Genomic DNA, 71062 nt, shown 5'->3' on the forward strand with positions numbered 1-71062 from the left:
ACTGAGGCTCGTTGTGCTACCCCTTCAGGAGGTGGAGTCCCTGTGATCACTATTTTAATGACTTTAAAGGGACCTCTCAACACAATTGGTTGTTTTCTTGTGATTTTTTTACTTCTATGAGAGCTTGGGTAACAACAAATAAGCCTTTCTCCCAAGTTGTAAATCTTTTTTCAGCATCTTTCAAGCCACGGGAGTAGAAGCTAACAGGTCTGATTGGGCCTTCAGGACCCCTTTGCCATATATGTACTGACAATCCTGAGGTAGCAAATCCCCATTCTACCTGAAAAGGATCTGCTGGGTGGATAGGGCCTAGGGCCTGATGAGCTGTGGCTTCAAAAATCAACAATTGTAATGCTTCTTCCTGAGAAGGGCTCCAGTCCCATTTTACTCCCTTTCTCAACAAATCATCAAGAGGTCTGGCAATAATTGAAAAATCTGGAATGTGTTTTCTCCAAAATACCAATAGTCCTAGAGCTTGTTGGAGTTCTTTTCTAGATTCAGGCATCTTGATTTGATCTAAAGAAGTTAGGGTGTCTGGTGGGATGCATGTCATACCTCCTTTCCACCAGATGCCTCAAAATTTCACTTCTTGAGAAGGTTTTTGTATTTTTCTGAGGGGATCTGCAAACCAAGGCTTTCTAAGTGGGAAATTATTTTCTGTTGAACATCCTCCACTACTTTTTCTTCCCCTCCCACTAAAATATCATCTATGGATTGGTAAACAGCTACAGTGTCAGGTTTAGATAGTTCTTCTAATTCTTGGGCTAAAGCATGGTGGGCTAAAGTGGGGGAGTGTCGCTACCCTTGGGCTAGACGTGTGAAGGTATATTGCTGTCCCTCCCATGTAAAGGCAAAACGGTCCATATCTTCTTGTTGTATGGGTATCATCAAAAACATGTCTTTAACATCTATTGTTGCCGTAATAGAGTGAGCTTTCTCCTGAATTGATATTATTAATTCAGCTGTATTTGGGACCGCTGCTGTAAGAGGGTCTGTGTTGGCATTAAGCCGTCTGTAATCAACTGTCAGTCTCCACTTTCCATTGGGTTTTTTAACTGGCCAGATTGGTGAGTTAAAAGCGCTGTGAGTGTTAACAATTACTCCTTGATCTTTCAATTCCTGAATGACTGGCTTGATGCCATCTTTAGCACCAGAGGGTAAAGGATATTGTTTCACAGAAGGGATTTTGCTGAACGGTAGGGAAGGAGCTGTTTGTAGCAGCCTGATGTTAAGGCTGGGAGCTCCGAAAGACCAGAGAAAGCCTTCTGAGTCTTCCCATTGTCTCCCAGCAAGTATATCCATCCCTAACAAACTGTCAGGAATGTTTCCAATGACCATTTGGACAGCTATTGGGTTGTCTTCTCCGGGCAGTGTGAGTTTTACTAGAGCGATACTCATAGACTCTGTAGTTCCTAGGGCATTTAAAACACAACATCGTTTTTTGCTGGGAACAAGCCCACACTTTTGGGCGTGTGTGATTTTCAATGCACTGATTTGGGCCCCTGTGTCCACAACAAAAGTTATTAATATTTGTTTGGGGCCAACTATTGCTGTAATCAATATGTCCCCTGTTCTCGGGTCCTTTGTGAGCTTCCTCAAAAACATCCAGTCTCCGTTTCTTCGCTCACTATCGAGAAACGGAGTTTCTAGTTTAAAGGAGGTTGGTGTGTTTCACTTCCCTGAAGCGGGGAGAGAGCATGCTGTGTCTCATTGCTTAAAACCTGTGTTGGGGAATGTTGTGGCTGGTTGCCCAAGGCTTGTGGAAGAGGAGGTGCACTGGGTTGTTGGTTGGATGATTCCAACACAATAGGTTTGGGACAGGGCCAATTGGAAATTATTTTAGCCAATTTATCATACGGCAATTTATCCATTACTTCTCGTGGAACTCCCCTTTTCAGCCCTAGCAACCACAGCTGCTGCCGGCTGGAAATTTGTTTTCCCTTTTCTGGTTTTTCATTAGGAGAAGCAATGTGCCTGACTCCTCTGGGTTTTTCTGGTTTGTCCTCTGAGTACTTCACTGGTCCATATTTTCTACTGTAATTTACTAACTCCTCTGCTACCTCACTCCATGTCCAAAGTTTATAACTGCTGTTAGATTGTGTGCTAGGAGTTGTAAAAGGTGAGGAGTCAGTGGAGTCAGTGGAACCAGTTTGATCTCTTGTGTGTCCGAGAAATCTTTCAAGTCTATCTACCGAGGAGATAGATGCTATTGTTTTTGGAAGAAAAATTGCTGTTGGTTTAAGAGACTCTGGCAAACCTCGAATGAGGGGGGTCATAATCTCAGGTTTGACAGGCTGTTGCATTGGTGACTCATAGCCAGAGATTAATTTTCTTTCCTGTATCATTTGCAAGCATGCAGCTTTGTGTATGTTTTCTAGGAGTTGGTCTGAGGTGCTGACTATTGCCAGAGGGTCGCCCGTCTCTAGGGGGTTTAACCCCCCTGCCCAGTGAGCTGCACACTGTGTCAGGGAGCATGGAGCATGTGTGTTTCCTGTTGTTAAGAAAACTCCATGTCCCCAGTAGCCACTTGCTTCTTGTTCACTTCATTTAATTTGGTCGCCCCCTGTGAGGGAAACTCTGAAAACATACTCCGTCTCTGATTCACTAGGGAGGCGGGAGTATTGTGTCTTTAATTTAGCTAATTCAGTGGCTGTGTATGGTATTTCTTTGGTGGTTATGTGGGGATCATGATCTTCTTCATTTATATAATTATATTCTGTTTTGATGAGAGGTCTCAAGTTGGAGCAACAGTGTTCCCCACAATTTTGCATGTGTACTAATTCTTTCTGAGGGTATATTTGTTTAATGTTGTATGTCTCCTTTCCTTCTATTTCTGTGGGTGAATCTGCAGATTTTAAGTTTTTGCTTCGCTCTTCTGCAAGAGAAATTTGCAGCAAATAATTCTGATTTCTTTCCTGTTCTAATTGTTTTTGCAAAGCTTCTACCAAATTTTGTAGGGATTCTATTACTGCTTTTTCTTCACTTACCCGCTCAGTACGGGTCTCTATGGCTGCCAAAAGACAGGCCCCCAAAACTGAGCAAAGAATGGTTTTATTTCTGCCCAGTTTGTATCTAGCATCATGTTGCAAAGAATATATTCTATCTACAATGTTTTCAAAGTTAAACCAATTATTCTGTGCCCACCTTTCTCCGTCTGGAGAAGGTCTAGCACTATGTTTAGCTAGCAAAGCATAAAATGCATTCTTATCTTTTTCACTCATTTTGTGAAGGGACCAAAACCACTCTCAGGGAGGTACGCTTCAAGTTACACCAAAGGCACAGCTAAAACTGTGTTTCCCTTTGCTTCCCTGGAATGGGCGAGGAGACCAAAACTGCCTGGGAGGTTCACCTTAGTTACAAAGGGTTGTCTCCTCAACTACACCAAGCAGCCCAAAACACAAAAAAAACCCACCCCAAACCTAACTACAGTCCCATCTTTTGCACAATGAGATCCTTTTGTGAAATCCTGATGACAGGGAGTGCTATACGCCTGGGTGTATACAGTGTGCGGGAATTTTCCCTGGCCCCCCTTGCTTTCTAACAGCGCTCACCCAAGTGGCGTGCTAGGTGCGGCTGAGACGAGGGTCCTTCCCCTGTTAAAAGCTATACAGAACCCGCAACCCCTCTGTCCATCAAGATCCTGTCCGTGACGCCAATTTCATGTCAGGGTCCACAAATATACGCAGGGAACCTGATGGTTTGTTTTAGGGATCTCAGAGCGCAAAAGACACAGTGGGGGACAAACTCAGTTTACTCAGTCACAAATGCACCTTTATTTAGTGCCAACAAATGCCATAGTGGGGAGAGAAATAAAAAATAGTAAGAAAGAGAGAGAAAGAGGGGAAGGGGATTATAGCTATGAACGTGGAGGGTCGAGTCTTCGACGCCTAACGATGCCTATAGACGCGATCTTCTCCAGTGGGGTGATCACAAAAGTGAGCGAGGGTCTCCAGAGGTTTTATAGGTTGGTCAAGGCAGGAAGCAAAGCAAGGGGCACAGAGCCAAAGCAGGAACCAGCTGTGTAAAGGCTGAGTGCTCAGGAACAAGCTGCAAACCGTACCTCCAGTACGGACAGCCCAGTTTGGACAGGCAGCCTTGGCTCAGTCCACTGTGACCAGTTCCATTGTTCTTGCACTCCGTTCTCATGGAGATGCATACCAGTCCTCCGAGGCTTGGCAAGCGTTCCACCTCAGCCAGGCCAGGGGCTGCTTTCAGAGTCTGGGGTCTCAGTCCTCAATCATTGGAGACAGTCGTGAGGCATATCACATCCTTGGACAGACTCTGACAGCTTCCTGTCATGGGCAGAGTGGGAGCTTCAGGCAAAAGCTTCATTTCTTCACTGGAGAAACTCCTGCTGAGTCACGAGGTGGAGAAATGACACCCAACAGACACCATGGATCCTCAAACCCCTCCAGGATGCCTGACTTTTCAAATTCCATCTAAGAGAGGAGACTGGGAGTGGCCGGATCCAATCCTAGTCCCAGACTTTGTCAAAGGTTTACGTGTAAAAGACTGGACAGGTAGAATTGAACTGCAATGCAATTTGTCCCCCAGGATTACCGATTCAATACCAGATATATTTCCATAAATGCAGCTATGATTGATTCTGATCAGGATTAGACAGAAAGATTTATTTACACAACAGAGCAAATAAAAAAAGAGAGTTATTTACTCCACAGTATAGGAGCTGTAACAATTATATAGAATATAGTGCTCTAGGAAGCAATTTTGAAGTAAACAGGGCCTTGTTGGACTTGTTTGAGCCCATTCCAGGCAGAGCCTCCTGCTCCATGAGGAACTGCCTTTCCTGTGCCATGACCAGGGCAGGTCCCGCTGCAGGAAAAGCCCCAGGCCAAGCCAACACAACGAAGGGCTCGGGCACAAGTGCAGAGTGCCGTGCTGGGAGCTGTGCCAGGGAGAGCCCGAGGCACCAAAGGCACCTTGGCAGCAGCAGCTGCTTCCAGGCCATGGCCAGAAGCCTCCCTTGGCAGCCCGGCCTGCTGGCCCCCACTGCACAGCTGCTGCTTCAGGGCTCATTTCTGCCTGGGCTCTGCCCCAGCCCGCAGAGTGACACCTCAGCCCTGACTCTGGCACAGCCGCTGTGCCTGAGCCCTGCAAAGCCTCAAGGTCACCTGCGCCTCCCTGGCTCTGGCAGCCCCTGGGGCAGGGGGGGAAAGGCCAGAGAAGGGGCTGGCTTTGGCTGCTGGATGTGGGCTCCAGCAGAGACAAGGAGGAGTCAAGGGAGTGGATGGAGTCCAGCCAGCAGCCCCTTCTCCCCATGCAATCCTGGAATGGCTGGGATGGGAAGAGCTCTGCAGTGCTCATCTCATCCAAACGCCTGCGATGAGCAGGGACATCTTTCACCAGATCAGGTTGTTCAGAGCCCTGTCCCAGCTGGACTTGAATGTTTCCAGGGAGGGGGCATTGACCAGCTCTCTGGGAAAGCCTGTCCTGGTGGATCACCAGCCTCATGCTCAAAAATTTCTTCCTTATCTCTCCGCATCTGAACCTCCCTTCCTTCAGTTTAAAACCAGCACCCTTTGTCCTATTGGGACAGGCCCTCCTAAAACCTTTGTCCACCATTGCATTCCCAATGAGCCAGGTTTCCGTGGCAGTTGCCGGGACAGGTGACCCAGGTGTGCTGTCCCAGTGAGGGCTGCCATGGAGCCAGTGCCCAGCACTGCCCCTTTCTGCCTGGCTGAGCTGCCTTTGGCCCTGGCAGCGGCGTTTGCTGCTGGTTCCGCGGCGCCTGAGCAGCCAGCGCGGCACAGGGCAGGTGGCCGTGGCACAGCCCCCAGCAAGGGATCCCCTCTGGCTCTGGCCACTGACACCAGCCCTGGGCAAGGGGCCCAGGCACTGGGCTCAGGCCAGTGTCCGTGGCCACAGCCCCTTGCCATGGCCCCGGGCAGCTTGGGATGATGATCCAGCCTCCCTCCTGGCCCAGGCCTGGGCTGCAGCGCCCTTCCCCACAGCCTGTGTGCACAGAAGCACTTCCAGGGCTCTCTGCATTTCCCTTGCCCTCACTCTTGCCTCACTCACACACCTCCCAACAACCCACCTGGAGCTTTGACTTGCAAGGAGTTCAAAGCTTGTCTGTCCTTGAGGAGTTGGTCTAATTCTGCCTCCAGCCGACTCTAAATTTTTGTTTATCGTACATCTTCGTTGGTGTCTAAAACATTCCTTGCATGGTTCTGCCTTGGGGAAGGGGAACCTCCTTGGTGACACCTTGGGCTTGCCACAAATTGAGGAGATTGTTTGGAACTTAGGAGGTTTTGATTGCTAAGAAAGGAAGAAAACCTCTCTTTGTCTGAGTGAACCCAGTTCTCTGAGCAAAGCAGGTCCCAGGTGAGTGAGGAGAGGCAGGATGGGGTTAGGGAATGTGGAGCATGGTTGTCCAAACTGGATCAGAGCTCAAGGCACAGCTCCTCTGACCAGGCCAGACTTCCTTAGGAGAGACCCTGGATCAGTATCAGTCACTTGAATGCTGCAATGACCTCTGCTCTCAAGAGAAAAATACCCCCTTTGAAAAGAAGGGTTTTGATTCCTTCAACGCTCTTTAAAATATTTCTCCATAACTCTAGGAAAAAAGACTTCCTAAGGAACTGCACCAGGCCAGAAGGAAATCAAGGCACAGCCGTGGTTTGTCAGGACTTGCTTTCTCCTAATGTGCCCAGTGATGCATTTGGTGCTGAGCCCTGGAACCTCAGGGCCTGAGAAGAGATTCCACAAACCTTTCCAGGAGTCAGAGTCAGAGGAAAAACCCAAAGTGTCTGGAAGCATTAAAGGGTCACCCTGAGGTCCATCCCCAACACAGGTTCCTCATGGAGTCCTTGGAGGAGAGAATTGGAGGCCAGGATTGCACCAAAACCTCTCAGAGACTCAGTGTGGGAAGGAAAAACCCAAAGTACCTTAAACACCCGGAGTATCTCAAAGCATGAATGAGCCCCACTGAGTGTCAATGCACAGCTCTCAAGGGACTCCTTAAAGCAGATAATTGGGGCCACGATTCCACAAACCTCTCAGAGACTCAGTGGCAAAAAGAAGTGCTTAAATGTCCCCGATTACCTTGAAGCATGAATGAGCTCCACCGAGTGTTGTTACTGAGTAAAAATCTCAAGGGACTGATTAGAGCAAATAATTGGAGGCCACGAGTGCACAAACCTCTCAGACTCAGTGTCAAAAAAAAGTCCTTGAATAAACCTTGAGTAGCCGGAATTACTGATGAGCCCCACTGAGTGCTTTTACTGACTGAGAATCTCAAAGGACTTGTTAAAGTAGATAATTTGGGCAACAATGGCACAAACCTTTCACAAAGTCAGTTTTAAAAGGGAAGCATCAAGTACCTTTAAAAACCTGAAGTGCTTTGAAGCATTAATGAGTGCACTGAGTGTCATTACTGACAAAGCCTCTCAAGGGACTAATTAAAGCAGATAACTGGAGGCCGTGATTGCACAAACCTCTCTGAGACTCCAAGGCAAAAGCAAAGCCCTAAGTCCTTTGAAAAGCCTGCAGTCCCTGGGAGCATTAAGGAGCCCCCAGGGCCATTCCTGACCAAGGCTCCCCAGGGACTCCTTCCAGCACATCCTTGAGGCCACTGGGATGGGAGGGGGATGCCGAGGGCAGGACAAGGGGCTGACAGTGCCCAGCCTTGCCGGGGCTGTGCCAGGAGGCCCCAGGGCCTCAGGACAAGGTGACTCCTCACGGCCCTTGGTGGCACAGAGGCTGCTGTGGCCCAGGGCACCAAGACTTGGCTTCTCTTTGTCCCCACGTGTCATCACTGCCTGCAGTTCTCTGCTCTGGCTGGGGCCTGGGGACACTTTCTCTGTCGTGTCCCTCAGCGGGACCCAGTAAAACTTCAAGAAACTTTGGAGCTGGATTCTGACTTTGAATTCTTGAGAGGTTTCTCCAGCTCCCTCTCAGGGACTGATGTTCAGGGCCCCAGCACAAGCCTGGAGAGGGTCACTCAAGCCCTTGTGCCGTGTCTGTGCTGCTGAGCTGGGCCGGGCTCCTGGCACAGAGGCAGCTCCTGGCAAGGGCAGCGCTGCAGAGAGACAGCTCTGCCCAGGAGCAGCTCCTGTGCCCAGCCCAGCAGGGCTGGGGCACTGCCTGCAGCCACCCCGGGCACAGCACACAGGCACAGAGGGCTTCAACTCAGCCTGGGCTGGCAGCACGGAGCAGAGCTCACTGAGGGCTCACTGGGGGACAAATCCTCGCAGCGTTAGGAAGAGTCACTCCCAGGCTGGGGGAAGAGAAGCTGCAGCTCCTGCAGGGATCTCCTGAAGCTGGCACATCCCACAGCTTTAAGGCCCTTCCAGGAGGACTCTGAGCGTGGCTGCAGAGCAGGCATGTGGCCCCAGGGCAGGGCTGGGTGTCCCTGCTGCAGCCCCCGAGGCACAGCACAGGGCAGCTCCCTGTTGCCGGGCTCTGCTGCAGGGCTGAGCAGCCGGGGCTGCAGCCAGGGGTGCCCAGGGCTGTCGTGCAGAGCAGGGTCCTGCAGCCCAGGGCGCTGCGCTGGGCCAGGGACTCTGCTGCCTGCCAGGGACAGCTCTCAGCTGGCCCGGGGAGCTGCTGCCAGCGCTGGGGAGAAGCTGTGGGGGGAAGGAGCCACCCTGAGCAGGGCAGGTGCTGCTGCTGAGAGGGGCTGTGTGGGGCAGGGCTGCGCCCAGCTCCAGACCAGCCTGGGCACAGCTCCGGAGGACACTTGCCAAAGGAAGCTAAACCTGGTATTGCTGCAAAGACCAGGAGCTTTCCTGAGAGTGTTTTCAATTTCCTGCTTGGAGAAGGATGGGAAAGTTGGGGTGATGACAAAAACATTTTTGCTTTTTATGCATTTTTCATTTATTCGTAGCTCTGTTAACTACTATTATGTAGTTATAAAACTATTATCTTTAATCAACTCTATTCAACTACTATGACTCTATTCAACTACTTTTATATACTTGTATTACTATAATCTTTAATTAACTCTACAACATTTCCTACCCTTTGTCTTAGATTTTAGAAGAATAAGCTTCAAAATATATTCCTGAAATACTGCCCAGTCTTATTGTCAGGAAGTGGACCTACAAGATGAACATTTTGTTTTTAAACCAGAGTGTGAGCAGTCAGAAAAAATAGTGGCACAAAGAAGCCCTTGGACCTACTCCAATGGGTTGACCCAGGGGTTTGTAGCTGTGGATACTGAATTTCCTATTCGATGTTTCTGTTAAATATCCTAATTAATCAACCTCTAATCAATTGTTGAAATCAGGGGCTGGGTGTTCCTCATTCCCACTGAGACACCTGGAAGTTTCCAAGAAAGGTCTGGTTTTTACTTTACTGTTGTAACGCTGTTGCAAGGGGTTTTTTTCTCTTCTGATTATAGGCAAAAGAGGATGAGTGAAGCAGAACAGGAATTGTAATCACAGAACCACAGAACATTCTGAGTTGAAAGGGACACTTAGGATCATCAGAGTCATGTTTAATCATTTACAGAGACTCCTGGTTTGTAACTTTGGGTGGTCAGTCTCTCTGCTGGGAGCCTCCTAAAGGGCCTTCAGCCACTCCTCAGCCCTCTGCAGCAGCAGCAGCATCCCCTTTGCAGGGCCCAGCAGGGCTCTCCTGAGCTGCCCTTGCCCAGCTGCAGACAGACCCTGCCCCAGGCCGGGCCCTGCAGACAGGCAGGTTTCTGTAGGGCTGGGCCCAGGGCGCAGAGGGTGGCATGGGCTCTGTGAGCACTGGCAGGGACAAGGCTCCTCTCAGGAGGGAAATGTCCAGGCCCAGGGAGAGGCTCAGGGAAGGAGAGGGGGCTGAACAGAGCAGTGCTGGGGGCAGGAGGGCACTGTGGGTGTGTGGGAGGTGCTGTGCACAGCTGGGCACGGGAACACTGTCCTGAGTGCCTGGCTGTGTCTGCCCTGCCCTCCCAGGCACAGCCCCACAACATCTTCTCTTGGTTCTGCCCTCCCCTGATACTGTCACTGTCATCTGGTGCTCTCAGGGAGGCTCTGGCATTTGCAGCAGCTGAGCCAGGCACTGCCCTTGGGATTCTTGCCAGGCAGCTGTGTCCATGGGAATGGGGTGTCCGAGCTTCCCTGTGACCTGTGTGGCTGCGGGCAAAGCAGTCCATGGGAAAGGGGAATGAGCTGAGCCCCTTCCCTGAGATCCCATCATGGGCACACCCGGGGATCTCCTTGCTGCGTCCTTCCAAGCTCTGAGCTGCCCTCCTGCCTGCAGATCTGTGCCAGAGCCTCTGGCAGTTCCCTGAATGTGCCACGGGGAAGTGCAGGGATGCCACAGCTGAGGAAATGCTGTTGAGTTTGCCAAGGGAGCTGTGAGTGTCCTTGGCAGAAGGGGGTGCTGAGGACCTTGCCCAGAGACCTTTGGAGAGGGTGAGACATTCAGGGATCCCTCTGCTCTGGGCAAGGTCTGGTGCAGCAGAAATGCTGGGGATTTCTGACCTCAGAGAACCAGGAATGATGTGTGGGCAGGAAAATAATGCCTATAATTCCTTCCTGTTCTCCATGCCCTTTAGAAGTGGGAGTGAAGATGGCAACAAGCCTTTCTGCATTAGGAGTGATTCCACTGACAAATCCTGAATATCCAGGCTTGTCCCTCTGCCACATGGCCAAAAACCCAGGGCAGCGGGGCAGGGACGGCTCCTGGAGAGCCCCCATGCACAGGCCTGGCTGCTCCTGGCACACTCAGGCAGCACAACTGGAGCTCAGGCAGGGACCTGGGTGAAGGTTTTCCCAGAGCAGGAACAAGGGGGGGTGAATCACAGTGGGACAGTCCACAGGGAATGACCCATGTTTGGCTCAAAGCAGCCTGTCCTGACTTGTCACTGTCCTTTATCCATGAACATGTCCCCATGTGCAGCCACAGCAAATGTCCAACAGCAGCTCCATCAGCCGCTTCCCTCCTGCTGGCATTGGCAGACACGCGGCAGCTGCAGCTCCTGCACTTCTGCCTCTTCCTGGGCATCTCCCTGGCTGCCCTCCTGGGCCACGGCCTCATCATCAGTGCCATAGCTTGCGGCCACCACCTGCACAGCCCCATGTTCTTCTTCCTGCTCAACCTGGCCCTCAGCGGCCTGCACCACTGTCCCCAAAGCCATGCACAATTCCCTCTGGGACACCAGGACCATCTCCTACACGGGAGGTGCTGCACGGCTGTTTTTCTTTCTGTTCTTCATGTCAGCAGAGTATTTGCTCCTGACCATCATGTGCTATGACCGCTCTGTGTCCATCTGCAGACCCCTGCACTACGGGACCCTCCTGGGCAGCAGAGCTTGTGCCCACATGGCAGCAGCTGCCGGGGCCAGTGCCTTTCTCAATGCTCTCATGCACACGGCCAATACATTTTCCCTGCCCCTGTGCTATGGCAATGCGCTGGGCCAGTTCTTCCACGAGGTTCACCAGATCCTCAAGCTCTCCTAGTCCAACTACTGCTTCAGGGAGTTTGGATTCATTGGTTTTTCCATCTTTTTAGGATTGCGTTGTTTTGTGTTCATTGTTTTCTCCTATGTGCAGATCATCAGGGCTGTGCTGAGGATCCCCTCTGAGCAGGGATGGCACAAAGCCTTCTCCACCTGCCTCCCTCACCTGGCCGTGGTCTCCCTGTTCCTCAGCACTGCCATGTTTGCCTATCTGAAGCCCCCCCCAATCTCCTCCCCATCCCTGGATCTGGCCCTGTCAGTTCTGTTCTCGCTGGTGCCTCCAGCCGTGAACCCCCTCATCTACAGCCTGAGGAAGCAGGAGCTCGAGGCTGCAGTGTGGAAGACTGATGGCTGGATGGTTTCACAAACATTAAACTGCTGGCCAGTTTCTCAAAATCACTTGTCATAAAAGTCATTTTTGATACCTCTTGTTGCTTTACTTTGGAGGTTCTTTTCCTTTGTTTTACTTTTGTAATATTGTCCACAAAGCAGTGTCACTGTTTGTGCCATTTCTCATTTTGTTTCTCTCCACCTTCCCTGTGGCCACAGACTGTGTCAATGAGGGGCTGCACTCCTGGTGGCTTTAAAGGAACCCAAGGATCTGGCAGGCAAGTTTTCTGCAGAGATCCCCCTTTGGTTCTCTTCTCTGGATGAGAGCTGGGGGCAGATCAGTGCTGGCACAGCAGCTGTGCCCAGGAGCAGCAGCCCTTGGTGTTGGCAGCGCTGCTCCCGTGGCCCTGCCCCGCTGCCCTCCTGGCCCTGGTGTTGCTGTAGGGCCGGAGTGCTCTCGGCGCCGGGCACAGGGCTGGGGCTGGCAGTGCCGGGGCTGCAGCAGGGACAGGCCATGGGCTCCGCTGGGGCAGCGCTGACGCCTCCGGGCAGGGCCTCGCTGCTCCAGGCTCCTTGCCCAGGCTCTCTCCAGAACACGCCCAGGCCCAATGCTGTGCACAGAAAAGCCCCGTGAGCAGCCCCAGGGTGGCCGTGGGCAGGCTGGGGGCAAACAGCCCGGCTGGGGCTCTGCAGGGTCCCTGGGGGAGACGGGAAGGAGCAGCAGAGCAGGGGCTGATCCATCCCCACTGTGCTGGACACCCCCGGGCAGCGTCCCAGAGCGTCCTCATGCACCTGCCAACAGCATCCCCCCTCTGCAGCCCTGGCCTCTCTCCCAGCTCACACGGGGGCCGCATCCTTGCAGGCACAGACACGGCAGCTCTGGCTCAGGAGCCCCTGTTTGCAGTGCCCAGAGCAGGCCTGAGCACCCCCATGGTGTTGGTGTGGGGAGATGAACCTGAGGGAGCACAAATGCCATCAGCCCCTGGGGCCAGGAAGGGCTGGGGGACAGGAGAGAAGACCACTCAGTTCTGTCGTGGCCTCTGAAGTCAGCCAGAAAGTTTGTTCCCATCAGCTGGGAGTTTCCTGTGCCACTGCAGATGTTGTTGCTCAGAGCCAAGCGCTGCCTGGCAGCCACCCACAAATTGCCCTGAGTATTTCCTTTGCTTCACCCTGGCTTTCTTTTCCTGGTACAAATTTCTCCCTATTGCCCATCCCTGCTCTCTCCCCAGCAAACAGCCCATCCCTGGTTGCCCTTTCCTCTCTGGGCCCACTCCCCATTTCACTTCCTGAGATGGCATCATGGGAACATCCCTTGGGGTGCAGGATCATCCTCCAAGTGCTTCAGGAATTGTCTGCAGGCTCCTGCAGTGCCTTGTGCTGCTCCCTTGCCAGAGGCACCACAGGCCAGGGGGGCACGTGTGGGCTGCCGGGGCTGACAGCAAGGCCAGGCACACGCGAGGAATTGCTGGGCATCGCCTGCACTGGGCAGGGCTGACTGTGCCAAAGGCACAGCTCAGCTGCCCTTGGTGGCTGCAGGAAAAGTCCAGAGCCCAAAGAGCCTCCATGGCTGTGCTGGAGACCAGGGCTTGGGGAGGGAAAGGCAGGGCTGCTGCGGGATGGGCAGGGGATTGAATTCCAGCACTCATCCTGTTCTCTGATGATCCTGGCACCATGCTGGTCCCTGTTGCAGCCTGGAGCAGAGCAGATGTTTATGGGACAGGAGCCCTCTGGGGCTCTCCGGGACATGCACCTTGCAAGGTGCGCTGCTCCCCCTACAGCTGTTCTCTGAGAGATGCCAATCCCAGCTCGGCACCTCAGGGCACAAGTGGCACCGCCTGTTCATGCACACACAGCTGATGTCTGCCTGGAAAGGGGCACAGGTTTTTGTACTTGTGCATTTCATAATATACAAGCATATTTTTATTATCTGGGTCGTTTGAGTAGTTGAGGAAATGGCAAAGTTTTCCCACCAGAAATTTCCTGGATCTACTATATTCTTCTACTGATGGCATAACAAGAAATACTGCTCTTCTCTAGTTGTGTCCAAAAGATTCCGTTTATTATTTTCTTCACCTATTCCTTCTGGTGTTTCTAGCTGTCCTGTTTAAATTGCCATGACTAAGGACATTTCTTTACTAGACCAGCTGGATCTATGTCCTTCCCGAGTCTCCCTGATTTCCTCCTCCAGACACTCTCTGGTCATTCAAGTGCCTCTCAACTGACTGGTTTCATGCTTTGATCTTCAGGGAGTTGCCCAATCTCTCTGAAGTTCACAGAAGTATCGTATCAGTCAACATCTTAAGTGTGTTTGTATCTATCACAGAATTTCCTTTTCGTATGTCTTTGTCGAAAACTCTTCCTGCATGGAAAGCCCTTGGGGATGGTGGACATGTCAGATGCTGCTGGGACATCACAGAGAGCTGAGGGAAGAGCTGGGATGCTTATTAAACTGTATGGTGTTCAACTTCTGTTTGTTGGCAAGAAACCTTTCTGTGCCTCTGAGTCTCACCAGTCCCGGAGCCCCAAAGGACACAAACCTGGTGAGTTGTGGTTCCCACTCCGGTGGCACTTGCACCTTGGCTCTGCACAGGAGAGCTCTTCATCCACTTGTTCTCTTTTCCTTCCTCTAGGCATGGAGGGAGCTCCTGTCTTCAGCGTGTGCAAAAAACAAATCTGGCCAGAATCGGGGCAGGGAGGCTTTGGGGAGACCTTGGGATCTGTGCTGGGCACAGGAGGTCTTTTCCATTGGTCTGAGAGTGTCTGCTGTGGAAAGTGGATGTTAATACCCAGCAGAGAAATGACTTTTGCATTTTACACAGCTGTGCCTTCCCCTGGGTTTGTGTGCTGACAAGAAATGAACATCCCTCTGTGTCTCAGGCAGCTCCTCCAAGGAAAGCAGGTGGGAATTGGAGCCAAGGAGCTGAAAGCTGCAGGTGCAGCCTGGGGTGGAAGGAGCTCAGATTTGCACAAGGCTGCTCTGAGTCCCAGGGCTTGGATGGGGGAAATGGTGGGGTGGGGGTAGGGACAGTCTGATTGATTGTCAGTCAGGAAGGGCCTTGATTTTCATAGCTATTCAAAGTGAATTAGAAGGTACTTGTGATTTATCAAAAAAATATGAATATCGAGCTAATACTGATATCCAACTGAGGGGGACAAAAACTTTCTAACAGTTTAAAGTTAGAAAGTGTATGTCTGTTGCAGCACCGGGCGGCATGCGGGGTGGCTCCCAAATACACACCGCAATTTACAGACAATCACAGAGTCCTTTTATTTACAAAGATGTTGAATACCCAAAACACAAATGCGTATTCAGAGCCGCCCCCCCCCCCCCCCATCCCATTCTCCGCTTAGTATGGTAACTAGCCAAAAAACAATTAAGCATGCTAGTTTGGCCTTTGAAATGGGTCGGTGCTCCTTTTCAAGGGGAGGGGGGCTTAAAATGGGAAAGTAAGATGAGTCGTCCTTGCTCTGAACTTTCTACCTTTTCAATGCAAATGTGACAAATGAGCTCTGGTAGGACTCCCATTTCTCCAGGTGCATGACTTTCAATGGGTTTCTGAATAGGGAGTTTCTGTAATCGTCTTGTGCTCCTAAATCTATTTATCAGGTTCTCTGTTCTTCATTACAAACCCAGCTAAGCAAAACATAAAGTTGACAAGCAATCAGTTATTGAGGCCTGGGAAAGTTAATTCAAATCTGGTTTCCCTTAACTAACTACAAACTTTTAATTTTTAGCAAACTTTAATTAATTCCTACAAAGCTTATCTCTAACTAAAATCTTAACCTCTCTAAAATCCTTAATTCTTTAAAGTCTATGTCTCACTTGGATTCAATGCCAATTGGAGATTGCACATATCAGTGTATTAATAGGGAATAAAACCTCTAAACAGGACCATAAAAATCTTTTCTCAGTGTCCTTTAAAATATTATACATTCACTTGGAGGACAGTTCTAAAATCTGTCCAATTAACCAGAAAAATTTGAAAACTTAAATCAAATTATTCCCCGAGGCTTGGCCTGTTAACGTGTTCTGAATGTTGATGGAGCCCTGGGCCACTGAATTCCTGAACTGAAGAGCTGAAGGCTGAACAAGCCTCTGGAGAAGTCCAACCCAGCAGCAGCCTCCAAGTGTCTGAGGGAGGGTGTCACAGCTCCCACTGAGGCCACCCCTGCCCAGAGACCGTGGGGGAATGGGCAGACAAGGAGAGCGTCCCTGGGGCTGGGCAAGCAGAACTCAGAGGCACCAGCGGGTCCAGGTGGGAAACGGAGCATGGGATGTGGCTGTGAAAGCCCTGCCTGGGCTGTGCCAAGCAGGACAGAGAAGCCCTGAGCCCCAACCCCCAAACAACTCTCTCCGTGAGACATTGCAAAGGAATTACAATTGTTTGTGTACTCTGAGTTGGAAACAATGGAGAAGCACCGACAAGAGATTCTCAGAAGCTTAAAACAACAAAACAGCCTTTACTGGCAACTTTAGAAAATCAGAGAAACTTGAGCAAAAGCTTTACTATGACATTCAGTCAACAAAAAAACACTGCTCAAAGGGTTAACTTGGCCCATTCAACTTCACAAACTGGAAGCCTGCTCAATTTTAAGTTAAGCAAAATTTGCAAGAAGAGGGAATTAGAAGAGGAAGACACAGAAAGAGAGAAAGACAAATAAAATATATATAGAGAGAGAGAAGAACACACCCTGCTACCAGCTCCTGGATTCCAGCAGTGTTCAGACAGAAATTCCAAGAGGAGCTAGGGTCAACGTGTGTGCTTGCCTTGTGGTCAGCCTAAAATACCCCTTGGTCTTCCTGGGCCCCTCCCCCAGATGGGACTTTGGGTCATCTGGTCACTCAGGAGCTGGGCTGGGGGCTGCAGAGGTGGGTGTGGAGCATTGCCTTTGGTGTGCCAGGGATTGGCAGACACTGCTGGGCTGGGATAGAGGCTCGGGGGGATTTGGGTTACAGGGTCAAGTCAATGCTTTGAGAAGTGCTGGGGTTCAGGGCAGGGTAAGGCTGCCTCTGCCCCTTCCTCCCCCTCACACGAAATGTTTCCAGCCAACAATCTCCTCCAGTCTCTCACAAGAGGCAATGTTGGAGGTGGAATCCCAATTCTGGCCATGGGCACCTGGACAAGAAGGACAGTTCTTTTCCGTAGGAAGGAAAGTACAGAGCCCCAGGGTTTGGAAGGCAGGTGAGAGACTCACCAGGCCAAGGTCACCCAGACTTGTCATTAATGGCAGATTTTGTCTGGGAGCAGGCTTTGGATAGAGGGAATTTTTGGAGGTGGAATCCCAATCTCAGCCATGGGCACCTGGAGAAGCAGGACAGGGTTTTTTTCCCATTGGAAGGAAAGCACAAAGCCTTCCCTAGAGTTTTGGGGACAGATGGGAAGTGACCCTTGTGAAACCACTGCCAGCCAGACTTGTCCTGACAATATTCCCTTGGGAACTATCCCTGGATATAAGGAAGTTTAGCAGTGAAATCTGAATTCTGGCCGTGGCTGGTGCATTTGCCAGCATTGCCATGGGTTAGCACAGGAGGGGGAGATTTCCCCTTCGAGAGAAGCTCGTATTTCAGTTTTTGCATTCAGGCAGCTCCAGATCCCTCAGCTTTGGTTGCACGGCAGCTGGAAATGCAAGCGCAGGAGCTCTCTTTGGGCCCAGCCACAGCAGGTGACAGCAAGGACAGGGCCCTGGCAGTGTGACATGTGCAGAGAGCGCCTTCAGCAAACGCTGGGGGCTGGAACTCTGTGCAGAAAAGGCCCCGGGGGTCTCTGCACCCAGGCTAAAGGAACAAAGTTCCATTTCTGGCCTGGCTGGGGAGCACCACAATGGTGCCTTTTCAGGGCAAGCTTCCATTGCCGGCTGTTCTCTGAGCCCCAGAGGGGATTCCGGGGGGCCAAGGGGCTGAGAGAGGGACTGTGCAGGAGCCGGGAACAGTGAGAGAGCCCAGGCTCTGGATTTGTGTTTATTTTAGAACTTCCTGTGTGTCTAAAACATTCCTTGCATGGTTCTGCCTTGGGAAAGGGGAACTTCCTTGGTGGCACCTTGGGCTTGGCACACACCTGAGGATGTTATAAATGATCAGAGCCAATTTCCAAAATCAAAGATTTATTTAACAAATTTGAAAAGCAATTTCGGGAAACGCCACGATAAATCAGGACAACATCGATCGAATGTTGGGTGGACAACCCGGGAGCAGCAAAGGGTGCTTCTCCGGAGTACTGCCCACAAATTCGGGGTCTCAGGGGAGGTGTTTTATACCATTTTTCTACCCTGAGGCGAAAACAAGACGGTAACAAAGAACCCGAAGAACATGACATCATGTACATAACATAATCATTGAAATGTCTGGTGTCCGCAAGGGATATCTGAAAGAGTTTCCTGAGAAATTGAGAAGACGTCTGAATGAAAAGTCTCCGAATCTTCTGTCAGAAGGTTTCTGCCCAGATTGGTATCGGATCTCCTGATGAGCTGTGAAGATGTGGCCAGCCCATGCTTAATGGGCCGTTTCCCGGTTACCTCTCTGGCAGATGTCGAGGTAACACCTTTGGACTGTGAAAAGACTGTGGTATGCGAAGAGATGCCCTGGAACTCTTTCCAGGAATTCAGGGGTTTTTTACATTCCACTGCAAAGTTTTAATACACACAATTTTAATCCACGAATTTAATACTATGTATCTATTACAAGGAGATTGTCTGTTTTCCATGGGGAAGCTCAGGGGTTTTAGATTGCTAAAATAAAAGAAAGGAAACCCCTCGTTGCCTGAGTGCACCCAGTTCTCCGAGCAAAGCAGGTCCCACGTGAGCGAGGAGAGGCAGGATGGAGTTGGGGAATGTGGAGCAAGGTTGTCCACTGGGTCAGAGCTCAAGGCACAGCTTCTCTGAGCAGGCCAGACCTGCCTGCTTAGGAGAGTCCCTGGGTCAATATGAGTCACTGAATGCTGCAATCACCTCTGCTCTCAAGAGAAAAATACACCCTTGAAAATAGGAATGTGCGTTTATTAGAAGCCCTTTGAAATAGTTCTCCGTAACTCTAGGAAAAAAGATTTCCCCGTGAATTGCAACAGACCACGGGGAAATCAAGGGAGAGCTGAGAGATGAATTTCAAAGGAGGTAAGGATTTGAGAAAAGTTCATGTTTTAGCTAAAGATAAGCTTTGCCAGAATTAGTTAAAGTAGGTAGATAGATAAGCTGTGCTGGAAAGAATTAGAAGTTAATGGTTAGATGAAAGGATTGCGATCAAGGATAACGATCCTGGATCTAAATAACTAATTGCTTGTCATTTTTGTGTTTGTTTAGCTGTGTTTATAATGAGAAACACAAGAAACTGATAAATAGATTTAGGAACACAGACAATTGTAAATCCTCGAGCATCCTAAAACCCATTCAACAGTCACGGAGAAAGGAAACAGGAGTTTGACCAGTTATCATTTATCTTGATATCCATTGAAAAGGTTGAAAGTTTCCAATGAGGAAGACTCCACTTACTTCCTTTTTTACGCCCCCTCCCCATATAAAGGACCACTGACCCAATTCAAAGAACAAACTTCACACGCTTAATAGCTTTTTAGCTAATTATAATATGAAGCAGAGAATGGGAGGTTTTAGTGCTATAAATATGTATTAGTATTTTGGATATTCAACACTTTTGAAAAGAAAGAGATTTTGTAACTTGGCAGTGCATTTTAGGGAGTGATCGCACACAACTGCCTGGCGTTGCATTGAGCATACACTTTCTAACTCTAAACTGTTAGAGAGTCTTCTGTCTGTCACAGTTGGGTATCGATAGTAGATCAATATCCATATTTTAGTAAGTCAGCAGTGGCACAGGAAACTCCCAGCTGATGGGAACAAACTTTCTGGCTGACTTGAGAGGCCACGACAGAACTGAGTGGTTTCCCTCCTGTCCCCCAGCCCTTCCTGGCCCCAGGGGCTGATGGCATTTGTGCTCCCTCAGGTTCATCTCCCCACACCAACACCATGGGGGTGCTCAGGCCTGCTCTGGGCACTGCAAACAGGGGCTCCTGAGCCAGAGCTGCCGTGTCTGTGCCTGCAAGGATGCGGCCCCCGTGTGAGCTGGGAGAGAGGCCAGGGCTGCAGAGGGGGGATGTTGTTGGCAGGTGCATGAGGACGCTCTGGGACGCTGCCCGGGGGTGTCCAGCACAGTGGGGATGGATCAGCCCCTGCTCTGCTGCTCCTTCCCGTCTCCCCCAGGGACCCTGCAGAGCCCCAGCCGGGCTGTTTGCCCCCAGCCTGCCCACGGCCACCCTGGGGCTGCTCACGGGGCTTTTCCGTGCACAGCATTGGGCCTGGGCGTGTTCTGGAGAGAGCCTGGGCAAGGAGCCTGGAGCAGCGAGGCCCTGCCCTGAGGCGTCAGCGCTGCCCCAGCGGAGCCCATGGCCTGTCCCTGCTGCAGCCCCGGCACTGCCAGCCCCAGCCCTGTGCCCGGCGCCGAGAGCACTCCGGCCCTACAGCAACACCAGGGCCAGGAGGGCAGCGGGGCAGGGCCACGGGAGCAGCGCTGCCAACACCAAGGGCTGCTGCTCCTGGGCACAGCTGCTGTGCCAGCACTGATCTGCCCCCAGCTCTCATCCAGAGAAGAGAACCAAAGGGGGATCGCTGCAGAAAACTTGCCTGACAGATCCTTGGGTTCCTTTAAAGCCACCAGGAGTGCAGCCCCTCATTGACACAGTCTGTGGCCACAGGGAAGGTGGAGACAAACAAAATGAGAAATGGCACAAACAGTGACACTGCTTTGTGGACAATATTACAAAAGTAAAACAAAGGAAAAGAACCTCCAAAGTAAAGCAACAAGAGGTATCAAAAATGACTTTTATGACAAGTGATTTTGAGAAACTGGCCAGCAGTTTAATGTTTGTGAAACCATCCAGCCATCAGTCTTCCACACTGCAGCCTCGAGCTCCTGCTTCCTCAGGCTGTAGATGAGGGGATTCACGGCTGGAGGCACCAGCGAGAACAGAACTGACAGGGCCAGATCCGGGGATGGGGAGGAGATTGGGGGGGCTTCAGATAGGCAAACATGGCAGTGCTGAGGAATAGGGAGAGCACGGCCAGGTGAGGAAGGCAGGTGGAGAAGGCTTTGTGCCGTCCCTGCTCAGAGGGGATCCTCAGCACAGCCCTGATGATCTGCACAGAGGAGAAAACAATGAACACAAAACAACGTAATCCTAAAGAGATGGAAAAACCAATGAACCCAAACTCCCTGAAGCAGTAGTTGGACTAGGAGAGCTTGAGGATCTGGTGAACCTCAAGGAAGAACTGGCCCAGCGCATTGCCATGGCACAGGGGCAGGGAAAATGTATTGGCCGTGTGCATGAGAGCATTGAGAAAGGCACTGGCCCCGGCAGCTGCTGCCATGTGGGCACAAGCTCTGCTGCCCAGGAGGGTCCCGTAGTGCAGGGGTGTGCAGATGGACACAGAGCGGTCATAGCACATGATGGTCAGGAGCAAATACTCTGCTGACATGAAGAACAGAAAGAAAAAGAGCCGTGCAGCACCTCCCGTGTAGGAGATGGTCCTGGTGTCCCAGAGGGAATTGTGCATGGCTTTGGGGACAGTGGTGCAGGCCGCTGAGGGCCAGGTTGAGCAGGAAGAAGAACATGGGGCTGTGCAGGTGGTGGCCGCAGGCTACGGCGCTGGTGACCAGGCCGTGGCCCAGGAGGGCAGCCAGGGAGATGCCCAGGAAGAGGCAGAAGTGCAGGAGCTGCAGCTGCCGCGTGTCTGCCAATGCCAGCAGGAGGGAAGCGGCTGATGGAGCTGCTGTTGGACATTTGCTGTGGCTGCATATGGGGACATGTTCATGGATAAAGGACAGTGACAAGTCAGGACAGGCTGCTTTGAGCCAAACATGGCTCATTCCCTGTAGACTGTCCCACTGTGATTCACCCACCCTTGTTCCTGCTCCGGGAAAACCTTCACCCAGGTCCCTGGCTGAGCTCCAGTTGTGCTGTCTGAGTGTGCCAGGAGCAGCCAGGCCTGTGCATGGGGGCTCTCCAGGAGCCGTCCCTGCCCCGCTGCCCTGGGTTTTTGGCCATGTGGCAGAGGGACAAGCCTGGATATTCAGGATTTGTCAGTGGAATCACTCCGAATGCAGAAAGGCTTGTTGCCATCTTCACTCCCACTTCTAAAGGGCATGGAAAACAGGAAGGAATTATAGGCATTATTTTCCTGCCCACACATCATTCCTGGTATACTGAGGTCAGAAATCCCCAGCATTTCTGCTGCACCAGACCTTGCCCAGAGCAGAGGGATCCCTGAATGTCTCACCCTCTTCAAAGGTCTCTGGGCAAGGTCCTCAGCACCCCCTTCTGCCAAGGACACGCACAGCTCCCTTGGCAAACCCAACAGCATTTCCTCAGCTGTGGCATCTCTGCACTTCCCCATGGCACATTCAGGGAACTGCCAGAGGCTCTGGCACAGATCTGCAGGCAGGAGGGCAGCTCAGAGCTTGGAAGGATGCAGCAAGGAGATCCCCGGGTGTGCCCACGATGGGATCTCAGGGAGGGGGCTCAGCTCATTCCCCTTTCCCATGGACTGCTTTGCCCGCAGCCACACAGCTCACAGGGAAGCTCGGACACCCCATTCCCATGGACACAGCTGCCTGGCAAGAATCCCAAGGGCAGTGCCTGGCTCAGCTGCTGCAAATGCCAGAGCCTCCCTGAGAGCACCAGATGACAGTGACAGTATCAGGGGAGGGCAGAACCAAGAGAAGATGTTGTGGGGCTGTGCCTGGGAGGGCAGGGCAGACACAGCCAGGCACTCAGGACAGTGTTCCCGTGCCCAGCTGTGCACAGCACCTCCCACACACCCACAGTGCCCTCCTGCCCCCAGCACTGCTCTGTTCAGCCCCCTCTCCTTCCCTGAGCCTCTCCCTGGGCCTGGACATTTCCCTCCTGAGAGGAGCCTTGTCCCTGCCAGTGCTCACAGAGCCCATGCCACCCTCTGCGCCCTGGGCCCAGCCCTACAGAAACCTGCCTGTCTGCAGGGCCCGGCCTGGGGCAGGGTCTGTCTGCAGCTGGGCAAGGGCAGCTCAGGAGAGCCCTGCTGGGCCCTGCAAAGGGGATGCTGCTGCTGCTGCTGAGGGCTGAGGAGTGGCTGAAGGCCCTTTAGGAGGCTCCCAGCAGAGAGACTGACCACCCAAAGTTACAAACCAGGAGTCTCTGTAAATGATTAAACATGACTCTGATGATCATAGGTGTCCCTTTCAACTCAGAATGTTCTGTGGTTCTGTGATAACAATTCCTGTTCTGCTTCACTCATCCTCTTTTGCCTATAATCAGAAGAGAAAAAAACCCCTTGCAACAGCGTTACAACAGTGAAGTAAAAACCAGACCTTTCTTGGAAACTTCCAGGTGTCTCAGTGGGAATGAGGAACACCCAGCCCCTGATTTCAACAATTGATTAGAGGTTGATTAATTAGGATATTTAACAGAAACATCGAATAGGAAATTCAGTATCCACAGCTACAAACCCCTGGGTCAACCCATTGGAGTAGGTCCAAGGGCTTCTTTGTGCCACTTTTTTTTCTGACTGCTCACACTCTGGTTTAAAAACAAAATGTTCATCTTGTAGGTCCACTTCCTGACAATAAGACTGGGCAGTATTTCAGGAATATATTTTGAAGCTTATTGTTCTAAAATCTAAGATAAAGGGTAGGAAATGTTGTAGAGTTAATGAAAGATTATAGTAATACAAGTATATAAAAGTAGTTGAATAGAGTCATAGTAGTTGAATAGAGTTGATTAAAGATAATAGTTTTATAACTACATAATAGTAGTTAACAGAGCTACGAATAAATGAAAAATGCATCAAAAGCAAAAATGTTTTTGTCATCACCCCAACTTTCCCATCCTTCTCCAAGCAGGAAATTGAAAACACTCTCAGGAAAGCTCCTGGTCTTTGCAGCAATACCAGGCTTAGCTTCCTTTGGCAAGTGTCCTCCGGAGCTGTGCCCAGGCTGGTCTGGAGCTGGGAGCAGCCCTGCCCCACACAGCCCCTCTCAGCAGCAGCACCTGCCCTGCTCAGGGTGGCTCCTTCCCCCCACAGCTTCTCCCCAGCGCTGGCAGCAGCTCCCCGGGCCAGCTGAGAGCTGTCCCTGGCAGGCAGCAGAGTCCCTGGCCCAGCGCAGCGCCCTGGGCTGCAGGACCCTGCTCTGCACGACAGCCCTGGGCACCCCTGGCTGCAGCCCCGGCTGCTCAGCCCTGCAGCAGAGCCCGGCAACAGGGAGCTGCCCTGTGCTGTGCCTCGGGTGCTGCAGCAGGGACACCCAGCCCTGCCCTGGGGCCACATGCCTGCTCTGCAGCCACGCTGAGAGTCCTCCTGGAAGGGCCTTAAAGCTGTGGGATGTGCCAGCTTCAGGAGATCCCTGCAGGAGCTGCAGCTTCTCTTCCCCCAGCCTGGGAGTGACTCTTCCTAACGCTGCGAGGATTTCTCCCCCAGTGAGCCCTCAGTGAGCTCTGCTCTGTGCTGCCAGCCCAGGCTGAGTTGAAGCCCTCTGTGCCTGTGTGCTGTGCCCGGGGTGGCTGCAGGCAGTGCCCCAGCCCTGCTGGGCTGGGCACAGGAGCTGCTCCTGGGCAGAGCTGTCTCTCTGCAGCGCTGCCCTTGCCAGGAGCTGCCTCTGTGCCAGGAGCCCGGCCCAGCTCAGCAGCACAGACACGGCACAAGGGCTTGAGTGACCCTCTCCAGGCTTGTGCTGAGGCCCTGAACATCAGTCCCTGAGAGGGAGCTGGAGAAACTTCTCAAGAATTCAAAGTCAGAATCCAGCTCCAAAGTTTCTTGAAGTTTTACTGGGTCCCGCTGAGGGACACGACAGAGAAAGTGTCCCCAGGCCCCAGCCAGAGCAGAGAACTGCAGGCAGTGATGACACGTGGGGACAAAGAGAAGCCAAGTCTTGGTGCCCTGGGCCACAGCAGCCTCTGTGCCACCAAGGGCCGTGAGGAGTCACCTTGTCCTGAGGCCCTGGGGCCTCCTGGCACAGCCCCGGCAAGGCTGGGCACTGTCAGCCCCTTGTCCTGCCCTCAGCATCCCCCTCCCATCCCAGTGGCCTCAAGGATGTGCTGGAAGGAGTCCCTGGGGAGCCTTGGTCAGGAATGGCCCTGGGGGCTCCTTAATGCTCCCAGGGACTGCAGGCTTTTCAAAGGACTTAGGGCTTTGCTTTTGCCTTGGAGTCTCAGAGAGGTTTCTGCAATCACGGCCTCCAGTTATCTGCTTTAATTAGTCCCTTGAGAGGCTTTGTCAGTAATGACACTCAGTGCACTCATTAATGCTTCAAAGCACTTCAGGTTTTTAAAGGTACTTGATGCTTCCCTTTTAAAACTGACTTTGTGAAAGGTTTGTGCCATTGTTGCCCAAATTATCTACTTTAACAAGTCCTTTGAGATTCTCAATCAGTAAAAGCACTCAGTGGGGCTCGTCAGTAATTCCGGCTACTCAAGGTTTATTCAAGGACTTTTTTTTGACACTGAGTCTGAGAGGTTTGTGCACTCGTGGCCTCCAATTATTTGCTCTAATCAGTCCCTTGAGATTTTTACTCAGTAACAACACTCGGTGGAGCTCATTCATGCTTCAAGGTAATCGGGGACATTTAAGCACTTCTTTTTGCCACTGAGTCTCTGAGAGGTTTGTGCAATCATGGCCCCAATTATCTGCTTTAAGGAGTCCCTTGAGAGCTGTGCATTGACACTCAGTGGGGCTCATTAATGCTTTGAGATACTCAGGGTGTTTAAGGTACTTTGGGTTTTTCCTTCCCACACTGAGTCTCTGAGAGGTTTTGGTGCAATCCTGGCCTCCAGTTCTCTCCTCCAAGGACTCCATGAAGAACCTGTGTTGGGGATGGACCACAGGGTGACCCTTTAATGCTTCCAGACACTTTGGGTTTTTCCTCTGACTTTGACTCCTGGAAAGGTTTGTGCAATCTCTTCTCAGGCCCTGAGGTTCCAGGGCTCAGCACCAAATGCATCACTGGGCTGATTAGGAGAAAGCAAGTCCTGACAAACCACGGCTGTGCCTTGATTTCCTTCTGGCCTGGTGCAGTTCCTTAGGAAGTCTTTTTTCCTAGAGTTATGGAGAAATAGTTCAAAGAGCGTCGAAGGAATCAACACTCTTCTTTTCAAAGGGGGTATTTTTCTCTTGAGAGCAGAGGTCATTGCAGCATTCAAGTGACTGATACTGATCCAGGGTCTCTCCTAAGGAAGTCTGGCCTGGTCAGAGGAGCTGTGCCTTGAGCTCTGATCCACTTTGGACAACCATGCTCCACATTCCCTAACCCCATCCTGCCTCTCCTCACTCACCTGGGACCTGCTTTGCTCAGAGAACTGGGTTCACCCAGACAAAGAGAGGTTTTCTTCCTTTCTTAGCAATCAAAACCTCCTAAGTTCCAAACAATCTCCTCAATTTGTGGCAAGCCCAAGGTGTCACCAAGGAGGTTCCCCTTCCCCAAGGCAGAACCATGCAAGGAATGTTTTAGACACCAACGAAGATGTACGATAAACAAAAATTTAGAGTCGGCTGGAGGCAGAATTAGACCAACTCCTCAAGGACAGACAAGCTTTGAACTCCTTGCAAGTCAAAGCTCCAGGTGGGTTGTTGGGAGGTGTGTGAGTGAGGCAAGAGTGAGGGCAAGGGAAATGCAGAGAGCCCTGGAAGTGCTTCTGTGCACACAGGCTGTGGGGAAGGGCGCTGCAGCCCAGGCCTGGGCCAGGAGGGAGGCTGGATCATCATCCCAAGCTGCCCGGGGCCATGGCAAGGGGCTGTGGCCATGGACACTGGCCTGAGCCCAGTGCCTGGGCCCCTTGCCCAGGGCTGGTGTCAGTGGCCAGAGCCAGAGGGGATCCCTTGCTGGGGGCTGTGCCACGGCCACCTGCCCTGTGCCGCGCCGGCTGCTCAGGCGCCGCGGAACCAGCAGCAAACGCCGCTGCCAGGGCCAAAGGCAGCTCAGCCAGGCAGAAAGGGGCAGTGCTGGGCACTGGTTCCATGGCAACCCTCACTGGGAGAGCACACCTGGGTCACCTGTCCCGGCAACTGCCACGGAAACCTGGCTCATTGGGAATGCAATGGTGGACAAAGGTTTTAGGAGGGCCTGTCCCAATAGGACAAAGGGTGCTGGTTTTAAACTGAAGGAAGGGAGGTTCAGATGCGGAGAGATAAGGAAGAAATTTTTGAGCATGAGGCTGGTGATCCACCAGGACAGGCTTTCCCAGAGAGCTGGTCAATGCCCCCTCCCTGGAAACATTCAAGTCCAGCTGGAACAGGGCTCTGAACAAGCTGATCTGGTGAAAGATGTCCCTGCTCATCGCAGGCGTTTGGATGAGATGAGCACTGCAGAGCTCTTCCCATCCCAACCATTCCAGGATTGCATGGGGAGAAGGGGCTGCTGGCTGGACTCCATCCACTCCCTTGACTCCTCCTTGTCTCTGCTGGAGCCCACATCCAGCAGCCAAAGCCAGCCCCTTCTCTGGCCTTTCCCCCCCTGCCCCAGGGGCTGCCAGAGCCAGGGAGGCACAGGTGACCTTGAGGCTTTGCAGGGCTCAGGCACAGCGGCTGTGCCAGAGTCAGGGCTGAGGTGTCACTCTGCGGGCTGGGGCAGAGCCCAGGCAGAAATGAGCCCTGAAGCAGCAGCTGTGCAGTGGGGGCCAGCAGGCCGGGCTGCCAAGGGAGGCTTCTGGCCATGGCCTGGAAGCAGCTGCTGCTGCCAAGGTGCCTTTGGTGCCTCGGGCTCTCCCTGGCACAGCTCCCAGCACGGCACTCTGCACTTGTGCCCGAGCCCTTCGTTGTGTTGGCTTGGCCTGGGGCTTTTCCTGTAGCGGGACCTGCCCTGGTCATGGCACAGGAAAGGCAGTTCCTCATGGAGCAGGAGGCTCTGCCTGGAATGGGCTCAAACAAGTCCAACAAGGCCCTGTTTACTTCAAAATTGCTTCCTAGAGCACTATATTCTATATAATTGTTACAGCTCCTATACTGTGGAGTAAATAACTCTCTTTTCTCTATTTGCTCTGTTGTGTAAATAAATCTTTCTGTCTAATCCTGATCAGAATCAATCATAGCTGCATTTATGGAAATATATCTGGTATTGAATCGGTAATCCTGGGGGACAAATTGCATTGCAGTTCAATTCCACCTGTCCAGTCTTTTATACGTAAACCTTTGACAAAGTCTGGGACTAGGATTGGATCCAGCCACTCCCAGTCTCCTCTCTTAGATGGAATTTGAAAAGTCAGGCATCCTGGAGGGGTTTGAGGATCCATGGTGTCTGTTGGGTGTCATTTCTCCACCTCATGACTCAGCAGGAGTTTCTCCAGTGAAGAAATGAAGCTTTTGCCTGAAGCTCCCACTCTGCCCATGACAGGAAGCTGTCAGAGTCTGTCCAAGGATGTGATATGCCTCACGACTGTCTCCAATGATTGAGGACTGAGACCCCAGACTCTGAAAGCAGCCCCTGGCCTGGCTGAGGTGGAACGCTTGCCAAGTCTCTGAGGACTGGTATGCATCTCCATGAGAGCGGAGTGCAAGAACAATGGAACTGGTCACAGTGGACTGAGCCAAGGCTGCCTGTCCAAACTGGTCTGTCCGTACTGGAGGTACGGTTTGCAGCTTGTTCCTGAGCACTCAGCCTTTACACAGCTGGTTCCCGCTTTGGCTCTGTGCCCCTTGCTTTGCTTCCCGCTTTGACCAACCTGTAAAACCTCCGGAGACCCCCGCTCACTTTTGTGATCACCCCACTGGAGAAACTCGCGTCTATAGGCATCGTTAGGCGTCGAAGACTCGACCCTCCACGTTCATAGCTATAATCCCCTTCCCCTCTTTCTCTCTCTTTCCTACTATTTTTTATTTCTCTCCCCACTATGGCATTTGTTGGCACTAAATAAAGGTGCATTTTTGATGGAGTAAACTGAGTTGTTCCCTGCTGTGTCTTTTGCGCTCTGAGATCCCTAAAACAAGCCATCAGGTTCCCTGCGTATATTTGTGGACCCTGACATGAAATGGGCGTCACGGTCAGGATCTTGATGGACAGAGGGGTTGCGGGTTTTGTATAGCTTGTAACAGGGGAAGGACCCTCGTGTCAGCCGCACCTAGCACGCCACTTGGGTGAGCGCTGTTAGAAAGCAAGGGGGGCGAGGGAAAATTCCCGCAAACTGTATACACCCAGGCGTATAGCACTCCCTGTCATCAGGATTTCACAAAAGGATCTCATTGTGCAAAAGATGGGACTGTAGTTAGTTTTTGTGTGTTTTGGGCTGCTTGGTGTAGTTGAGGAGACAACCATTTGTAACTAAGGTGAACCTCCCAGGCAGTTTTGGTCTCCTCGCCCATTCCAGGGAAGCGAAGGGAAACACAGTTTTAGCTGTGCCTTTGGTGTAACTTGAAGCGTACCTCCCTGAGAGTGGTTTTGGTCCCTGCACAAAATGAGTGAAAAAGGTAAGAATGCATTTTATGCTTTGCTAGCCAAACATGGTGCTAGACCTTCTCCAGACGGAGAAAGGTGGGCACAGAATAATTGGTTTAACTTTGAAAACATTGTAGATAGAATATATTCTTTGCAACATGATGCTAGATACAAACTGGGCAGAAATAAAACCATTCTTTGCTCAGTTTTGGGGGCCTGTCTTTCGGCAGCCATAGAAACCCGTTTTGAACGGGTAAGTGAAGAAAAAGCAGTCATAGAATCCCTGCAGAATTTGGTAGAAGCTTTGCAAAAACAATTAGAACAGGAAAGAAATCAGAATTATTTGCTGCAGATTTCTCTTGCAGAAGAGCGAAGCAAAAATTTAAAATCTGCAGATTTACCCACAGAAATAGAAGGAAAGGAGACATACAAAATGAAACAAATATACCCTCAGAAAGAATTAGTACACATGCAAAATTGTGGGGAGCACTGTTATTCCAACTTGAGACCTCTCATTAAAACCGAATATAATTATATAAATGAAGAGGATCATGATCCCCACATAACCACCAAAGAAATACCATACACAGCCACTGAATTAGCTAAATTAAAGAAAGAATACTCCCGCCTCCCTAGTGAATCAGAGACGGAGTATGTTTTCAGAGTTTCCCTCACAGGGGGCGACCAAATTAAATTAAGTGAACAAGAAGCAAGTGGCTACTGGGGACATGGAGTTTTCTTAACAACAGGAAACACACATGCTCCATGGTCCCTGACACAGTGTGCAGCTCACTGGGCAGGGGGGTTAAACCCCCTAGAGACGGGCGACCCTCTGGCAATAGTCGGCACCTCAGACCAACTCCTAGAAAACATACACAAAGCTGCATGCTTGCAAATGATACAGGAAAGAAAATTAATCTCTGGCTATGAGTCACCAATGCAACAGCCTGTCAAACCTGAGATTATGACCCCCCTCATTCGAGGTTTGCCAGAGTCTCTTAAACCAACAGCAATTTTTCTTCCAAAAACAATAGCATCTATCTCTTCAGTAGATAGACTTGAAAGATTTCTCGGACACACAAGAGATCAAACTGGTTCCACTGACTCCACTGACTCCTCACCTTTTACAACTCCTAGCACACAATCTAACAGCAGTTATAAACTTTGGACATGGAGTGAGGTAGCAGAGGAGTTAGTAAATTACAGTAGAAAATATGGACCAGTGAAGTACTCAGAGGACAAACCAGAAAAACCCAGAGGAGTCAGGCACATTGCTTCTCCTAATGAAAAACCAGAAAAGGGAAAACAAATTTCCAGCCGGCAGCAGCTGTGGTTGCTAGGGCTGAAAAGGGGAGTTCCACGAGAAGTAATGGATAACTTGCCTTATGATAAATTGGCTAAAATAATTTCCAATTGGCCCTGTCCCAAACCTATTGTGTGGGAATCATCCAACCAACAACCCAGTGCACCTCCTCTTCCACAAGCCTTGGGCAACCAGCCACAACATTCCCCAACACAGGTTTTAAGCAATGAGACACAGCATGCTCTCTCCCTGCTTCAGGGAAGTGAAACACACCAACCTCCTTTAAACTAGAAATTCTGTTTCTCGATAGTGAGCGAAGAAACGGAGACTGGATGTTTTTGAGGAAGCTCACAAAGGACCCGAGAACAGGGGACATATTGATTACAGCAATAGTTGGCCCCAAACAAATATTAATAACTTTTGTTGTGGACACAGGGGCCCAAATCAGTGCATTGAAAATCACACACGCCCAAAAGTGTGGGCTTGTTCCCAGCAAAAAACCATGTTGTGTTTTAAATGCCCTAGGAACTACAGAGTCTATGAGTATCGCTCTAGTAAAACTCACACTGCCCGGAGAAGACAACCCAATAGCTGTCCAAATGGTCATCGGAAACATTCCTGACAGTTTGTTAGGGATGGATATACTTGCTGGGAGACAATGGGAAGACTCAGAAGGCTTTCTCTGGTCTTTCGGAGCTCCCAGCCTTAACATCAGGCTGCTACAAACAGCTCCTTCCCTACCGTTCAGCAAAATCCCTTCTGTGAAACAATATCCTTTACCCTCTGGTGCTAAAGATGGCATCAAGCCAGTCATTCAGGAATTGAAAGATCAAGGAGTAATTGTTAACACTCACAGCCCTTTTAACTCACCAATCTGGCCAGTTAAAAAACCCAATGGAAAGTGGAGACTGACAGTTGATTACAGACGGCTTAATGCCAACACAGACCCTCTTACAGCAGCGGTCCCAAATATAGCTGAATTAATAATATCAATTCAGGAAAAAGCTCACTCCATTATGGCAACAATAGATGTTAAAGACGTTTTTCATGATACCCATACAACAAGAAGATATGGACCGTTTTGCCTTTACATGGGAGGGACAGCAATATACCTTCACACGTCTACCCCAAGGGTAGCGACACTCCCCCACTTTAGCCCACCATGCTTTAGTCCAAGAATTAGAAGAACTATCTAAACCTGACACTGTAGCTGTTTACCAATCCATAGATGATATTTTAGTGGGAGGGGAAGAAAAAGAAGTAGTGGAGGATGTTCAACAGAAAATAATTTCCCACTTAGAAAGCCTTGGTTTGCAGATCCCCTCAGAAAAATACAAAAACCTTCTCAAGAAGTGAAATTTTGAGGCATCTGGTGGAAAGGAGGTATGACATGCATCCCACCAGACACCCTAACTTCTTTAGATCAAATCAAGATGCCTGAATCTAGAAAAGAACTCCAACAAGCTCTGGGACTATTGGTATTTTGGAGAAAACACATTCCAGATTTTTCAATTATTGCCAGACCTCTTGATGATTTGTTGAGAAAGGGAGTAAAATGGGACTGGAGCCCTTCTCAGGAAGAAGCATTACAATTGTTGATTTTTGAAGCCACAGCTCATCAGGCCCTAGGCCCTATCCACCCAGCAGATCCTTTTCAGGTAGAATGGGGATTTGCTACCTCAGGATTGTCAGTACATATATGGCAGAGGGGTCCTGAAGGCCCAATCAGACCTGTTAGCTTCTACTCCAGTGGCTCGAAAGATGCTGAAAAAAAATATGCAACTTGGGAGAAAGGCTTATTTGTTGTTACCCAAACTCTCATAGAAGTAGAAAAAATCACAAGAAAACAACCAATTGTGTTGAGAGGTCCCTTTAAAGTCATTAAAATAGTGATCACAGGGACTCCACCTCCTGAAGGGGTAGCACAACGAGCCTCAGTAAGGAAATGGTATGCACAAATAGAGCATTCTAATAACATCTTTTCAATTACTGAAGGCGCTGTGAAAAATTTACCAATACAAGACACAGAGAATCTGAATAGCAGCCAAGACAAACCTGCCTCAGTTCTTAAAATAGCCCCTCCCTTCTCCCCTGAGCAAACAGCACATTCATGGTTTACTGAGGCCTCAGCTAAGCGTGAAGGAAAAGTGTGGAAATACAGAGCTGTAGCTTTGCACACTTCTTCTGGAGAGTGGATCATTACAGAAGGGGAAGGCAGTGCCCAAATTGGGGAACTTAGAGCTGTTTGGAGTGTTTTCCAGAGGGAGGCACAAAACACCTCTCTTGTCTGTATTTACACTGACTCCTATGCTGTATATAAGGGCTGCACTGAATGGCTGCCTTTCTGGCAACAGAATGATTGGGAAGTTAACAGAATTCCAGTGTGGCAGAAAGAAAAGTGGCAAGAAATTTTACAAATTGCAAGTCAAGGGAATTTTGCTGTAGGGTGGGTAGCCTCTCACCAGACAGATGATAATCCAGCAGGAGAATGGAATAACAGAGCTGATGAATTAGCAAAATTAAGTCCTCTGAAAAAGGATGAAATCACTGAAGATTGGGAGCACTTATTAGAATGGCTGCATGTAAAACGACAACACACAGGTACAAAAGATTTATCCAAGGAAGCTCATGCCCGGGCTTGGCCCGTTACCAGAGAAATGTGTAACACCTGCATTTCAGCCTGTGAGCAGCGTCGCAAACGGCTAGAAAGACATCCTTTAGAGGATGACCCACTACACTTGAGGACAGGTAAAGGCTTATGGGATGCATGGCAGGTAGATTACATGGGTCCCTTTAAGCAATCAGGAGGTAAACATTTTGTGTTAGTGGGGGTTGAGATTACATCTGGATTAGTTCAGGCCGAGGCATTTAAAAGGGCTACAGGGGAAAACACTGTTAAAGCATTGCAGATATGGTTCGGGACTTTCCCAAAACCACAGGAAATTCAATCTGATAATGGGTCACACTTTACTGCTAAAGTAGTACAGGAATGGGCAAAAGGTGAAGGGATAAAATGGACTTTTCACACTCCCTATTACCCTCAAGCTAACGGAATTGTAGAAAGGACTAATGGTCTTTTAAAACGACTTCTGAAACCACAAGAGGGAGGCTGGGATGGCCGGTTGCATAAAGCTGTGCAAAGTGAAAATGAAAGATGGGGGGTAAATGGGTGCGCCAAAATTACTGCTTTTTGCCCAAATCCTCTGAGCTTAATCTCCTCACAAAGAGGACCAAATGATCCCGAAACTCCAGTTCATGACCCGGGACACCCTGTTTTGGTAGACCTCCCTACGGTGGGAGAAGTACCACTTGTGTTGAAAACTTCTCTGAATAAAGTTGCGTGGATAGCATCTGATGCCTTAGGAAAAGAACATCGGATAAATACCCGCTGGATAATTCCATCATTTTAATGTTCTGCCCTTAGGTGGCAGATTTTTCTGTGTTTTGCTATTGCAGGAGAACTCCGAGGGGACACTTCAAGTGACATGAAAACAAAATAACCATGTTAACATTATTAATACTTCTCTGTATCCTGCCACACTCCCATGGCCAGGAGCCAGCTGAGTGGCCGTGGTCTGAAGCCACTGTTAGATATCCCAGTACTCAAGAATCACATCCCAGAAGTCGTCACCTGAACCTGGCAACCTCAGGGTATCATGGTGGTCCACGTGAGTGGGGATGGGATAAGAATGAACGGGTTACAACTCTAAATGGTACAGTTGGTTTGGGGATATTTTTGTGGGCGGATGTTGGGATCGGGACTGTGTGGGGCTGGGTGGGTGGGATGTGGTTTGATAGTAAATCAAACTTGGAGAGTTCTTGATCACATGGACTGGGATCACATGGACTGGGATCACATGGACTGGGATTTCACAGGCTGGACCATCTGGATCAGAACCATAGAGACTGGGATCATCTGGACCGGGGTGGCGGCCTCGGAACGATGCGAACCGAGGCGGTCCCGCCCGGCCCAGGGCAACCTCCCCGTCCCTCCCAGTCCCGCCCGGGGGCGCGGCCAAAACTCCCCGCAGCGAACGCGGCGGTCCCGGAGCGATCCTGGAGCCGATCCCGGAGCGATTCCGGGTCCGATCCCGGTCCCTGTTTCGGCCTCGGTCTCAGTCTCGGTCCCGGAGCGCTCCCGGTGCTGATTCCGGTCGCGGTGCCGATCTCGATCCCGGAGCGGTGCCAGTCTCGGTGCCAGTGCCGGTTCCACTTTCAGTCCTGGTCTCAGTCTCGGTGTCGGAGCGGTGCCGGTGCCGTTTTTGGTCCCGGAGTGCTCCCAGTGCCAATCCCAGTCTTGGTCCCGGAGCGGTGCCAGTCTCGGTGCTGGTTCCGGTGCCGGTCTCGGTCTCGATCCCGTAGCGCTCCCGGTCTGGGTTCTGGCCGCAGTCCTGGAGCAGTCCTGGTGCCGGTGCCGGTTCCGAAGCGCTCCCGGCGCCGGTCCCAGTGTCGGTGTCAGTCTTGGTTCCGGTACCAGTTCTGGTGCCGGTTTCGGTGTCGGTCCCACAGTGCGGGTCGCGGAGCGGTGCCGGTCTCGGTTCCGGATTCGGTCTCGGTCTTGCTGCTGGTGCCGTTTCTGGTGCTGGTCTCGGTCTCGGTGCCGGAGATTTTAGGGTCTTTTGGGTGATTTTAAACCAAACCGGGCCCTTTTAGGACCGCGCGTTCCCTTGACCCCGCCCATTCCCCCTCAGAATTCCCGCCGTTTCCTGGACCCCGCCCCTTTCCCCTCCCAGTTCCCGCCCTTTCTCTGACCCCGCCTCGTTCCAGTCGTTCCCCGCCCTTTCATTGGCCACGCCCCTTTGTCCCTTGGGCCCCGCCTATCTGCTGGCGCGTTCCGTCCAGCGCATGCGCAGACGACCCAGAGGTGGCTCTCCCGGGCGCCGCCATCTTTGTTCCCGGTCCCCCGAGCCGGCTCCGGCGTGTCCGAGACCTGCGGTGGGGGAATGGGGGATCTATAGGGGATCCATAGGGGATCTATAGGGGTCTGAGAGGACCTGGAAGTCTCCTTAGAGGATTTGGTGGGGGATCTGCAGGAGATTTGGGGCGGTCTGTAGGGGCTTTGGGGCGGTCTGGGGATCCCTAAAGGGGGCTGGGCGGGTCTCGGGGCTCTATCGGGGTCTGGGGCTCTGTAGAGGGTCCAGCGGGGTCCGTAAAGGGGCTCCGGGCGTCCCTAAATGGGGTCTGGGTGTCTGTGGGGGATTTGGGGGGTCTCTGTGGCGTTTTGGGGGGTTGGGGGGTCTCTAGGGGATCTCTAGGGGTCAGCGGGAGCCTGTAGCGGGTCCGGAGAGGTCTGGGGGTGTCTGTGGGTCCCTGTGGGGGATTTGGGGGGTCTGGGGGGGTCTGGAGGTCCCCAGGGGGGTCTGAGGGGATATGTAGGGGCTCGATAGAGGGTCCGGGGGCGCCTGGGGGACCCTATAGGGGATCTGGGGTTCTCTGCATGGGATGTGAGGGGGTCTGGGGGAGTCTTGGCATCTCCATAGTGGAGTTTTGGGGCCCATAAAGGAAATTTTTGTGAATTTTTGGCTCTGTACAGCTAATTCTTGGAAATTTGGGGTCCAAATTGGGCAATTTTGGGCACTCTGTTGGGATTTTTTTTTTTGAATTTTGGGGCCTCTGTTAGGAATTTTGGAGGAATTTTGGAGGAATTTTGGGTCCAAACGCAGGAACTTGTGGAATTTCCTGTCCAAGCGTGGGAATTTTGGGTAATTTTGGGTCCTAACTTGGGAATTTGGGGAATTCTTTTTCCTAGATATCCTCTTCAAGTTCTCGGTGAGTGGCAGCACGGCACGGGCAAGTCCTGCCTGCTGCACAACTTCATTGAGAGCAAGTGTAGGAATTTCTGGGAATTTTCAAGGATTTTGGCAGTTCTAGGGGGTCGTGGGATTTTTGGGAATTTTGGAGGGATTTTTTTTTCATTTTGGGGGACGTCTTGTGTATTTTGAGGGGATTTTTGAGGTATTTTTAGGACTTTTGGGGTGGTGTTTTTGCATTTTTAGAGTGTTTCCTGTTGCTGTTTGCGGGCTTTGGGGAATATGTTGGGAATTTTGAGAAATCTGAGGAGTTGGGGGATTTTTAGATAATTTTGGAGAATTTTTGGGGAGTTTGGGGGGTTTTTAAAATATTTCTGGACATTTTTAGGATTTGGATTTTTGGTTTTTTTCTTTTATCTTCTGGGTGATTTTTGTTGGTGTTTAGGGAAATTTTTGGACTTTTTTTGGAATTTGGGAAATTCTGGGTAGTCTGGGAAATTTTGGGAATATTACTGGAATTTTTGCAGGCATTTTCTGGGTTTTTTTCTTTTTTGAGCTATTTTGAGGCTTTTTTCAGTTTGTTTTTTTTCTATAGTTTTCCTTTTGTATGCAATTTTGGGGGGATTTTTTTTTAAATTTTTTGGGAATTCTGTGTCTCCGGGCGCTCCCCCATCCTGCGGCATTTTGGGCAATTTTCAGTCACTCTTGGGTCATTTTTGGTCACGCTTTGGGTCATTTTCAGCCATATTTTGTAATTTCAGTGGCATTTCTAGTCAGTTTGGGGTCATTTGGGGGCCATTTTGTGGCCATGTTCTGTCCCTTTTCGGGCATTTTTGGTCTCTTCAGGGGCGTTTTTGGTGCCGTTCGAGCCATTTTTTGCCGGTCTCAGTCCCGGTCTCCGGGCGGTGCCGGTCCCGGTGCCGGTCCCGGTGCCGCTCTTGGTCCCGGAGCGCTCCCGGCGCCAATCTCGTTCTCAGTCCCCGTCCCTGGGCGGTGCCAGTCTCGGGGCTGGTTCCGCTGCCGCTCTCGGTCCCGCTCTCGGTCCCAGTCCCGGAGATTTTAGGCGGGTTTGGGTAATTTTAGGCCAAACTGGGCAGGTTTAGGGTGGATTTTCGGCCCCTTTGGATGATTTTAGGCCAAATCTGGTGGGTTTTCGGGTGGGCTTTAGGTACATTTCATTGATTTTAAGCCAAACCAGGTCTTTTCAGGGTTGATTTGACGCCCTTTTTAGGAGTTTTAAGGGGATTTTTTGCCATTTTGTGTGGATTTAAACCAGTCTGGGCAATTTTAGACGATATTGGTTGGTTTTAGACCCGTTTAGATGATTTTATCCCCAACGGGCTGATTTTAGACCGAACCCTGTGGCTATAGGGTGGCTTTTAGTGCCCTTTGGGTGATTTTAGGCCACTTTGTGGGGATTGCAGGCCTCTTAGGGTGATTTGAGGCCAAACCTGATTCGTGTTAGGGTGGATTTTAGGCCCTTTTGGAGAAATTTAGGCGCATTTTGGTGATTTTAAGCGAACCCGGGCGGTTTTAGGACCGCGCGTCGCCTTCGCCCCGACTCTTTCCCCTCACGATTCCCGCCCTGTCCCTGACCCCGCCCCTTTCCCGTCCCAGTTCCCGCCCTTTCCTTGGCCCCGCCCTCCCAGGCTCAGCGGCGGCAGGAGCGGGAGGAGAAGACGAGCGGAGGGAGCGGCGGCTCCAGCGCTCCCTGAACTGGCGGCACCGCCGGGATCATCGCCCCCATCCCGCAGGTGGCCGGGGAGGGGGAGCTCGCCCCAAATATCCCGGGGGTCCCTGGGTTTGGGGTTTTTGGGGTTTCCCGGTGTCGGCAGAGCCCCTGGAATTGCCGGGACCCCGCTGGGGCTGGAGGGGCGGGATGGGCGGGAAAGCGGTTCGGGGTCCCGGTGCCGGCAGTGTCTGCTCCCAGTATGAGCCTAGTCAGTCCCAGTATGAGCCCGGTCACTCCCAGTATGAGCCCGGTCACTCCCAGTATCCGTAGGTGGGGAGACAGAAGAGGGGGGAGCTTTAAGGGTTCCTGGGACTCGCCGCAGCCCGGGGCGGGCAGGCACCGAGCAGACCGGCGATCTCCTTCCCCTTCCCTGTGACACGGAGGCAAATCCCATCCTGCCCTTGTCCTTCCTCCCCCAGACAAGGAGCCGAGCATGGAGAGCAGGGAGGACAAATCCCCGCGGCAGAAGCTCGTGGCAGAGGCCGTTTTGAGCGGCTCCACGGGGCAGGAATGCAACGGAGAGGAAAAGGGCCGGAGGTCCCTGAGGAGGAGGGGCTGCAAACGCAGCTGGCGAGGATGTGAGGAGGAAAGAGCCAGGCCGGGCCGGGAAGGCGGCCGGAGATGGAGCCAGAGCTCAGAGCTGGTGGTCCATGAGCAGCTTCGTGATGGGGAGAAGCCCCACAAGTGCTCCGAGTGTGGGAAGAGCTTCAGCCAGGCCAACAGCCTGATCTGCCACCAAAGCATTCACACAGGTGAACGGCCCTACGAGTGTGGGGAATGTGGGAAGAGCTTCAGCCAGAGAATCAACCTGATCCAGCACCAGAACATCCACACTGGGGAAAGGCCGTACAAGTGTGGGGAGTGTGGGAAGGGCTTCAGGGGCAGAGCCAACCTGAACTTCCACCAAAGGATCCACACTGGGGAGAAGCCCTACGAGTGTGGGGAATGTGGGATGAGCTTCAGCCAGAGGTCCAGCCTACTCCGCCACCAGATGTTCCACACAGGGGAACGACCCTACCAGTGTGGGGAATGTGGGAAGAGCTTCACAGAGAGAGCCACCCTGACTGAACATCAGAACATCCACACTGGGGAAAGGCCGTACACGTGTGGGGAATGTGGGAAGGGCTTCAGGCAGAGAGCCAACCTGAGGCTACACCAAAAGATCCACACTGGGGAGAGGCCCTATGAGTGTAGGGAATGTGGGAAGAGTTTCATCCAGAGTTCAAGTCTGATCAGCCACCAAAGCATCCACACCGGAGAGAGACCCTATGAGTGTGGGGAATGTGGGAAGAGCTTCAGTCTGAGGTCCAGGCTGATCTTTCACCATAGAATCCACACTGGGAAAAGGCCCTACAAGTGTGGGGAATGTGGGATGAGCTTCAGGCGGAGCTCCCACCTGATCCTCCACCAAAGGACCCACACTGGGGAACGGCCCTACGAGTGTGGGGAATGTGGGAAGAGCTTCAGCCAGAAAATCAACCTGATCCAGCACCAGAACATCCACACTGGGGAAAGGCCGTACAAGTGTGGGGAATGTGGGAAGGGCTTCAGCCACAGAGCCAGCCTGAGCTTGCACCTAAAAATCCACACTGGGGAGAGGCCCTACAAGTGTTGCCAGTGTGGAAAGGGGTTTCGGGTCAGCAGCAAGCTCCTTGAACACCAGCAGACACACACAGAGGAGAGGCCCTTCTGCCGCCCTGACTGCGGGAAGGGCTTCAGGCACAACCCCAACCTCATCATCCACCGGCACATCCACACTGGGGAGAGGCCCCAAGAGTGTCCCCAGTGTGGGAAGAGCTTCTCACAGAGCTCAGCCTTGACCCAACACCAACCAAGGCAGCATCAGGAAAGCCCTGCCAGTGCCCCCGGTGCAGAAAGAGCTTCGAGCTCTGCTCCAGCTCCAGCCCCCACTGGAGGAGCCACATTGGGCAGAGCCCCGGTGACCCACATTCCCTGTGTTCCGTGTTGGGAAGTCACCTTGCCGATTATCCTTTTGATTAGACCTTAATTATTTTCTCTTCTCCCTCTCTTTGTACTGCAAAAGCCAAGAGAGATTGTAGCCCTGCTTTCGTGCCTGAGATCTTTTGGTTTTGTGAAATTCTTTTCTCAGGGAATTTTCTGTAAACAAGAGGAGTGTTTTTCTAAAAACTGTAGCATTGTTTTTCATTCCTTTTCCTAGGAGAGACTTCTTCTTGATGTCCCTCTGGTCTGACCAGTGTGATTGATGAGGTTTGTCTTTTTGTCACCAATCAGATTGGTCTGTGTAAAATACTAAGGGAGACACATTCGAAAAACTAAAGGAGTCATTTTCAGCCTTGGGAAGCTCCGAGTCTCCCAGCTCGGTCCCGCCCAGTCCCGCCCGGAGGCGCGGCCAAAACTCCCCGGAGCGAGCGCGGCGGTCCCGGAGCGATCCCGGAGTGATTCCGGGTCCGATCCCCGTCCCGGTTTCGGGCTCGGTCTCGGATCAGCGCCAGTGTCGGTGCTGGTTCCGGTGCCGGTCTCGGTCTGTCCCGGAGCGCTGCCGGTCTCGGTTCTGGCCGCGGTCCTGGAGCCTTCCCGGTGCCGGTTCCGAAGCGCTCCCGGTGCCGGTCGCAGTGTCGGTCGTGGTTTCAGTCTTGGTTGGTCCCGGTACCAGTTCTGGTGCCGGTTTTGGTCTCGGTCTCGATGTCGGTCCCAGTGCCGGTGCCTGTGCGGGGCCGGTCTCAGTTGCGGTGACGGTCTCAGCCTTGGTGTTGCTGCGGGTTCCGGTGCTGATCTTGTCTCGGTCTTGGTCCCGTTCCCGGAGATTTTTGGCCCATTTGGATGATTTGAAGCTAAACCTGGTGGATTTACGGTGGATTTTCGGCACAATTGGCGATTTTAGGTGAAACCGGGCGGTTTTAGGACCGCGCGTTCCCTTGACCCCGCCCCTTTTCTGTCCCAGTTCCCGCCCTTTCCTTGGCCCCGCCCTCCCAGGCCGGGCCCGGGCCCGGGGGAGGAGGAGGAGGGAGGGAGGAAGAGGCGCAGCGGCGGCAGGAGCGGGAGGAGAAGACGAGCGGAGGGAGCGGCGGCTCCAGCGCTCCCCGAACTGGCGGCACCGCCGGGATCATCGCCCCCATCCCGCAGGGGGCCGGGGAGGGGGAGCTCGCCCCAAATATCCCGGGGGGTCCCTGGGTTTGGGGTTTGTTGGGGGGATGTTTGGAGCTCGCGGGGATCCAAAGCCGAGCAGCAGATGCCCCTCGGGGGGATCATCGGGGGCTCCCCGGGAGGTGTTTTTGGGGGGTCCCGGTGCCAGCAGTGGCTGCTCCCAGTATGAGCCCGGTCAGTCCCAGTATGAGCCCAGTCTGTGAAAAACAATGTTCACTTTCTATGTAAATTTTCAGAAACAGGTTTAATAGAAAATGAGTCAGTTAGGAGATAAAAAAAAAGCTAAGTACGTTTGGCCGGTTGGCTTGGCATTTAGCCAAGTCCACACTCTGCTGTATCAGAGTCATTCTTTAAATACCATTTCCATTGTATCAACCTGTTGAATGTTCATATTTTTCCATAAACTAGTTTCCATATTCCGGGAACTGTTTTGCATGGTCCCTCCTTGGGTCCGCTGTTTTAGGGCATGCGTGTTTCTTGGCTGTGTCTTCATTATCACCTCCAGCTTGGGCCTTGGTCCATACTTTCTTCAGATGGTAGATGCTGATAGTTGGTATCTCAATAGCAGAGTCTCCTTTACATGTTCACTAGATGTTATCCCGACCAAACAGACAGTTTAAGCATACTATATCATCTAGTACCTCTATGCCTAATTTTCTTTACTAATAGCAGAACTAAAAAAACTTATATCATTACACAATATTCTTAACCATATAGAACACATCTTGCAAAAAGCCAAGTTTATAATATGCATTTATAACACCGGTCAGTCCCAGTATGAGCCCAGTCAGTCCCAGTACCCGTAAGTGGGGAGACAGAAGAGGGGGGAGCTTTTTGGGTTCCTGGGACTCCCAGCAGCCCGGGGAGGGTGGGGACTGAATAGATGAGGGACCCCAATAAAAGTGTGACCCCCCAACAGCTGGGACAGGGGGGAACCAATTTGGGCCTTGGAGCTGCAGGTGGACACAGGCAGCTGCTTCTGCTCCCTCTGTGTGTCCCCGTGTTCAGCAGTGCTGCTCCATCAGTCTGTGCCCAGCAATGGGGAAAAGCCTCAGCCCTGCAGGGCCAGCGGGAAGGGAGCTGCTCCATACAGGAACAGGAAACAAAGGAAACACATTCTTTAGGATGTGTTTTCTGTTAAAAAAAAAAAAAAAAAGGAAAAAAAAAGAGAAAAGAGAAAACCGGAAAAAATACAAAAGATAAAAACTGCCCCAAAACCGTGTAGTTAAAAGTCTTCCATAACTGTGGATTAAAAAGATGTAAGTGATGTTTTGAAATGAGAACTCAGTTGCTTTGTAAATGTGCTCGTGGCAAGGATTCATCAGCTGCATTCTTTTGCAGATGTTGGAATTATTTCCTAATATGAAGTAAATTTAAACTTAAAGCAATAGGAAATTGAAAGACGGATTGTGCACGACTGCATCTTGAGTGTAAAACTTTGGCAGTTTGAAACTTGGAGCAAAAGTGTTGCAAATGAAAGTTTTAAATCCCAATGGATTGTGTGACAGCAGTTTTTCCTATACTATGTGTAGCAGCCCAAGGATTTCATCAGTGGGGTGGTGGGTGCTTTTAGCTTTGTCCTGTGCCACTCTGGGATGTCATGAAACAGGACTTCACCTGCCACCAGCCCGCGTTTCCCTCTGCCACCCCAGCTCCGTGGACCTTGTGTCCCCCAAAGCAGACACAAAGTTTTCCTGCTGCTCTCCCTTTGCACAAATCCACAGAGAGCTGGGATTGTTCCAAGTCTTGTCTCTCCATTGTGCCATATTCCTAAAGAACCAGCAGCCCATCCCAATGAATACAGCGAGTTACACTGATGGTTGTCAGCTCCATTTCCTGCCTAGAAATCCTGAAACTGCTTCTAAATGCTGCTCTCCTCAGCTCTTAGACACCTACTCACACAAAGCTGGGAAAAAATCCCCTGGCTTCCGGCTTACAAGTGAGCCAAAGTTAGAGCTCTGTGGAAAATCTCTATCCATCCCTATCCTTTTAATACATCTGTATGTGAGGTGTGCATGGATGTGTCTTGTATAGAAAGGAAGGAGTGCACAAGCACCGTGCCTGACACTTTCCCTCTCTGTGTTCATTCCATACCCATGGGTACAAAGACATTATGGAAACCCTGGCGCAGACAGAGCCTTCTGTGCATGGATACAGAGACATCCAAGAGCCCCTTGGTCATCCTGCTGGAAGGACGACAAAAAGGGAGTGGGAACTCAGCAGTGAGGAGAGCTGAGGGCTGGAGAGCAGCTCTGAATGACACTAAAATGTCTCTGGGCCACTGAGACATTGCTACTCTTCAGCCAGTGCCAGTCCCTAAGCCTGGGACTCAGTCTTCCTCATGCTGAGGGGCACCAAGGAAGGCAACAGTGTGATGGAGACTGGCATGGGCTGGGAACTCACTGGGGAAAAATAGAGAGCATTGTGAAGGAAAAGGCAGGTGGAGGACAGAACTGTTCAGAGAAGAGCTGAGCTACAGCTTGAGCAAGCTTAAAAATGTCATTTGGGGCCATCCCAGATTGATTTCATTTCAGAAGGTATTGAAGAAGTTTATTTTTTGGGCGGTATCATGTTTTCTCTTGGAGATGTACACTCTGCAAACTTGAGCCGCATTGCCAAAATGCTCAAGGCAAGTCTCTGCTGCAGGGCACACCGTTTCTTCTTTGGCTGATCCCGGCCCGGTGCTGAGCCCAGCAGAGCCCTGGCAGAGCCCAGAGCAGCCTCAGCACCCGCAGAGCCCGGCTGCAAGGACAGAAACCAGAAACCGCCCGTCAGCTGAAGGCTCCTGTGCCCTTGTCCCAGCCGCCCGCGGTGCCCAGGCCACGCTGGCCGTGCTCAGGGCTGGGCCCAAAGCTGCCCATCATTGCTGGCAGGACGTGTGCCCAGCCTGCAGCCAGCCACGGCGCATCCAGCCCTCAGCAGCTGCCCAGAGCAAGATGCTCCTGTGCTGGCTGCCATCTCCCAAAAGCTCTTACCCCACCCGTGCCAAGAAGACGGGGACCCACCTCACGCCATCCGCCGCTGGAAGAAAAGCTGCTCCCAAACCACGTCCTCAGCCTTCTCCAAGGGCGCGGCTCATCCACGCCACAGCTGGTCCCAAGCACTTCCCAATCCAAACTGGACACCACCTAGAACACTTCCTTTAGAAAAACAAACAACAAATTAACAGACAAAAAGGGGAAACAAGGGAAAAGTTAAAAGATGTGATCTCTGTCAGGGGCTTGAGGAAGGGCCAATTCCGACATGCTTGGGAAAAACCCACCCACCAGTGAGGGAAGCCCGTGCTTTCACTCTTCCCCCCTGCACTGCCCCCCAAAATAATGGTGATCCCAAAGCAAACAAGGGCAGTGGAGCAGCCCAAGCCCTTCCTTGCCTGCAAAGCAAAGCAGCCCATGGACAGGCTCTGGAGTCCCACCTCTGCTCCCACCTTGGGGGTTTGTTTGTGTCGGGCTGGCTGCCCCAGCCCCAGCCCAGGGCACGGTGGGTGGTGGGGGCTGTTGGCAGGGCCAGGAGCCAACTCCCATTTCGTAACCACCCCAGCCTGTGCCCCCAGCCCTGCCAAAAAGCAGCTTGGCAGCCCACTGAACAATCAGTTGGACCTGCCCCAGCAAAGGGAGGAACCTGTGGTTCCTGGACAGGCCGTGCAATGCCCAAATCTGGGAGCATCCCCCTGTGCGTGGACTCATCTGCAAATTGGCTGTGGAGCCTGGCTTTGAAGAAGATGCCAGAATCGAAGTCAATCATCTTCACCTTTGTGGTGGCCAGGTCCCAGAAGAGGTTTTCATCCTTGATGTTGTCCTCGCTGTCTCCAGCAGCAGCAGCCCCACCTTGTCCAGCTTCTCCAGGGGCTCCTTCTCGTTCCCTGGGGGTGAGACCAGGCTCTCAGGGCTCTGCCCAGGGCCCCAGCTGTCAGTGAACCAGGACAAGCAAAGCCAGCCTGGATGGCAGCCACCAGTGCTGGGCAGAGCAGCTCGGCTCCAGCACGAGGGCTGCCTGTGCCCATCCCATGAGCCCTGCGCAGTGACACAGGCAGGACAAAAAGTCTGGCTTGCTCTGCTTCTGATCGCCAAGGCATGTGTGCAGCTGGAACTTACCAGGGCCCTGCATCAAAGTGTGCCTGTGGCTCTCTCCCTTCTTCTAGGGCAGATGAGTATCCTGCATCCAAGGATCACAGAACAGGTCTTCTAATGAGGGCCTGTCCAAGGAGTGCACTGATAAACACCACCTGATCAGATCTTGGCAATCTGGGGAGAGAAACCAGAAGCCGCCAGTCAGTTGGAGAAAGCTCCTGTCCCACTATTCCCATGCCCAGGCCATGCTGCATGTGCTCAGAGCTGGGCCTAAACTTTCCCACCCATTCCCTGTTTTGGAGGAGATCAGGAGAGCAGGACATGTGCCACCTCCTCAGCAGCTGCCAGAGCAGGATGCTCACAAGCCAACTGCTGTTTCCCAGCACCGGTATTCCCCCCGTGCCCAGAGATGAGCATCCACCTTGAGAGAGCCGTTGTGGCAGGGAGAGCTGATGGCCCCAGCTGATCTTCTGACCCCTCCTGAAAGGGTGTCTTCCACAGACCATCTGGTGCAGCAGGATGCCCAGGGACCAGATGGCAGCTGGCTCGCCATAGTACCAGCCACAGTGGGTCCATTCCGGGGGGCTGTAGGATGGTGTTCCTATGGAATACAGATGGAGTTCATCAGGGGGATGCTGCTGCTCCCAGAGCCTGGCCCCAGCATCCCTGGGCACGCGGGGGCTGCACCAGTGGCACGTGGGGTGACCTGCTGCTCTCTCACCAGCACCAGTGACTTGTTTACAAACTCAGGGTTGGAAAAAAAGCTACTAGTGTCGGAAGGGGGCAGCGGAAGCCGTGGCAAGGCCTGGCCATGACATCCAAAGGAAAAACCCACTCGGCGCCGGGGAAAAACCATGCCCTCATCCTCCCTGCCTGCATTGCCCCAAAAAACATTATGAAGCCAGGGCAAATAAGGCAGGCAGAGCAGCCCAAGCCCATTCTTGCCTGCACACCAAACTGGCTGCTGCACTGCTTCTAGCCCCCGCTTCTCTGCTACTCTCACCCACAGGTGTTTTTGTCGAGCTGCCTGCCCCAACCCCAGCGCCAGTCCTGGGCAGAGTGGCTGGCAAAGGCTGCCAGCAGGGCTGGAAGCTGGCCCCCCACACACCCCTGCTCAAAAGCCACCTGGCTGAAGACTCAGTGCCGTGTCTGGCAGCAAAAGGGAGAGTCCCTGCTGCACACCCAGGCTGGGCCATGAGATGCTGGGACCGGGAGCACAGTCCTGCGTGGGCTCACCTGCAAATTGAGTGTATGCTGTCTTTTGCAGGTAGGTGCCACAGCCAAAGTCAATCAATTTGGCCTGCCCGGTAGCCAGGTCAACCAAGATGTTCTGGGGTTTGATGTCCCTGTGCAGGACCCCGCAGCTGGTGCAGTGCCGCACAGCTTCCAGGACCTGGCGGAACAGCTCCCGCGCCACCTCCTCGGACAGGAACCTCCGTGCCCGAATGAAATGGTGGAGGTCCTGACACCGCTCCGGGCGCTCCAGCACCATCACGATGTCGTTGGAGAGCTCCACCCACTCCAGCAGCTGGACCACACCAGGGAAGCCAGTGGAGACCCTGTCCAGCAGCACGATCTCCAGCGGTGCGCTGGTGCCGTTGGGCTGTGGGAGGACCACGATGCCGTCAGTGGGGCTGAGGCCCTGCCAGGGGTGGGGAAGCGCTCACCCTGCCCGGGATGTTCTGCACCCTCCAGTGGCCGCACGCCCGCTCTCCCTTGAGGCGTCCTGGCGGATTCCACCCTGCCGGGCCTCGGCTCGTCCCCGCCCGGCACGCCCCGGCTTCTCCCGCTGGCCCCCGCTCACTCACCAGCTCTCCCCAGTGCCGGACGCGGTTCCGTGGCACCCTTTTGATGGCCACCTGCAAGGCAAGGGGAGCAGCGGGCTGAGCTCACCGCCCGCCCTGCCCAGCCCCATCCTCTTCCTCCTCCTCCGCCCTTCTCCTCCTCCTCCTGCACCCCCTCCTCCTGCGCCCGCCGCTCACCGGGGCGCCATCCGAAAGCCGCGTCGCCGCGAAGACAGTTCCGAAGCCGCCGCGCCCCAGCAGCGAACCCAGCCGGTACTGCTCCTGGAGGCCCCGCTGCGCCTTCCCTGCCGGAGAGACGCGGCTGTCAGCGCTCGGCCTGGGGCCAGGAACGGCCCCTGAGCGCCCCTCAACCACCCCAGGCCGGGCATCCCCAGGCGTTCGCTCCTGGGAAGGCGACACTGGCGGCTCGGGGCCGGCGGCCGCGCCGCCAGCGGCGGAGCTCGGGCCGGGGAAGGCGCAGCGCAGGCGGCGGGAGCGGCCGCGCCGCGTGTGTCCGCGGGGCCCGGGAGGGGCCGGGGCCGGGCTCGGAACAGGCGGAGGCAAAGCGCGGCGATACTGTCCCTGGCCCAGGCACCGATCCCCGCCCAGCACCGCCATCGCCAGGACAGCCAGAGGCGGGCGGAGGCGAGAGCGCGGTGGGAGGCCCGGGGGCGGGGACGGGGCAGCCCCGCCCGGGGCCGGGGGCGGGCCGGGGGCATGGCCCGGCCCTGCAGGGGAGAGGGACACTGGGAGAGGAGGGGGACACCGGGACAGGGAGACTGGGAGCGGGTGTGGGACTGCAGGAGAGGGAGAGGAGAAGCAGGAGGGAGTCGCAAGAGGAGCTTTTTTTTTTGCTGCTGCTGCTTCCGGTGCTGCCGCTGCTGCCGCTGCTGCCGCTGCAACTGAAGCCCCGGGGCCGTTTTTCCCCGGGGCCGTTTGTCCGTCGCCCGCTCAGCCCCACGCCGAGCCCCGTGCGCCCCGGGGGCAGCCCCTGAGCCTTCCAAACACGGGAACTTTGCCCCGTTGAGCCAAGACCCAGAGCCTTGACTCCTGCACTGTGGCAGAGCAATCCCCTTGGCTGCTGCTGTGCATTGTCCCTGCTGAGGGTCACACACTGTCAGAGAACATTCCTTGAATGCAGAATTCGTACCTGGCCCAAGCACTGCACTTGCGTCTCCAGCATTGCTTTCCAAGAAAAACGGGGGTAGGCAAATTGTGTGTAGCTCATGGTATTTTACAGCGTCTAAAACTTGCCAAGTCATGGATCTTAGAGGTGAGATCCATTTGTAGTTAATGGAATGGAGAAGTAGTGCAAAATGGAAAAGGGGAGCATAGAAATAAATAGAGAAAACCATCTTGGATTGGTTCTTTCCATTTTTGTTTCATTTTTTAAAACTGTTTCAGCTTTCCCAGAATCTTCTCCACAGTCCTGTCTGCTCTTTCCAAGAACCCTTCCTGGAGAACGAGCTGCAGCTTCTGTCACTAAATGTCCTACCAACGGCAGCAAGTTTGTGAAGGAAAATAAAAAATGGTTTTACAAATATATTAACGGCAAAAGGAAGGCTGAAAACCGACCTTTGTTCTCTGCTGGATGTGGGAGGGAACTTAGGAAGTGCAGATGAGGCGATGGCAGAAGTGCTTAACGCCTTCTTTGCCTCAGTCTTTAGTGGGAATATGGCTTGTCCTCAGGACAGCTGCCCTCCTGGGCTGGTAGATGGTGTCAGGGAATAGAATGGTGCCCCTGTTATCCAGGAGGAGGCAGCCAGAGAACTGCTGAGCCAAATGGATGTTCACAGATCTGTGGGCCCAAGTGGGATCCACCACAGGGTGATGAGGGAGCTGGCAGATGAGCTTGTGAAGCCGCTCTCCATCATTTACCAACAGTCCTGGCTCACTGGTGAGGATCCGGAGGACCGGAAACTGGCCAATGTGACAGCCATTCACACAAAGGGTGGGAAGGAGGAACTGGTAATTAGAGGCCAGTTAGCCTGACCTCAGTACCCGGTAAGGTCACGGAGCAGTTTATATTGAGTGTCATCATGCAGCACCTACAGGACGGCCCGGGGATCAGAGCCAGCCAGCACGGGTTTAGGAGGGGCAGGTGTTGTTTGACCAACCTGCCTCTTCTATGAACAGGTGACCTGCGTGGTGGATGTGGGAGAGGCTTTGGATGTTGTCTGTTGGGACTTCAGCAAGGCCTTTGACACTGTCTCCCACAGCACACTCCTGGGAAAGCCGGCAGCCCACGGCTTGGACAGGAGCACTCTTTGCTGGGGAGGCAAAGGCAGAGGGTGGTGGGGAATGGCGCTGCATCCAGCTGGCAGCCGGTCACCAGTGGTGTTCCTCAGGGGTCTGTTCCTCGGGGCTCCTGGACTCAGCCCCAAATCCACCTGATAAAAATCCACCGAAATCCCTGCGGAGCTCTTTGTCTTCCTTCAGTTGTCTTCAAGTCTCCATGGCTTGTGCAGCTGCTTGGAATCAGTTCGGAATTCTCTTAAGGAGGAAGATATCAAAGCGCACCTCGTGATTTTTGGTTTTTTAATTGCAGGAGTATTTTTTTTATTTTTCATTTCATTGAAGAGTTGACTGAAGCGTTCTTTAGGTGATCTTGGTGCTGAATGTCTCCTTAGGAGTTCTGAGCACAGCGAAGAATGAGCCCCTTGCAGGCTGACCCTGTTTGGACAACCTGCTTCTCACCCAACCTCACCACGTGTGACATCACCCACCTTGGACTGCGCTCCCAAAACATAAAAGAAAATTCAGCATTTTTTTATAAAAACAAACTTATGTAAATAATAAAATTAGAAAATTATTTTTCAGTTTTATAATAACATTTTTCTATATTTTATTACCTAATTTTTATATTGAACTTAAAAAATCAATATATTTTTAGCAACGAAAAAAGTTATTGGTCATTGGTTCTAAGTAACACACTTCCCTTCATGAATTTATTGACCACTACTGGCTATTGATTTCTTCTTCTTCATGCTGATTTGCTCTATTTTTAGTCCTTTTGTCATCTTCTTTAGCATTTTCTCAGACAGGGTAAAAGGGGCAACTTTGGGGTTCATGGAGACACTTCTGGGGCACATTTGGGGCAGGGAATTTGGAGAGAACTTGAGGGTCTGGAGGACACATTTGGGAAGCGGGTGGACACTTGGAGGGGCACTTAGGGATTCTGTCGGACAATTCGGGGTCCAGGGGGGCACTTGGAGGTCAGGGAGGGGAATCCGGGGCCCTTCGGGGTCCGGGCGGGCACCTGGGGGGCTCTGAGGGGACTCTCTGGGGCGCGGGGGATGATGGGAGTTGTAGGCGCGGGTAGAACAGGGTTGAACGGCGCCGCGGAGCATCACGGGAGGTCGAGGCGCAGCTCCAATGGCTGTCGGCGGGGCGCGGGGCATGATGGGAGATGGAGTCACGGCTGGAGTAGCGCTCCGAGTGCGCCGCGGAGCATGCTGGGAGCTGTAGTCCCGGAAGTGGTTCGAACGCGGCGTCTGGGGCTCCGGGAAGGCGCTTTGGGGACACTTTTGTGTCCGAGCCGCGATTTGAGGTCCTCGGGGGGAACGTGTACGGCTCGGGAGCACTTGCGGGGAGCTTGGGGAGCTGTCACCGAGCTCTCTAGGGCGCGGGGCGGGGCAGGAGTTTTTAGGCGCAGAACCGTGTTCCGAGGGGCTCCGAGGCCAGGGGGGATGATTGGAGATGAATTCCCTGAAGTCGCTCTAAGGGGAATCTGTGGGGTCGGAGCGTTCAAGGGATCCGGGGACGCTTTGCGGGCGGGCGAATGGGCGCTGAGGGAACAGTTAGGGATCCTGGAGGGGCTGGGGGACACTTGTTTAGTTCCAACGTGGTTTTTTGCTCATGAAACGTACGTATTGTATTTAAAACTTAATATTCCATAGGTATGGGTTCTATAGGCATAGATATCAATTAGCCTAAGTGCAAAACCTACTATTCCATGTAAGAATGATGTTCTCTACTGTTAAAAGCAAAATTAACCAAAGCAAACAAAAAGGAGAGGGTTAACAATTAATGAGAAAGGAACAGAGAAGGTTGTTATGCCACTGTAAACTTTCACTCTGAGTCTACATTTCAAATGATACAGGTGACCCATCTGAAGGAGGATTTCTCCTCAGGGGAAATGTCTTTCTAAAAGTTTCCTTTGTTGCCAGGAGCTGCCTCTGTGCCAGGAGCCCGGCCCAGCTCAGCAGCACAGAAACAGCCCAAGGACTTGAATGACCCTCCCGTGGATTTGGTGTTTCCATTCAACTCTGTCCCTGAAAGAGTGTTCCAAAAACTTCTCAAGAACTCAAAGGTAAATTAAAACACTGAAGTTTTTTGCAGTTTTAATGGGACACACAGAGAGACCCAATGGAGAAAGTGTCCCCAGGTTCCATCACTGCAGGCACTGATGACAGGTGGGGACAGACAAGGCAAAGGTGTCTCTGGTGCTGAGCAAACCTGGATGTGTTCCATGAATCCAAAAGGGCAAGGCCTGAGCCCCGGCCCCTGGCAGGGCAGGGATCTGTGGGGCAGGGATCTGTGGGGTAGGGATCTGTGGGTCAGGGCACAGCCGTGGGTCACAGTTCTATGGATCAGGGCTCTGTGGGTCACAGATCCGTGGGTCAGGGCTCAGCCGTGGGTCACAGATCTGTGGGTCAGGGCTCTGTGGGTCAGGGCTCAGCCGTGGGTCACAGATCCGTGGGTCAGGGCTCAGCCGTGGGGCTCACCGTGGCAGGGGTTGCTCAGGAGGTCACTCGGGGGGCGCCGGATCCTGTGGGGCGGCTCCAGCGGCTCCTGTGGGGCAGAGACGGGGGCGGGACAATCTGTGGGGCAGGAGCCATCTGGGGGGCGGGGATGGGATCTGTGGGGTGGGGTTTGGGATTCGGGATCTATGGGGCAGAGGGGGGATCCCTCAAAATTCCCACAAAAATCCCCAAATTTCCCAAAAACTCCAAATTTCCCCCCCCAAAAATTCCAATTTTTTTCCTCGAAAAAATTCCCAAAATTTTCCCCCATTTTTCCCAATTTTTCCCCATTTTTCCCAATTTTTCCCCAATTTTTCCCCATTTTTCCCAATTTTTCCCAATTTTTCCCCATTTTTCTCAATTTTCCCTAATTTTTTATAATATTCTGAAAGTTTCCCACAGAATCCTCAAAAAATTCCCCCAAAATTTCCCCAAAATTCTCCCAGATTTTCCAAATCCTCCATTTTCCCCCCAGAATTCCCCTAAAAACAACCCCAAAAATCCCAAATTTCCCCCAAATTCTCAAATTTTCACCCCAAATTTCGGGTTTTTCCCCCAAAACTTTCCAACCTCGAGGGCCACCAGTGGGCGCTCTGCAGGGAGAGAATTTGGCGGATTTTGGGAAAATTTGGGGGAATTTTGGAGAGTTTTGTAGGAATTTTGGGAGAATTTTGATGATTTGGAGTCATTTTGGGGCAAATTTGGGGGAATTTTTTGGGAAATTTGGGAGAATTTGGGGGAAAATTTGGGTAATTTGGAAAAAATTGGGGGGATTTTGGGAAAATTCAGGGGATTTGGGGGGAAATTTTGGGGGATTTTGGGAGGAATTTTGAAAAAATTTGGGACTTTTGGGGGGAAATTTGGGGTTTTTTCCAGAAATTTCGGGGTTATTTGGGGGAATTTTGGGAAAATTTGGGAATTTTAGGGGGAAATCCGGGGGATTCGGAGGAATTCAAAGAAGGAATGGTGAAATCCTGGGAATTTTTGGACCATTTTGGGTCATATCAGGGGAAATTTTGGGTGATTTGGGAGGGAAATTTTGGGAATTTTTGGGGATTTTTGTGATTTTTGAAGAAATTTTGGGATTTTTTTTAGATTTTGGTGAAATTTGGGAGAATTTGGAGGATTTTTGAAAAAATTTTGAGAATTTTGGGGAATTTGGGGGGATTTTTGACAAAATTTTGGGAAATTTTTTTGGATTTTGGTAAAATTTGGGGAATTTTTGAGGAAATTTTGGGAATTTTTGTGGGCTGTTTTTGGGGGGAATTTCGGGAGAATTTTGGTTGATTTTGGGGGGATTTGGGGACAATTTTGGGGGAGATATTTGTGGAATTTTGAAGAATTTTGGGGGATTTTTGAAGAAATTTTGGGAATTTTGGGGGGGATTTTGGTAAAATTTGGGGATTATTTGGGACTTTTGAGGAAATTTTGGGAATTTTTTACATTTATGGGAAATTTGAGGGGAATTTTGGGGATTTTGGGGGAAATTTGGGGCGGATTTTTTTGGGGGGAAATTCGGGACAATTTTGGGGTCATTTGGGGCCTCGGTGTGTCCCGTCATGCCCCGCGGCGCCGCTCTGCGCCTCGGTGTATCCCATCGTGCCCCGCGCTGCTTTGCGCCTCGGTGTATGCCATCATGCCCCGCGGTGCCGCTCTGCGCCTCTGTGTATCCCGTCATTCCCCCGGCGCCGCTTTGTGCCTCGGTGTATCCCGTCATGCCCCGCGCCGAATTACGCCTCGGTGTATCCTGTCATGCCCTGCGGCGCCGCTTTGCGCCTCGGTGTATCCCGTCATGCCCTGCGGAACTCTGTGCCTCGGTTTATCCCATCATTCCCCCGGCGCCACTTTGCTCCTCGGCGTACAAATGACGTCACCCGTGTTTATTTTGCCTCTCATTTGCATAAATTTACATAAGGCTGGCGTGTCAGTGAGGTGGGCGGGGTCAGAGCCGCGTTGGCCCCTCCCACTCCCTCCCAGTACAACCCAGTAACCCCCAGGCCCCGCCCAGTTTGTCCCGCCCTTGTCGCTCCATATAAGGGAAGGGTGCGTGGCCTGACGAGGGGCGTGGTCAGTTCACCTGTGGGGGGAGGGGCAAAGGTTAAACCACACCCAGAAACCCCGAAACCAGTTTAAACCAGTATAAACCAGTGACCCCAAACCCACTCCCAGTCCATCCCAGTATAAACCAGTGACCCCAAACCCACTCCCAGTTTATCCCAGTATAAACCAGTAACCCCCAAACCCACTCCCAGTCCATCCCAGTATAAACCAGTGACCCCCAAACCCACTCCCAGTCCATCCCAGTATAAACCAGTAACCCCCAAACCCACTCCCAGTTCATCCCAGTATAAACCAGTGACCCCAAACCCACTCCCAGTCCATCCCAGTATAAACCAGTGCCCTCACCTGTCCGTACTGGTTTGAACTGGGATCTCTCGACGCTCGGTGGCCTCCAGGGAGCGGCTCTGGGCCAGGGCCCGGCGCTGGGGGATACTGGTTTATACTGGTTTATACTGGTTTATACTGGTTTATACTGGTTTATACTGGTTTATACTGGTTTGTACTGGGTTATACTGGTTTGTACTGGTTTGGGGGTTTTCCTTACTGGTTTGTACTGGGAGGGGGTTTAGGGGTCACTGGGATGAAGTGGGATGAAGTGGGAAGGGATTTGGGGTGACTGGTTTGTAATGGTTTATACTGGTTTGGGATTTTTCTTTACTGGTTTGGACTGGTTTGTACTGGGAGGGGGTTTGGGGGGTTTTTTGGATTTTTGGGTGGAAATTTTGGGGATTTTTGGGCTTCAAAAATCCCAATTTTCAGTCGGAATTTTGGGTGAATTTGGGGGATTTAGGGGCTTTAAAAATCCAAATTTTTAGTGGGAATTTTGGGGTGAATTTTGGGGGTTTTGGGGCTCCTAAAAATTCCAATTTTTAGTGGGAATTTTGGGGTCATTTTTGGGGATTTGGGGCCTCCAAAAATCTCAATTTTAGTGAGAATTTTGGGGGATTTTGGGTGGGAATTTTGGGGTGAATTTGGGTAATTTTGGGGCTTCAAAAATCCCATTTTTCAATCAGAATTTTGGGGTCATTTTTTGGGATTTTGGGGCTCTGAAATCCTGATTTTTGGGGCGAAAATTTGGGTCATTTTTTTGGGATTTTGGGGCTCTGAAATCCCGATTTTTAATGGGAATTTTTGGGGTCATTTTTGGGGCATTTTGGGTGAATTTTGGGGCTCTAAAAGCTCCAATTTTTAGTGGGAATTTTGGGGTGAATTTAGGGGATTTTGGGTGGAAATTTTGGGGTGAATTTAGGGGATTTTGGGGCTTTAAAAATTCCAAATTTAGGGTGAATTTTTGGGATTTTTGGGGCTCTAAAAATCCCAAATTTTAGTGGGAATTTTGGGGTAAATTTGAGCGATTTTAGGTGGGAATTTTGGAGGGAGTTTTGGAAATTTTGGGGCTTTAAAAATTCCCACTTTCAGCAGGAAATTTTGGGTGGGAATTTTGGGGATTTTTGGGCTCTAAAAAATCTCAATTTTAGTGGGAATTTTGGGTGGGAATTTTGGGGTGAATTTGAGGGATTTTGGGGCTTAAAAAAATCTCAGTTTTCAGTCGGGATTTTGGGGTCATTTTTTGGGATTTTGGGGCTCTGAAATCTCGATTTTTAGTGGGAATTTTTTGGGGTCATTTTTGGGGCATTTTGGGTGAATTTTTGGGGATTTCGGGGCTCTGAAAATCCCAATTTTTAGTGGGAATTTTGGGTTTTAATGGGGGGATTTTGGGTGGGAATTTTGGGGTGAACTTGGGGGATTTTGGGGCTTCTAAAAATCCCATTTTTCAGTCGGAATTTTGGGGTCATTTTCTGGGATTTGGGGGCTCTGAAATCCTGATTTTTAATGGGAATTTTTGGGGTCATTTTGGGGGCATTTTGGGTGAATTTTGGGGGATTTTGGGGCTCTAAAAGTTCCAATTTTTAGTGGGGATTTTGGGTTTTTTTTGGGGGGATTTTGGGGCTCTGAAAATCCCAATTTTTAGTGGGAATTTTGGGGTGAATTTTGGGTATTTGGGTGCTTTAAAAATCCAAATTTTTAGTGGGAATTTTTGGAGTAAATTTTTGAGATTTTGCGTGGAAATTTTGGGGTGAATTTTGGGGATTTTAGGGCTTCAAAAATTCGAATATTTGGGTGAATTTTTGGGATTCTTGGGGCTCTAAAAATCCCAATTTTGGGGGGAATTTTGGCGTAAATTTGAGGGATTTTGAGGCTTAAAAAATTTCAGTTTTCAGTGGAAATTTTGGGGTCATTTTTTGGGATTTTGGGTGGAAATTCTGGGGTGAATTTAGGTGATTTTTGGGGCTCTAAAAATTCCAATTTTGGGGGGGAATTTTGGGGTGATTTTTGGCATTTTGGGTGGAAATTTTGGGGTGAATTTTGGGGGTTTTGTGACTTCAAAAATTCCAATTTTGGGGTGAATTTTTGGGATTTTTGGGGCTCTAAAAATCCCAATTTTTAGTGGGAATTTTGGAATTTTTGGGGGGGGATTTGGGGTGGGAATTTTTGGGTGAATTTGGAGGATTTTGAGGCTTCTAAAAATCCCATTTTTCAGTCGGGATTTTGGGGTCATTTTCTGGGATTTTGGGGCTTTGAAATCCCGATTTTTAATGGGAATTTTTGGGGTCATTTTTGGGGCATTATGGGTGAGTTTTAAGGGATTTTGGGGCTCTAAAAGTTCCAATTTTTAGTGGGTATTTTGGCGTTTTTTGGGGGGATTTGGGGTGGGAATTTTGGGGTGAATTTTTAGGGATTTTGGGGCTCTGAAAATCCCAATTTTTAGTGGGAATTTTGGGGTAAATTTTGGGGGATTTAGGGGCTTTAAAATACAAATTTTTAGTGGGAATTTTGGAGTAAATTTTTGGAATTTTGGGTGGAAATTTTGGGGTGAATTTAGGGGATTTTTGGGCTTTAAAAATCTCAGGTTTGGGGGGGAATTTTGGAGTAAATTTTTGGGATTTTGGGTGGAAATTTTGGGGTGAATTTAGGGGATTTTTGGGCTTTAAAAAACTCAATTTTGGGGGGGAGTTTTGGAGTAAATTTTTGGGATTTTGGGTGGAAATTTTGGGGTGAATTTAGGGGATTTTCGGGCTTTAAAAATGCCAAATTTTTGGTGACTTTAGGGGATTTGGGGGCTTAAAAAATTCCAATTTTTAGCGGGAATTTTGGGTTTTTTTGAGGGATTTTAGGTGGGAATTTTGGGGTGAATTTGGGGGATTTTGGGGCTTTAAAAATCTCAGTTTTTAGGGGGAATTTTTGGGATTTTGGGGCTTTAAAAATTCCCACTTTAAGCAGGAAATTTTGGAGTGAATTCTGGGGATTTTTGGGCTCTAAAAATTTCAATTTTAATGGGAATTTTGGGGGATTTTGGGTGGGAATTTTGGGTTGAATTTGGGGGATTTTGGGGCTTAAAAACATCTCAGTTTTCAGTCGGGATTTTGGGATCATGTTCTGGGATTTTGGGGCTCTGAAATCCCGATTTTTAGTGGGAATCTTTGGGGTCATTTTTGGGGAATTTTGGGTGAATTTTGGGGGATTTTGGGGCTCTAAAAGTTCCTATTTTTAGTGGGAATTTTGGGGTAATTTTTGGCATTTTGGGGGGAAATTTTGGGGTGAATTTTTAGGGATTTTGGGGCTCTAAAAATCCCAATTTTTAGTGGGAATTTTGGGGTGAATTTTTGGGATTTTGGGTGGAAATTTTGGGGTGAATTTAGGGGATTTTGGGGCTTTAAAAATTTGTCCTGGGTTGAAGTATATTCTATCACCATCTTCATGAACTGTGAAACCAGGTGAGGCAGTGCTCCCTGCCTCCTCCACTCTGGCTTATCTTCTGTTAATGGGCCATCAGCACCTTTGCTGCACAGCTCACAGATAACCCCCTCCTGGACTACCTCCTGTTAATGGGGCCATCAGGCCTTATCACATGACTCACCATCCCATTGTGAGATGCTCCGCCCAGAGGGAGGAACCAAGCATTCCAGCCTGGATATAAGCTGAGACTCTGAACACCAGAGGGGCGCTTACCCACTGGATTCCCAGAGGACCCGAGCTACCAGACCTTTCTACAGGATCACTGCTTCAGGAAGACCACCTCATCTGGACTGCTTCCATCACTCCGCTCAGGTTGTATTCTGACTCTGTCAGTGGTCTTTTGTATTATTGCATCTATTTTAGTTTACTTTCTTTCCTTTTTTTTTTTTTTCCTATTAAATTGTATCTCTGACTTGGAGCCTCTCATTTGTTTTGCTTCCAAACCACTACACATGGAAAAGAAAAAGCCCATTTTAGTTATTAATACAGTTGTTCACGTTCCATCACAATCAGAAGACAGCATAATTAACTATTAGCATATTATTTGAGAATCAAAGCTTCCAGCCAGAAAAACTGCCTGTCAAGAGATGTCAGTAAGAAGAGGCAGCCATAGTACGGAGACCACACAGTTCCTCGTGCCCACACGTTCCCAGTGCACGATGCAAGTAATCATCAAAAGCACAGCTGAGACAGAATACAGTAATAGAAAGTTAACGACTTACACCATTTGCACCATAAGATTGCAGTAAGAGGAGGGAGCTCAGGCAAATACAGTTACAAAGTAGGTTGAAAAGCAGCTCGTCTTACTAATCAGAACAGCATTGAGCAGTACAATGTGCAGAATTCAGAGACAACGTAAGAAAAATATTATCTAGCAAATAATATATGCCTGTGGTTAAAGATCGAAATTATGACACCCATTCCTGGTTTTGCCAGCTCTCCTGTGAAATTGTGAGGAGGCTCCACTTCTCCATCATTAAAATGGGGATCACAGGAAATTCTTGTTACTTGGAATGCTAAAGTTTACTTAAAGTTTCAAATTCTACGTATAGGATACTGCAGAAGGAGTGTTTTCAGTTTTATTTAAGTCTTGAATTTTAAGCACAGTGGAAATGAATGAAAACACAGTTAAGTTAAACTCTGGTGCTTATTTGTCCCTGGACCTTTTGGATAAAAGTCCCTCTGGACTAAAAATCTGAGGAAAACTAGTAACAGCAGGGAAAGTCAATTGCATTCATAAGTAGAAATGAAAGCTATGTAAGGTGAAGAAACTCGTGTGGCATGCGTCAATGGAACCAGTCCTAGTTATTAGTTACTAGTCGCGGCGAGCAGGCGCTTTCTCGCTTCCCAGGCTAGGAGACGCACTTTCCGTGCCGCAGAAGCTTCTCTGCTTGTGGAGAGAACCAGTCCACCAGGCCATTGCTATTCCAATTTAAACATTCAGTTCCACTCTCTGCCATGCTCCAGATACCCCTATATGTTACTCCAGTGTCTTTGTAGCATTTAACTTCAGTATCTGAAAACAAGGTAAGATCTGAAAATCTAAGGACAGCATACCAATTCTTTTCCCTGACAGTTTCCCCAGTCTCTGCTCTGTTTAAACTTGGCTCTCAAATGTCTTGTCTAGTAAGTCAGTGAAAATGCCCTGTCAGGCAGTCTGTAAGTGTATATGAAGGTCTTCAGTTACAAAATTTAGAGTTTTATTAAGAGACACCTAGAACAACCAAGATGTGCTTAAAAGTTCTTTGTAGTATTAGCTTTAGAATAAAAAAAGACAACTTACTAGAGAGCCTAGCCTACAGCAGGAGCTTCTGGGTATCTCATCCTTGTGTACTGCACAGCTAACCCCAATAGCTGTGTTCACAGCAGTTGATGCGGTATACTCACCTATTTCACACCGCTTCCCTGAGAAACCTTGGTGGCACTGGCAGATGAAGAGCTGTGGGGAATAATATGCCTGTGAACACTGGCCCCCATTGTGGCATTTATTTCTGGTGCAGGCTGTGGAATAAGCAAAAGCCAGGAAATACTGTTAGATTTCACAGAAGCAAGAAGCTGGAAATGTAGACACACCTTTCATTTTCCTGTCAGTCTCTTTTAGCCTGTTCTGTTTTTCCCTACCCACCTGTTATTGCCATGTGCTTACAGCCTTTTTGTGTAGCGCTTCAATTTTTTCTCTGTTTCATTCTCTTCACATATTCTATCAGACTTTCTCAGCTCCATGCCCACTCCCACTTAGTCCCGCCCATGACGGTGTATATTGGTATTTTCTTTTCTATCCTCTTCTATTCCCAGACGAATTTTCTGTGCAGTAACTCTGGCCCTGACAGTGGATGATTAGATGGACAAGCTCTCACCATTTCCTTTTTCTTTGTCATACTTACCTCTGACAGGCACAGTGTGGCAGTGACTCCGACCACTGTCACACCCACAGTATTCGATTCTGCTCCCTGAAAGCCTCAGCCAGGTCCCCCTGTATTGGTAAATTTCTGCAGATGAATTATCTGTGCAAATGGCTGTAATCGGAGAAAGGAAATCCTCTTTTAGTTCAGGGAAAAGACCTGGCTGAGCAAAAGGACTCCCTTCTATTTCCAGGAGAAAAGGATCTGTGATGGGAGCATTTGTCTAATGGGTTGCCCTTTTTCCTTCTCAGACCACAACGGTCCCATCTCTCTCGCTGCTGTGCTGCCAAATGTACTGTTCCACTATTGACTCGTCTCTCTTTCTTTCAAGAAGAGCAGAGGGAGGGGAAAACTTTGTTGTGGATGGTATTAATGCGCTGGTATTTTGCCTTCTGAATCTCTCATCCACATAACCATGACCAAAAGCTCTCAGGCTCTGTTTCCTCAGCATGATTTGCTTTCCCCTCCCATGTTCATAATGCTCCAGCTAACATGGTTTTAGTTAGCCTGGCTTACCTCTAGATCTGGCTCCTCGTTTGAAACGCATGTGTAAGCCCTGCAAGCAAAGAAGGTTAATTCTGTGAGTAACTGCTCTCTTAAAAAAGATGAGAGAACAAGTACCTTCAAAGAGTCAGTCCTTTTCTTAAAGGGCATGTAAATCAGGAGCTCTGAGGAATTGTCTGCCCTCTTGTCAGACAATACAGTGAAATGTGCCTCTAGTACCTCAGTGTGGGTTCCTAAGAATTGTAAATCATTTTGTTCCACAGATTACCAGGTGATTGCTTGTCATCTGAGTGAGGTGAATCTGGGATATGCTGTACTCACATTGTGTGTGAAGTCATTATGTGTTCTTGGGGCGTTGCAAATGCTAACTGAAGCTTGCCAGCTTTCTGCTATTTGAAGGAGGTTCAAGCAAATAATTTCCAAGGTAGGTACAGTCAACAAGCAGTTACTTTTGCTCACTGACATGCAGTTTCCCCATGAGACTTTGTAGCTTGATTATCTTTAAGAGATATGTCTCTTGCAGCCAGTTAAATGAAATATTTTGGATAAAGTTTAATGGAGGAAACCAATTTAGAAAGCTTCTTTGATTAGGCCACAAGAGAAAGAAGATAAGAAGGAGGAAAGGTGGGATAGCAATTTTTTGAGAAAGGGAGTAAACGTTCTGGAATTGTGTAGCATTTACTCAAGCTGTGTGTGGTGTGAGGCTTAAAGTGAGGGGACAAGGGAACCACTGACGTGCAGTTTTAAGTGAGAATAGTGATGAAGATGATGACCATAGAAAACGGAAGGCTGGTTACAATGGAGTTCTTATTAACAGTGAAAGGTGACAGTGAACAGATACACCAAGAATACCCGGAGAAGACTTGTTTACTTGCAAGTCTTGAAATGAAAACGAGCCAGGATAACACATAACACATCCACAATGATAGACCACTTTGTAACATTTTTCTTCCTCTGGTTTGTAGTGAGCTAAGCAGATTCTCATTCTGTCTGATGCAGACAGCTGCAGCCAATGGCAAAGAAATGCTGCTGAAAATACAGGAAGATGGCAAGAGAATTATTTGATGAATTAGCCTCTTACCTGGCACTGGGCAGTCATGATTGCTCCTACCAGCACAAGGAGACATGGGAGCTTGCCTTCCATTCGGAGTGTTTTTCACATCAGCTCTAAATATCAAATTATCTGTAGAGACAAAAAATAGGATGCTGAACAAAGGAAGTTTACAGTGTGAATGCAGTTCAAGGTGTAACTTTAAATGAAAGTTTTAAATGATGAGAATTCTTTTTATACATTTTTTCAACCCATCACTTCTCAGCTGTCTGGTCTAACTGTCCTGGTCTTCCTAGGGAAACTGCCAGGCTGGATCCAGATGTGCTTTTACTTGATAAACTTAGAAACTTGTAAGCTAAAGCACACTCATTTACATCTGGAGGAAACTGAGAGAGTGCTTCCTGGGGAATAATACAGAAGTAAATTCCAAGTACTTTTTCCCTAAATTGTAGGATGCCAAGAGTAGTACCATGTGCACTATTAGAGAGATGGGCTTATCTGATGATGCAGTGTAATGGTGATTTAAATGTGTTAATTGAGATTCTGATTACTGACACCTACTTAAGAGATCTCTTGCAGAGGGTCTGCTGAAGGGTCAGTTTGTGTTAACAGTGGTTTAAGAGGATCTGCATTTCTTGTAGACTGCTACTTTGGGTGAGAGTGAAGATTCTCTCTTGTGTAGAGAATGTGTAGGCAAAGTGACTTTGCTTGATGATAGGTGAGGACTTATTTTCAATATTTCTACCGATTCTTCCCAACTAAGCCTTTAATTTTTACTAGTATCATACGCCTTTGCTAAATAGGCAGAGTTATGGCAATGGTCTGGCAGGCTAGCTTTTTTTCTGATAGTCTCATTTATTTGTTGCAGCATATTTCTCTATGTCACTTCTATGCAGTCACAACTATACATTATTCCCTCTAACCTCTTCAGCAGCTTTACACTTCAAAGCCCTCTTCAATCCACCAAGAAGAGTTTCTGCTTTCTCCAAATCAATTTACATAGTCTGACTCGTCTATCAGTACTCTTGGGAGAGAACCTTCATTGATCCCTAGTGGAAGATTGTAAGGTGTAATGTAGATGTGGTGGACCCTGCCTGCTTTGAACAAGTCCTGCACCACAAGTCCATTTTCTCTCTTCCTTTTAAAATATAATACCTCCTATACAAACCAAGAGCTGGAAGCAAGATAAAGTAGCAGGCACAAGATACAGGCAAGAAGATAGATTTTAATTTCTAGTCTCTAGGATTGCCCTGAAGTTCCAAATACTTGAAGTAATATTCAGGCACCGTTGCCCACACTGTCACCTTTTTATCATCTATGTTATATGCAGAAAGCTAACTCAATTATTTGAAAAAACTACTACTTCCGGAAATCATGAGCTCAGACTCTGTTTATATAAAGCCAAAGAAGGCAGCTGGATAACAGCTGGTGAAACTGGAGTATGATAGATGAGTCATAAATTTGGATTCAGGGCTAATATGGAGAGAGACTCTGGGTTTTTAGTAGTTTTGTCATTGGGGCTTGTTTGTTTGTCTGTTTGTTTGTTTTAAAATTTGTTCAAAGCAAAAGGTATAAATAGTCCAGTTTCTGAAGCAGAACCAGAAGAACAGCAGGATAATTTAGGATGTGACTTCTCATTATTAGGCTGCAAAAAGAAGGGACTTAAGTTGCAAGTCAGACTGAAAAGATTCACAAGAACATCTTCCGAGAACCTTAATTACTCCATGCTTTATCTTTAGGTCACATCTTGACGATAAAATCCTTAAAATTCGGAGCATCTCTCAGTGACTTGTATTGGTCCATAGATTTCACAGTACACTTTTTATATACTTTCAAGTCATTTTTCACCTCTTAGGAAACACTGCATAGTGAGCCTTTTTAAAAAAAAGTGGTACAAGCGATTCCCAAATAGACATTAACTTCAGTTGCATCTGAACTAAATCAGCAGCGTTCCCAAAGTCGAAGTGAATGATCTGAACCGCTGTCCAGTCGGTTGGTTTCTGCTGTAACCCTGTGTTATAGTATCCTTACTCCCCGCAGCTGTGGCTCATTATTACAGCTATGCAGGCTTGTGTTCTGAATCCCACAGTGGCACTGTTTTAACTTGCTAATTGTTGGTATCACTGGTGATCTTTGTTGTTATCTGTAGAGAAGGCTTGAAGTTCTTAAAACTGTTAGAAACAAGATTCCGGTAGCTAAGACGCTTTCAAAGAAAGCTTTGTTCAGTGAAACTACTTAGATCTGAGTTGAGCTGCCTGGTTAGAATTTCTTCCTGGGAAGCTCGGTAAAGAACTGTTGAGATCTTATTTCTGAGGTATCTGCTAAGATGCCCCCAAAACAAGGCAACACCAGTGATTTTTTTTTTTTTTTCCCCCTGGCCTAACTGATATCTTGGAAGAAATCTTAGCTACCTGAAACCAGCAGGAAACTGCAGACCATTTTCAGGGGGTAGTTGAATGTCTTTTTATTTTTTCTTTGCCTGGAGTCGCCGCTTTGCCTGACTTAACGTCTGTGCTGCCGCAGTCCCTTGGGGTGTTGGATTAACATTTTCGGCTGCAGCAGTCTCATTGCAGTTTGGGTCTTTTCTGGACGGTAGCAACAGACTCCCTTGCACTCCTGTGCAGGGCTCGTTGCTGTACCTTCTAGACAGATCTGTAATGCATACATGTTGAAGAAACACGCTGTCTTCCGTATGAAGTGCCAGGAGTTAAAATGAGTCCGTGAGAGATGGAAACCTTTAGAATTCACTAACTCAATTTCTCAAAGCATTTGTGACCATGTTGGGCTTTGTGTGGTGACCACGAGCACATGAAAGTGTATAGCAGTTTCAGAACATCATGTATACTTGCCTAATTTTTGTTCTACAGACTGAACCATCCCAATGTGGTGGCTGCCCGCGATGTCCCTGAAGGGATGCAGAAGCTCGCACCAAATGACTTGCCATTGTTGGCCATGGAGTACTGCCAAGGTGGAGACCTCCGCAAGGTGGGGTCCCTAGGATGATAACCTAGGAATGGATCACCTTCTGATCTGATCCTAGGTTTTCTACTGAAGTTTTCCCTTCAAACCTTTGCTTTCATACCCTGATGTTTCCTATTTCTAGTCATGGCATCAACAAGTGTTGGTGGCTTTGTCCTTGGTATTATGTTCAGCTTTTGAAGACTTAAGTGCTTTGTATTTTTTTAGGTGCAAGTGACACTGTGAGGAGTTTGCACCTAGAGAATGAGGGCAAGTGTAGGGGACGTGCAACAGTATTTTAGTATGGCCAAGACCATTGTGGGGTAGGTGCATCTGTAGGCTGTACCCTTCCTGAAAGTGATGAACTCTTGTCTGTCACAGGAAGAGATAACACATGGTAGTTCTAATCCTAAGGCTTTTCTGACCTTTGCTATAATCTGCCCATAGCTGAAACACAGACCTTAGCCTCAGTTTGGAGTTGATAGTGTCGGGCAAAGAGGGATGGAACAAATAGAAGGATGAAAACGGGATGACAGTGACTTCTTTCATCTTCTTTCCCATGCAATTAAACCAAGGCACAAAGCTGTAATTGCTGCTACCGCAGGTCGCAGTCCATAGAGTTTTGTGCTTCTGGAGAATTTAATTGCTGTTGCTGAAACTTCTTGCATCCCTGAGAATTTGTGGAACTCTGGAGTTCACTCGGGATAGAGAAGGTAAAGACTCCATTCTGTGTTCCTTACTTGCAGTACCTGAACCAGCTGGAGAATTGCTGTGGCTTGTGGGAAGAAGCTATTCTTATCTTGTTATCTGACATTGGTAAGTGGTGGCAGTACCTTCAGTTGTCTGAACTATGGAAACCCTTTTAGTCCTGAGTCCACTCTCCAAATATACAGTAGTGACCTTAGTGACTCCATTTCAGATTGACCTTTTATGATCTTGATCATCTCCCAAAAGTGTTGGGAGTCTGGGGAGGTTCTTGCCTGCTGGAAGCTAGCCAGCATTACTACAGTTTACAGGAAGGATGTGAGGGAACATCCAGAGAGAGAACTCAATTTGTGTTCAGAGTTCTATGGTGCTGACTTTACCCCTTACACTCAGCGTTTCATTGTATGTTTGATTGTACAAGGTCTGATGTGAAAGCCATGTTTATTACTAGATAGAATAGATGAATCCTTACTGAGCTCATGCTAGGTACTGTTACTTAGCTCTAACAACTGGCTTTTTCTGTCTCAGCTTCTGCTCTCAGATACCTTCATGAGAACAGGATCATCCATAGAGACTTGAAGCCAGAGAACATTGTGCTGCAGCAAGGAGAGCAAAGGGTAAGCAGGAAGCAGTCGTCTCTACCTGCACAGACAAGTAAACTTACAGGGAACCTGCATGTGCTTCATGCAGTTACATGGTCCCTCTGCAAGAGCACTCAGCCCAGGATAACACCTGTCTCAGGTCACTGTCACATAGTATTCTGTGTGCAGCTGAGGTGAGACGTTGTATTAGACGTCTGTTAACACCTGACATTTTGACTTTCAACTATTAAGGAAAGAAGCAGACTGTACTGATTGACCAAAGATCGGAAGGAGCTAGAGGCGTAACTGCTAAGTGTGCTACAACACCTTCAAATTCATTGTGGTTTTAGAAATCTACAGTGGCCTCCCATTTCTGCTTCTATCTCTTCACTGGCACCTTTCCTGCATAGCTTTGAAGAGCCAGACCTTTTCTTTCTGCTGTATGATGTGCTTTTAACAGGACTTCAGTCTGGCATTCTTATTCTCTGTTGTGTGCTTCAGTCAATACACAAAATCATTGACCTTGGTTATGCTAAGGAGTTGGATCAGGGGAGCCTGTGCACATCCTTTGTTGGGACTCTGCAGTACTTGGTAAGAAAGGAATTCAGCTAGAAGAGCAGCTACTGCTTTCTAGTGGGATAGAATTAACTGTTACCAAGCTTTGGGCTGGGATTAGGTACTTGCACGGTATGGGGTGTGTTTGTGGTGCTGAAGCTAGCAAAGGTGACTGCTTTTTTGCTGACGCTGGGTTTTGCTGAGACTGGATTTTGTGCTGCCTGCATCTGTTATAAATAAGCAGGAGTGCCAGTAACCTATGCTACTCACTCCAGGAGGGTCTTAAAGCACGTGAGAGGCAGCGTTCGGTAATGTCTTTAATTATTTGCACAATTGTTAATGAGATGTTAAGGGACAGAGAAAGCTAACAGCTTTCTGGCCAAAGCCATCTGGCTTTGTCTCATGCGTGTAAACTGTATCAGGCTCCAGAGCTGCTGGAACAGCAGAAGTATAGGGTGACAGTGGATTCCTGGAGCTTTGGCACGCTTGCCTTTGAGTGCATTACAGGCTTCCGACCATTCCTACCCAACTGGCAGCCAGTGCAATGGTGAGTGAACCGTGGCTGGGTGATAAGTGGGCATGATGTGACTTTCCTGTTTACAGGAAGCAGAAGTGTGGTCCCTTGATTCTGAGGATAATATCCCTATGTTTCTTGCCCTTTTGGAAAGTGACCCCTTTCACAGGGGCTTGACTCACCTGAGCAAGTTCAGCATTCCTGATCCTTGCTCTATGGGATAAGGGCTGACTCCCGCAGGGCAGGTAACAGAAACCAAAGTGGCATCTGTATTATATGTCAAGAGTAGCTTTTAAGAGCCTACTAGCATGCAGGCTGGGAAAGGCGGGCAATTTTTTCACCATTGTACTCGCTCACATTAGGCATGCAAAAGTGCGTCAGAAGAGTGAGCTGGATATTGTTGTTTCAGAAGACTTATCCGGAGAAGTCAAGTTTTCTAGCAGTTTGCCCTGCCCCAACAATCTAAACAGGTGAGTACTAGAAATTGCTGTGCTGAGATAAACTGATTCTTCTGCAAAAGGACCAAGTTTGTGTTATATGCCTTACTGTGTTAATCTGTGAATACATTGAGTGCGTGACACAGGCAGTACTACTGTCGCTTGTCAGACTTGTGTAGTCTTGGTTTCTGCCTTCTAAACACTGCGTTTGTGATGGGGAGAGGTGGAGTGCTGGAGGGAGAAGGAGGGGGGCAGTTTTGTCAGTCCTCCCACACAGAACAGGCCGTATCGTTACTGCCAATGCACTTTTACCTTTTCTGATCTCCTGGTTTTTGTTGCTCAGTGTTTTGTCTGGGAGGCTGGAGAAATGGCCGCAACTCATGTTAATGTGGCACCCACGTCAGAGAGGTACAGATCCTACCTATGGACCCAATGGGTGTTTCAAAGCATTGGATGGCATTTTGAACTTGAAGGTAAGCAATATGTCTGTATTAGCCTAAAAAGTTTTCCAGAGAGCAGTTTCCTGAGCCTCTGAATCCTAGACTTAGGAGGAAGAGTGAGGCAGAAACTCATAGAACTGTCTCCTGACCGTTAGTGACAGGTGCTTTCCTCTTGCTTCTTTGAGGACAAATACTCCCTGAGCTTGTTGGAAGTAGTGAAGAGCTTCTGTGCATGCTTGGTTCCATATTCTGAGAGAGGATTCTACAGGTATTTAACTGCCATGTTTAACTGCCATATTTAACTCTCTTCCACTTGATGGAGGACAAGAACTTTGCCATAATGTTAGGAAGTAGCTGTAAAGTGACTTCTTGATTCTGCCAAGTGCTTTGAAGAGTTTCTTGGTGGTCATTTTTTCGGTCCCTCAATCTCTGCTCTAAGATGACCAATGTATCTTCAGCCTTTCTCATGCCATGCTACTCTTCTGGTAGTTGCTTCACGTTTTGAACATGGTTACGGGAACTGTGCACACCTACCCTGTGACAGAGGAAGAGACTCTGCAGAGTGTGAAGGCCAGGATTCAGTCAGATACAGGAATTCCAGAACAGGACCAGGAACTACTGCAGGAAGCAGGACTTGAATTGTTTTCTCGGAAGTTGGTCACTAAACATACAGCTGATGGCAAGGTGAGTCTCGGTATTCCCTTTCTTAAGTTTGAGTGAATCAGAAGTCACTGCACTCGCTTTGGGATCACAGCACTCCCTGCTGTTGTGGCATGCTTTTGTCATGGTAACCTCACAGACCTAACAGCCACTGTAGCGTAGGCAGCCTGTTGCCTTTGGTGCTCTGTGTTTGGTTGAGGAGGACTCTTCTGTTTGTGGTGTTGCCAAGGCTTGCTCTTCCCAAGAAAACCTGGTTGGGTCTTTTGTCTTCTGCAGGTGAATGATACTGCAGCAGCAGACACAGACCTTCTTTTCCTCTTTGATAACAAGAAAGTTTCCTGAGGCTCAGGTGGCCTTGCGTCCTCATCCAGAAAGTGTTGGCTGCATCCGTAAGGACTCCTCTGGCATGAATATGAAGGGCGGGCCGGGGTCAGTGTTGAGAGGGGCGTCTGTGTTTTGTGGTCTGTATCATGCACAAAGAGTAGAGGGAGCTTTTGCGTATTGGGACTGAAGAAGCAGTAAAATGGACTGTCATTCATTCAGTTTATCAGAATAACTGAAAAAGGGAGGTGTTTGATTTTGACATGCTAGGGGAGCTGCACAGGGGTTATCCAACTCTAGGCTTTGCAGGCAGTAACATGCCCCTCAAAGGAGCAATGTTTTGGTCTGTTTTGTGGTAACACAGTATTCCTGCTTCACGCTGATATGACCATTTCCCTTTCTCCCACCTCCTCTGTTTTCAGTTCAGGATCCAAAGAAGAATCTCCACTTTTTCCAGTTGCGCAAAGTGTGGGGTCAGATCTGGCAGACGATGCGGATGCTGAAAGAGGACTGTAATCGGCTTCAGCAGGGGCAGCGAGCAGCCATGTACGGTGGCCGTTTCTCCACAATACTTATCTCTGTCTTTGTGCGCTGGTGGAAGGGAAGACAGAAATGGGACCCTGTTGGAATGGGGAAGCCCGTGATTGGAGCTGTATGCAATTCATGAAAAGTGGAGAGTTAGCCCTTTGGCACAACTGCATTTGTCCTCACCGCTGTCTCAAGTATCTATTTTGGATGTAAATGAAAGCCTGGTGGATTTCTACTTTCAGAGGCTAATAGGACCTTCTTGTCCTTGCAGGATGAATCTGTTGCGTTACAATAGTACCCTCTGGAAGATGAAGAATTCTATGGCCTCCCTTTCTCAGCAGCTGAAAGCAAAGCTGGACTTCTTTAAAACAAACATCCAAATTGACCTGGAAAAGTATAAAGAGCAGATTGAGTTTGGAATTAGTGAGTATAGCATCTGGAAAACGGGTCTTTTCATGACTCTTATCCTCACAAAAACACCTGCCTCTTTCTCTGTGAACCTGAGAAAGCCAGTCACTCTTCTTTGATTCCTGTAGCTTCTGAGAAGCTGCTGTTTGTCTGGAAAGGGATGGAGCAAGCTGTGGAACTTTGTGGGAGGGTATGTTTCTAAATCTAACTGCTAGTCATAAAGAGGTTTGTTTTTTGTTATCTCTCCCCTCCTCCCCCTTTAGCTTCATTGTCCCTGCCTTAAATAGAAGCCCCTTGTATCTGCACTGATGTCAGATTTCACATTGCCTTGGTTTGTGTGGCACAATTTTTGTCCATTATTAGTACTACATGAAGCTCGTTCTGTTGTAAGGCTTAGGGGGAAACGGGAGATCTTGGCGAAGCCCCAGAAACGTCTTGGAATTTCCTTGAATTGAAACGACTCGTTTGTCTTTGGCCAAGGCTGCTGTTTGCATCTTGTTGGTTTGTTTAGAATTAAGAATGAGAAAGGAAGAACCAGTGTGAGTGTGAGTGGTAGTGTCTCTAGGTATGAGACTGTTGTGTTGCTTATGTTCTACCCTGCTTTCAGGAAGATGATGTGGAGCAGGTAGTGAAGAGGATGATGGCCCTGCAGACAGACATCGTGGACCTGCAGAGAAGCCCGCTAGGTCGTAAACAAGGAGGAACACTGGAGGATTTGTGAGTGGAACTACCCTGAGCTTCAGATGCAGGAGTGTTTCTGGCTAAGCTTACTCACTAAAGGACAGTGAAAGGGCTGTTTCTTCCACCCAAATTGTGGGGGACTGGGAGCACTTTAACACTAAAGATGTTTTTTGACTCATCTGTCATTGTTCTGAAATGGCAGACAGGTATAGAAAAGATTTGAGTTCTCAAACTATTTGTTCCATGTTTTGGTTCTTTGGAAATCCTTTTCTTTCCTGCTTTTTTCTTCTAGAGAAGAACAAGCCAGAGAGCTGTACTGAAGACTCAGAGAGAAGCCAAGAGGTAAAAGACGCTTTAGCTCAAGGTCAGCTTGCTTTGTGTGTAACTTTGGAGGTGTAGTAAGGATCATTGAGAAAACTAGCTGACTTCTAGGCCTGCCCAGACACTAGCAGCACATGGGCTCTCCTGGATTGCCTTTTCTCGAGAGGGAAGTCAGGGAGTCAGTTTCACACTAGGCCAGCCTTCCTTTCTTGGTGCTTTGTGAGCTGTTCTCGAAACTCCTCTGGAGCTCTTCTCAGAGCAGGCTGTTGCCACAAGCAACAACCAACCTTTCTGGGTAGAAAGGATGAAAGACACAACTGTTCCTTTGATACAGTCCCAACTCTCCTTTTCAAGTTCTTTAAATTTTGAAGAAGGTGGCTAAAATTCAGTGTAATTCATCCCACTCAAACTTGCATATCCTGAACTTTGGCTGTTTCAGGATTAAAGCAGTAGTGGAAATGAGCCGCTAAGAATCTTCTCACTCTGTCC

The sequence above is a fragment of the Chamaea fasciata genome, unplaced genomic scaffold, assembly GCF_029207755.1.
Source record: "Chamaea fasciata isolate MVZ Bird 193981 ecotype frontalis unplaced genomic scaffold, bChaFas1.0.hap1 SCAF_61, whole genome shotgun sequence".
Lineage (NCBI taxonomy): Eukaryota > Metazoa > Chordata > Aves > Passeriformes > Sylviidae > Chamaea > Chamaea fasciata.